The sequence below is a fragment of the Notamacropus eugenii genome, chromosome 3 (genome assembly GCF_028372415.1).
Source record: "Notamacropus eugenii isolate mMacEug1 chromosome 3, mMacEug1.pri_v2, whole genome shotgun sequence".
NCBI lineage: Eukaryota > Metazoa > Chordata > Mammalia > Diprotodontia > Macropodidae > Notamacropus > Notamacropus eugenii.
Window position 1 is genome coordinate 230,232,316 of NC_092874.1, and position 72,089 is coordinate 230,304,404.

The window sequence follows — 72,089 nt, forward strand, 5'->3', positions numbered from 1 at the left end:
TTTGAATCTTAAAATCTTGTGGAAATGAATCTCGAAAACTAAAAATAAATAAATAAATTGGAAAAAATTTACTCCAAACAAAATCTAAGGTGACAGAACTCACAAAATGACAGTGAAACAAATCCCCTGCCAAAGACAACCTGGAAAGTCAACAGGAACAGTCAATCACACCAGGTAGGGAGCAGAGAGCAGTGTAGTGTGGGCTGCACCATCACAGACAGCTGGAACAGTCCTCAGGGGAATGAATGGTTGGTAACTGTAGCAGTTTCCAGCCTTCTCAACCCACAAATTCCAGAAAGGTCAGTGGGAAAGCTCTGTGGGACCTGTGTGAAATAGAAACACTTCATCCGGCCCGGCCTGGCCCCAGCCCCAGGGTGGTGATGAGGCAGCAGCAACAGCAGTATCAAAGACTGCTTTCATAACTCTGGGACCACAGACAGTGGGGGATTGAGTGGCTGATACAAAATCTCTGAAGCCTGGGACAATACATCCCTCCCACCTCCAGCCCCACTGGAAGTAGAGTCCTATCTTGAAGCAAGACATAAAAAGTCAAGTGTATGACTGGGAAGATGAGTAAACATAGTAAAAGACCTCAGACTGCAGAATGTTACTTTGGTAACAAAGACCAAAACATACAGCCAGAAGAAGACAAAGTCAAAGCTCCTAGATTGAAAGCCTCCAAGAAAAATATGAATTGGTCACAGACCATAGAAGAGCTCAAAAATGATTTTGAAAATCAAATAATAAAAGTAGAGGAACAATTGGGAAAAGAAATAAGAATGATATAAGAAAATAATGAAAAGCAAGTCAACTGCTTGCTAAAGGAGACCCTAAAAATACTGAAGAAAACAACATCTTAAAAATAGACTAACCCAATGGTAAAACAACTCCAAAAAATCAATGAAGAAAGGAATGCCTTAAAAACAGAATTGGCCAAATGGAAAAGGGGATGCAAAAGCTCACTGAAGAAAATAATTCTTTCAAAAGTAGAGTGTGGCAAATGGAAGCTGAAAACTTTAGAAGAAATTAGGTAATTGTAAAATAGTACCAAAAGAATGAAAAAAATAGAAGACAATGTGAAATATGGGAAAAACCACTGACCTGGAAAATAGATACAGGAGATGCAATTCAAAAAATATTGCACTAACTGAAAACCATGATTAAAAAACGTATTTAGACATCATTTTTCAAAAAATTATCAAGGAAATTTGCCCTGATATTCTAGAACCAGCGGGTATAATGGAAATAGGAAGAATCCAACAATCACTTCTGGAAAGAGAGTCTTGTTTTCTTTTTCTTTTTCTTTTTCTTTTTTAACACAGTTCATATCACACAAAACAATTCCAACTTCTGGTCAGGTGATACTTCTTTTAAAGCATTTACAATATAGACCACAAACGAATTTTTTTTAACATTAACCAACTGAGACACACATAATAAATATGTATGCTTCACAAGCCCTTGACCTAATTGTCTCCACACTATTACTTAGAATTAAAGGACCCTAAATTATTGTTTTTGGTCTAAAGTCCTAAGCCTAATAGCTTAATTTTAGTCTTAACTTCGGATGTTCCCCTACCACCAATCTATAATTCAATACATCTGGTATTAAGCTTACAAACCTTATGACTATAGGAAATTGCCACTAAGAGTAGGGACATTGCAGGGAAACAATATCACCCCAACTACATGTCAGTTCCAGGAAGGAGTAGATTGTCAACTTGCATTCAGTCAGGCTTTAAGTCTGCCAGGTGTCAGTGGGGAAATTGAGTCAGGAGAAAGTAACATTTTGAAGAACTCAGAGTGGGCATAGTAGAGTCATAATTTCATTTATAATATTTTCTGCATTTTTGTGTATGGAAATGTTCATGTTTGATCGTACTTTGGTATTGAATAACACAAATTAAATTTTAAAAATACATTAAAAAGTCATTAGTAATCTTGGATTTGACATTTCCATTGAGTACTAAACTCTAAAACAAGATTATATGAATGGAAGGAGAGGAAATGAATACCAATGACTATACATGGTTTTCTATAGACCCAGTATGAAAGGCTGTGAAAGGAAGGAAAGGCACAAATAATTTTAAGGCATCAGGGAAGTAGATAGTGGATAGAAAGAGATTTAAAATTACATACAAAGTCATAGGGTTCAGGGAGGAACAGTTGTTGAAAAGGTTAGCTCCCAAAAGAAATAGAAAAAATAGGACCAAAGAAAAAGTTCAGGGTTTGACCTTGGCAAGGTGAGAGATCCTCTAATTGTCAGAGAATAGAGCTAGTGATGGGTGGTAGAGTGAAAGGAAAGAAGGAAGGAACAAAGTATGTATGTATGTATGTATGTATGTATGTATGTATGTATGTATGTATGTATGTATAGAAGGAAGAATGGATAGACTGATAAGGGAACAAGAGTAGAGAACAATATTTAGTTGAACTAATTAAGCACAGGTCAAGATTATGAAGTAAAAAAGATAGGCCAGAGTATAAGTGAGATATATTGAGGAGAAAAAGGAGAGGTATGTTAAGAAGGAAGAGAAAAGAAAGAAAAGAACACTTATTAAATGATTATTATGTGCCCAGAACTGTAGTAAATCTAGAGAATAAAATGCTAAAAATGAGGCAGTCTCTGCCCTTTACACTATAAGGGGAAAGGAGTACAACATGTGGGGACAGCTAGATAGTACAGTGGATAGTTTGCTGTGTGTAGTCAGGAAGATTTGAGTTCAAATCTGATCTCAGATACCTACTAGTTGTGTAACCCTGAGCAAGTCTTTTAACCCTTATTTATTTCAGTTCCTCATCTGCAAAACTACGTATGTACTGGAGAAGAAAATGTCAGACTATTCCAATATCTTTGCCAAAACAGAAAAAGACAAAGTCCATGGGGTCACAAAGAGACTAACACAACTGAACCACAACCAACACCTATTTAGGAGAGTGTTGTCAAAGGAGGGGTGTTCAGTATGAAAATGGTATCATGTCATGTGTTTTTGAAGTTTAAAATAGGGGAGAAAAGAGTGCTACAAAGGGTATTCTTTCTTTTTTTAGATACAGTAAAAAGTTGCTTTGCTGAGAATGAGGAGTGAGAGTGGAGTAAGCAGGCTGAAGAGAGTAGAAAAGAAATATCCTTCTTTAGATAAGGTAACATAAATTGGTAGTGACCTCCAATGGCATACTTGTGTAACTTGAAATAGCATGAAGCACCATTTGAGCAAGTACAGAAAAAGAAGATTGTAGAAATAGACCAGGCAGGATTTTCACAGGGAATGAGTGGAGGTAGGATATTGAAGCAAGAGTAGAGAAGCACCTTTAGCTGAACTAATTAAAGGGTGAAAATTGTGAAGGGGGGAAAAAAGGTCACAGTACAAATGCGAGATGTAGGGACAGTGAAAGTCTAAAAGGAAAGGAGCCATCTTTACACTCCCCTCCAGCCATCCTTTCCCCAATGCAAAATTGATTCATCCAAGACCAGAAGGGTGGGGAGATTGGCATCAGATGCAGAGTGCTCTTCTCTACTCAGAGAAAATATGAGAGACTGAATTATTTCTACTAAGTCCCCTAAAATCAGTAGTTTAAAGAAGCAGTCTATGTCCAAGGTTGGAATCCCTTCCCATCAAGTACCAGATCTACAATAAATATAGATAGAACACATAGCAAATAAACCTTTTACCCAAGCTAACTGAAAATAGAAATGAGAAGGTAAATAGATGAGAGTAATTTTACTATTTAATAAAATAAATAATTTTAAATTAATGACAGGCTTTTAGTCTTGAAGATTTGTTTTATTTTGAGGCTTTGGCTTTTACCTTGCAAGAATTCAAGTTAAAAGGCCCTTCATCTCTTTACACAGGGCTAATTTTAGAGTTCAGGCAGGAGATCTCAGAATTTGGGCTTCGGGGTTTTATAACATGAATAGACAAGACAGGCAAGATTGATTTCTCACTTGACTGCGCTACTTGGAGTATTCTACTAGTGCCATCTCTACCCTGCTCCAGGAGGCTTATTATTGGGAAGACTTCATCATCTTGAAGGATCTCACAAGCCTTTGTAGTCTACCTCACCCCTGTTCTCTGCCTCTGACTGATTGGATGGTGGAGCCATGAACCCCAAACCTCCAGTTAAGGACAGAGCTGAGTTCAAACATTCCCTCATTTTTCATCTGACTGTACTACTTTGGTAATTCCCTGATTGACTTCTCCACCATTCCTTCATGCAGGCTACCTTTCCTCTCCCTCCTAATTTTCAGCTTTCTTTTGCATGTGCTGTTTTTGTAATTAGATTTTAACTTCCAATTGGGCAGATATCATCTTCTTCATATCTTTCTCTTATTGCTTAGCACAGGGCCTGCTATGTAACGAACACTTAACAAATTTATCTTGACTATTAAGAAAGGGGCTGGAAAATTCTTTGATGATAAGTGTCTCATAAATAGTTGGTTCTAAAACAAAATCTTCCATGGATTTGATAGTAATGAAATGGTGAGTCATTTGTTGGAAAGGAAGTGAAAAACTTTGAAAGACCCATGGAGTAGGGAAGAGAAAGCCTCAATCAGTGAAGATTTCTGGATAAGAGAGAAAAGGAATTGTAAACTTTGGGTCTTTGGGTAAAGTGGTTTTAGTAAGAGAATAAAATTATGTCATAGGACCCTGAACAAAGTATTCAAAACTATTCAGGTTTCATTTGACTAATTTCACTTGAATATCTATTGCCTCTCATAACTTCGAAATAAATACAATCCTTTTGAATGTGTCTTTAAAAGCTTGTGTCACTTGTTTATTCCTCAGAGTATAAATAAAGGGGTTCATTACTGGCACCACTGAGGTTGCCAGCACTAACACCACCTTATTCAAAGCCTCCCCTTCTTTTGCAGAAGGTTTGATATAGATGAAGATGCAGGGGCCATAAGTCATGGAGACAACAATCATGTGGGAGGAACAAGTGGAAAAGGCTTTTTTCCTTTGTTCAGCTGAGGGGAATCTCAGAATAGTCCTGATAATATGGGCATAAGATAGAACCACTAACACTAAAGTGATGATGAGTGTCAACACAGCACATACTAAAATTATTCTTTCTTGTACCTGTATATCAGAACATGTGATCTCCAGCAATGGTGATATATCACAGACAAAATGGTCAATAATATTGGAATCACAGAATTCTAGCTTAAGACCTCCAACAAGTATTGGAATGATGATCATCAACACAGACAACCAACAACCAAGAAGAAGCTGGTTACAGACTCGGTTGTTTATGATGGCTGCATAGTGCAGGGGTTTGCAGATGGCTACATAGCGATCATAAGACATGGCAGCTAAGAGAAAAAATTCTGACGCCCCAAAGAAGATAGCAAAAAATAATTGAGTGAAACATGCATTATAGGTCACAGTATTGTCCCCAGTTGACATGTGGTACAGGAATCTGGGAATACAGACAGTTGTGAATGACAATTCTAAGAAGGAAGAGTTCCTAAGGAAAAAGTACATGGCAGTTTTAAGGTGGGGATCCAACAAAGTGAGGATGATGATAGTCAGGTTCGCAGTTACACTCAGCAAGTAGGTCAGAAACAGAAAGATAAAAAGCAGAACTTGCAGCTGTGGGTCATCTGTCAATCCCCCAAAAATGAAAAATGTTATCCCTGTGTGGTTTCCCATTTCTGACCTCTGTCTTTTGATGTATCTGTATGTAAAACATGGGGAGAGAGAGACAGAGAGAGAAAGAGAGAGAGAGAAATTGCAGCTGAGAAGAGCCATAATTAGATAAGTCTGCAATGCAATTTGGACATAAATTCTCAGAACTCACTCTTGGACCATTTTTTCAATCACTGGTTAAAAAATGATCATACCCTCATGATTCTATTATGTGCAATGACTTTGACGTGTGTATCTGATACTGAGCATGGCCCTTTTGTAAAAACTTTTGTCCCCTGCCTCTCTTTTCCCCCCATCCCAGTTCCTTTCCTCCACCCCAAATGTTCCTCATTAACTTTACTCTGTATTATCTAAAAGGTTGTGTTGATTTTTTTTTGTTTTCCTACAGTACTTTTTTCAAGATATACCTTCTTCACTGAATCCCTTTGTGACGTAGAAAAAAAAGTTTAGCAAGACCATTGCAGTGACCATCTACGACAGTGTATGCCAAATACACATCTCTACACATCTCTTCACAGTGTTTTCAACCATGCCCTACCTATAAGACATTCACTTCGTATTCACTTTGTTGCTACCAGAGAAAATATATATATGGTGACTCTATCTTTTTCCTCCTTTGGATATATGTGCACAGTGGTGAGATCACTAGTTCATAGACTATGAATATTTTCTTCACTTTGTCAGAAAATTTCAAATTATTTTATGGATCCTTTTGACCAATCATTATTTTTAGCAATCAAACATTAGTATGCTTATTTTTCCAGATCCCTTCTAAATTAGGTAGTTTCACTTTTTTTACCTTTGCCATTAAATGTGCTGTGAGATCAAATCTCAGTCTTAATAAGTTTTTATCAATCTGAATATCTTTTATTTAATTTTTTAGCATTTAAATAGTTTTGCTAATTTTCAGTTCTTATGTTGTGAAATACTACTTAAACAGGAAAATGGTTCTTGGTGTTTTATATATTTCCTCAGTGTGGTCACTTTGAATTAAACCAACTTATTCCATGAGTAATTCTGTGCATACATTCACCTCCTCTGAAAGAACAATTTCTTCTTCTTAACTTCCCAACACATCTGGACTCTTTTCCCTGTCATAAAACCTGGCTGCTATACAAACAGACCACACATCTTCTAAGTCCTTGTGCCTTCTCCTTGAGGAAGCTCTATCTCCTCTTAAGGTCACATAGCTCAGAAAAGCACATCACAGATGTGTTATCTGTCCAGGGTTTTATCTATCAGAACCCAGACAATTCTGAGAATGTTGGGGCTGGGGTGGGGTGAGGTGGTGATGCAGGGGGAAATCAGGACTGGGATTTAGACCAAAAATAAGTGTGCAGGTTGAAGTTTTAGTGGAAGGCATCAGTGCCCACCAGCCCCAGAAACCATTTTCTCCACATCCCAATATCCTTTAGGCACATGCAATTAAAGTGACAGAGGTGAATTATGAATAGCTACCGTAAGCCACCTGCATCTGGCTGAGTTTACCATACACTATCCTGCATCCATGCTTATTACTGCCTGGTCTTACACCTAGAAGACCCCATCTCCTAGTACCATTTTAATCTTTCTGAACACGTTTTCTCAAAAAATTCTTCACGAAGGCATGACCTACAGTCCCAGATTAGCAAGCACCATCAGAGGAATTCTATTCTATGGGTCCATAATGGGAAAGAGAACCATTATGATATTTGTTGAAAATTTGTCATTGGAAAGAGTGATGGTGGAGCAGATGTCTTTCTTACCACAGCTGCTGATGTGGATGGAGGGGAAAGTCTTCCTAGGGAAGGTTCAATCATCAGCTGCTTTGGGAATTAGGTCAAGGAAGTGTGGGAGAGGAAAGAACACTTAGGAAAGGGGGAAAATGTTAATAGGACCCAGGAAGTAGGGGGACAATTGTTCAACTTGTTCTTGAAGGAGCACAAAGTGATGGGGGCAGTAATTTTGCCAGAAGGAAGTACAATTTCCTAGAAGGGAGGCAACCACTTTCAAGAAGGGAGCACCCCTGTTCCCACCACACCTATCCCAGATGAGCACATTTAAGGATTCAGGCCCATTTGCTTTGAGTCCATTCATTCTAAATCAGCCTATAAGAGAAGGCCTATCTCCATTCCCAGTTAGATTCACAAGGCATCCATAACTACTCTGCTGGTTCGCTCATCACCTTTGATGTGATCTGTGTTGGAGGTGAAGAAAATTGCTCTCCCCTTGACAAGTGCAGGGCCACAGCTGCAAGCCCTCAGCCCTAACATAATTCTTCTTTATTTTTTGCCGTATTTCTTATTGCCATATTATTTTGATTGTGAACCAACTTTTTTGCATGCTTCTTTCTTACCATAGAGGCAGTTGGTGGCTCAGTGGACAAAGGGCTGGGCCTGGAGTCAGAAAGAACTGAGTTCAAATCCATCCTCTGACTCTTCCTAGCTTTGCGATCCTGGACAAGTCACTTAACCTCTGTTTGCTTGACAAAAGCATCCACGGGAGAAGGAAATGGAAAATCATTTCAGATCTTTTTGTAAGAAAACACATCTACGAATATGTTCCATTGGGTTCTGAAGAGTTATACCTGACTAACTAGCATCTCTATTACCTTAGCTCATCATCTGCCCTCTTCTATACTTCCTGGATGTCTTCCGAACTTTTTGTCTGTGAGTCCTTTCACAAATCTAAAGGGAAGATTTTTCTTAAGAAAAATTTCAATTGCCAAAGGATCCCATTATAGTTTTAAGTTCTCTCCACTCTCCACAATGCTTTCTCCAGTCTTGTGATGTTTTTATCCCCTTTCCCCCTACCTAGCACCTCCACTACATCCTGGTACTGCCCTCTCTATTTTATTACTTCTTTCTGCAGTGAAGTAACAGAAGAACTAATAAAGTGAGTAATAAATAGCTTGATGGCTACTTCCAAAGAATATCTTAACTTTTATAAGTTGATATACTATTTTTAATTGGTAGAGACATTAGGGATTTTGGAAGTGTAGGTAATGCATAGGTAATTCCACCATGAAAACTATCTACTTCGCTTTTGCAGAAGCTTGAACTCAGTGGAGAATATTGGCCAACTGATACTTCTCCACAATTAGCCCTTTTCCTATAGTTTAAAGTAACCATATGTTAACCAATTTCTATGTACAATGATGAGACAGGTTGCCCTAGAGGGAATATAATCTAGAGGGAAATTGAGGTGAGCTTATTTCTGCAAAGACTGTGGATATTGGAGAGTGAATCCTAGCACTCTCTTTTCCTACTTAGAGGTGGCATCTTGTGTGTTGTGACAAAGTTCTTAATAGGGTTCTTCTTGTATTTCAGGATCCTTCTTGTGATCATTGTATATTTTAGCTTCATTTCAGACAGGAACATGTTATTTACTCCATTACAGTAGAGCATTGCAATGAGAAGTACCTGTAGTCCAGCATCACCTTTTGCCAGTGATAGTTTGCATCTTTATAGATGCCATCTCTGCCTGCTCACTCTGTCCCTGTGATTCCAGGGTTGAAGACCCACAATCTAATTTGCTTCAAGCAGGATTTGATCACAATTTTTTTTTCACTAATCACAAATTAATTTTGTTACGTAGCTATACAAATGTTTCCCAACTTCATTCAATTTTCCTCCATTCTCCCCTGAATTAGGCTTCCTTAGGAGAAGACAGTTAGTAGTAGCGATGGATTTCCTTGGTTGCTGTAAAACGTTCGCTACAAAGAACCCTAAATGGAATTTCTTCTAGGTCTTGATAAATGAGACTTCTGTATCCCAGAATGACCAGCTCACATAGTACTGAATTCAGTTTTGCAGACACCAACAAAACCTAGCACAATAATCTGGGATTCTTGAATGCATGACTATTGGAGAGGCAATTTCTCTTTTGCTTGGACTTTGTAGGAAAGATTCCACACAGAGTGACTTCTGGAGACAAAACTGTGACCCAGCAGAAATTTGGACAAGTCATTTAACCTCTGTTTGCTTGACAAAAGCAAACAGAATCTCTGAGTCTCTCAAATTCAATCCTTTGACCCTAGGGTCCACTGTGTCCCTTAAACAATTCTTTCTTCTCTGGCAAGCATTGCCCTTCCTTCTTCCTCCAACAGTATGCCCTTCTGCTCAGTAAAAGAAAATTCAAAACTTGCCCCTTTGTGTATAATGTCTTTTAGGGATGCTTTCTTTTTCAGTAAGGAAACTTTCATTCAAAGGAAATAACAACTGTAGGCGAATCTCAAAGAATGTGCAGCTCATGGTAAGAGAAATCTCCCTGTAAAACTGACATCATACAAGTAACTCACCTGTATATGAAGCTCTAAGCCTGACCCAGCTTCCATCAAAGGGCAGAAGTTATGTCTGCGTAATTACAAAGAATATCTCAAATCCAGATTCTGGATTTTATTCTGGAAAATCCATAATACTTGCTGGATTTTTAAAATATTATTTTTGTCTGTCCTAAGCATGGAGTTCCTTTCTTTCCTACATGAATCTATGGAATATCTTATGTATGTTATAATAAAGGGAATTCTGGGAGCTTGTACTGATTCTTGTGCTTTGGGTCACTCTATCTGATAAGTTTATGATATACCCCGTTCTCAGGCAGAACATGGGCTCATCTGTTCCATTACTGTTGGCATTGCAATTGGCCACAGAGAAAGTTAGGCAACATTTTTCACTGATGATTTAGTCTTTTTCTTAATGTTTCCTCTGTTCAGTCTATCTGTACATGAATTCTAAGTACACGGGACAGAGCATTTCCCTCCATTTGATATAGGACCTGATCACAATTGCTTTTCTTTTCTTTTCTTTTCTTTTCTTTTCTTCTCTTTTTCTTTTTTTTTTTTAAAGGCAGTCAAGGTAAAGTGACTCACCCCAGGACATACAGTTAATATGTGTCTGAGGCTGGATTTCAACTCAGGTCCTTTGGACCCCAGGGCCGGTGCTCCAGAGTGCACCACAATTGTTTTTCAATAATCACTAATTAGTGACATTCAGTAGCTAAACAAATGTTTCCCATCTGTACTCCAGTTAATTTTTTCCCATTCTGCATTGCATTAGGCTTCCTCAGGAGATCTCAATTAGTTGTAGGGAAAGGTTTTCCATGACTGTTGTAATATATTATCCACCAAGAACCCTGAGGGGTTTTTCCCCTGAACTTGGTGAAATGGAGCTTTACTCAGGCAGCTAACATGTTGCAATCTGCTCCAGCTAAGTACACATCTCACATAAGGCAGGATCCACCTGGCAAGCAAGATGCTCTGACCTATGTTGGCTAAAGCCATGATGAGATGAAAGATGAAATATCCCCCCAATAGTACTCTTTCAAATGAAGATCACAGAGATCACCTGTATAAAACTATATCCTTCAAGAGGCTTGTCTCTGGACCTGCCTACCCCTTCCTTCTGTAAGCTCCATCTCCTGGAGCCTAGTGACCTCACTCTGCCCACTGTGGACCCTAACGCATTTCCCCCACTTTCAAAGTTATCTTCCCTTCTTCCCTCCCTTCCTTCTTTCTATATGAGCTTTGTTTCTAACTAGATAATGGCTAAAAAGTATCTTTTAGCTAGTTCATTCTTTTGTGCAATTAACAAGCTACTTTATATTTTAATCCTCTTAGGGATGCTTACTTCTTCAGTGAAGATGCTTGTTTATTCAAGGAAATATTAACAATTGTGAAATTTTAGGAAGTGTGCAGCATAAGAGTAGGGAGATAACTTTTTGTGGGAGTCTTTCATAAACTCCTCAAATTGTTAAAATCAGTGTGTAATGCATCTAGAAATGAAGCTGATCCTATGAAAGTACTCTCAACACACAGTACAGGTCAAAGTTCACATCATACACAATAAAAGTAGTATCTCAGAAATGAGTATTCATTTTCTGTCTGAAACATATATTTGATAGGTTTTTTTATTGCTTCTTCTTCCTTTCTTCCTCCCACCCTTTCTTCCTTCCTTCTTTCCTTCCTTGCTTCCTTCCTTCCTTTCATTCTTCCTTTCTTTTGACAGGTTTCATTTCTGTGTTCCTATATAGGGAAACTGTCACATCTGTTCTATTTACACAACTTCAAAAATGGAGAAGTAGTGATATTACCATTCACTATTTTACTTACTTTCTTGTCCATACTTCAGGCTTCAGTGAGCAGTTGCTGTCCAATAGTCCCTGGAATGCCTCAAAGCTGAGCAGCCACAGATTGATGGAAAAACATATATCTACTTCTGGCCACTTATCTCACAAACCCACGACATCACAATAACTGGCCCAATGGAGTTCTTCCTATGTCCTCATCTTCTGAAATATACCAATCCTCTCTCTCATTACCATCTCTAAAATGAGACTGCATCTGTTATCCTGTCCTGCATTAAATGCATGAAGTATTTTGATGAGCTGTATGTTGCTTAAAGAAAACTGAAACTTTTGAAAGAGAATGGCCTTTCAGGTCCTGAATTTATTTGGATCTCCTGATCTGACCTGTCTGGACAGAGATACACCTTTCCCCCAAACGGTACACTAAAAGAAAAGGATATTTCTTTCATCTGTCCAGTGTGCTGCAGGTACATGGGGATCAACTGAGTTCACAAATGAAATGACCCTTGGGGAATCTAAGTTCAAAAGTCACTAATGAATCTTTATTGTAATCAACTTTGGCAAAAGACATAAAGTACATTGCTATAGGGCCAGTACCACAAGGAACAGAAGTCCAGGAATAGCATCAGACAGTAGCTTGGTACACGGCAGTGAGTCAGTTGATGGAGGAAGAGTGGCACATCATTGCTCCTCCCTACATTGTCTAAGATAGTGTCCTCCAAAATTATTTGATCCTCCACCTTCGTCAGTTAAAAAATGAGTTTGCACTCCACAAACACACACACACATACACTCATTTATATATTATATATTACATAATATGTTATTTTATTAATGTATTTTAAAGTTAATCAGGCAGTATTTATTAAATGTTTAGTATATGTCAGTTAGTATTTTTAGGGCTGGGTTACAAAGGAGGACAAAAGCATTGTCTTTACCCTAAAAGACATTGTAATGGAAGAGACAACATGTAAATAACTGAACACATAAGATCAATGTAGAGTAGATGGAAGGTAATCTCAGAGGGAAGGTTCTTGAGTAGGAAGTTGAGATAGGAGCAGAAAAGGCTTCTTATGGAAGGTGGGATTTGAGCAGCAAACAGGGAAGGTAAGAGATGGAAGTTGGGAGGACTAGTGTTCCAGTCTTGGGAGCATCCCAGTTCAAAGTCACAGAGTTCAGCGATAGGTTATTCTGGGTAAAAATAGCACAAACTTTGCCTTACGAAGAAATACAACTTTCTGATGTGTGAATAAGAACCACACCTACCCTTTGACCTGTGTTTTAATGTCTTTGAGGATGAAATGGTTGTAGATACCTAGAACCAGTACATGTCTTGTCTTAGAATAAAGCTGAAAGATGCTGACTCTCCTGCTCCAACTTTAGGGTAGGGAAGCACTTAAAGGTACAAAAGACATTGTCATCCATGATTTCACTGGGAAGATCTTCACATCTTGCAATGAAGTACTTTTTATGTAGCTAAAGTGTGCCAGGCTATTACACTAAGCCCTGGGGTTGTAAGTGTGAGCAAACTTAAAAAAAAGTCATCCTCAAGGAACAGTCTGATATGGAAACAACTATATATAATCAAGACATACCAGATAAAGGAGATAATTTCAGAGGGACGATACTTAATATTAAGAAGAGAGGGAAAGCTGCCTTTTATAAGGCTGGGGGTTTTTTGAGACTCGAAGAAATGGAGGTGAAGAGGGAGAAAATTCTAGGTATGGTACATAGCCAGTGAAAGTGCACAGACTTGGATTATAAAGTATCCTTTGTGTGGGACATAATATAGCCCCTGTTACTAAATCATAGAGTATACATCTACAAATTTGTATTTCTATCTGCTTTTGTATCTCTCTCTGTCTATCTCACTCTCTCTATCTCTCTGTTAGATTATCTATATGTCTATCTGTCTAAATATAGATACATCTGTTCACAGACAATGAATGTGTTTTAAAAGGACAGAGGATTTTATATTCGATCCTGGAGATAAAAAAGAATCATTAGAAGTAACTCCTTCAATAAGAAGATGGAGTTTTGCTGGGAAATCTTGGTGCCCATGCTACATACAAATAAACATATAATTGTAGAAAGACTGAGCATTTTAATTATTCTTAAAACCAGGTGCAGCAATAACCCCAGAATCTGTCAGGTTCCTTGTGAAGACAATTCACTTCTACTTACATCCAACAGAGTTGAATTAATTAGATTCCTTTATGAACAGATAATGACCGATAGTGTCTACTTCAGTGGCCTCTAAAGAAGAGAGGCTACCCCTGGCCAGTTGTACAAAGGTGTTAACAACTTATGTCTTAAAAATAGACATTTCAAGTGAAGGTGAAGATGAAGTAAAGTACTAAAATGAACAACAATTCAAACATAGGGAGAGAATTAAAGCTGAAAGCAACATCTCTTCCTAGAACTTCAGCTATAGAGATTCCTAGTGTACAGATACATTGTACAGATTATATGAAAGCTACTATCTAGACTGAGTATACTACAATGTCATGTTTAGGGAAATAATACTATAATTCTGATAAAGACTCTGACTACCCATATCATCAACTACTTCAAGTGCAACAGATTGGTCGATACAACTCAGAGAGTTATGATTATATGACTGATGTCCAGACTAAGTTAAAATGTTACAGGGGAATCTGTAGTTAGATAATAGTACTAATATTTCTCATATAATGCATTCCTTGCATGTAATACCACAGGATCATTGAAGTATATGTTAATTATTGTGTCTTTGAGTATGCTGAAAAATTATTTTATTGTTCATATTTATTTGCTTCTGTTCAATTGTTTGTAGCTGTGAATAACCTTGATACTTGTCATTTCAGAGGAGTTGTTTCATTTTTTTGTATTTATAACCTCTATATCTAGCACACTGCCTTGCATAGACTAGGAGCCTAGTAAGTACTTGTTCACTGTTTTGCATATATGCTGCTATTTCTGCATATTATCTAGGACTACTAAAGTTATTATTGCTTTGCTTTTGCTTTTTTTTTTTCTCTGCTAGGATCAATTTTGGCCAGTTCAGCAATTCAGACCTGGAGCTCAAATGCACTGAGTGATAAAATATGGTAAATATAACCTTACTTAGGATAAGATTAAAAAGGATACAATTCTTAATTTAATTAAAATAGAACATTACTCCACTTTCTGTCTGTATTCATCACTGAAATGGCTAACACTCAGAAATATGTCACCAAAGTAAATTTATTTGCTTCCCTTCTGATTTTTACTCTTTGGATTTATTTGTGAAAAGCATTCAAATTTTACATAAGATTTTTGTTCATTTTGTCTTGTATGATCCCCTGTATCACTTACTTAATCACAAACTCTTCCTTTAGCCATAGATCTGAAAGTAATTCTTTTCTTCTCTAGTTTATTTATGATGTAACTTTTCATATCTAACTCATGTATCCGTTTGGAACTTACCTTGATGTATGGTATAAGGTGCTCGTTGAAATCTTCAGATTGTTTTCCCAACAGTTTTGTCAATTACTGAATACATCAGTCAGTAATTGGGGTCTTTGGGTTTATTGAATATCAAGCTACTGTGTTTGCTTGCTTCTGGAGGTTGCATATACAATCTCTTCCACCGACTGATCTCTTTTTAAAAAGTACAAAATAATTCATCTTCAAAGGGACCTCAAATTATTCTACGTATAAAATAAAGCTCAGAGTTCATGAATATGGACTTCTTTTGATTGATGCGGATTAATTATCCAATGTTCTGTACCTATATGAAGGAAGGAGTTGGTGAGAGCTTGGGAGAAGAGAATTCTTCCTCTTCTGGCTTGAAAAAAAAAAAAGAAGTTTCCATATTCACTTCAAATTACTAATGAGAAAGCAGTACTTTAGGAATAAGGCAACATGTATCTCCAGTTTACCTCTCCAGAGAATTTTTTAGAATTTCTTTTTGGATGAGTTTTGGAAGTCTTTTGATTGAATTGAGATATCTTTCTCCATGAGACAGTTAATTCACTCTGTATTTTCTGGTTTATTCTCATCTATATCTTCACTGATTTCTATTTGTCATTAGCTTGGATAAATAGTTTATTTGCTATTTGTTACATGCATGCTTATTGTAGATCTGGCATTTGATGGGAAAGAATTCCAGCTTTGGAGTTAGAGCACCTATCCATTAAGGAGTAGCAGCCAGAAGCCCGTTTTGAACCTAGTCCCCTAAACTCATGATTTTTAGGGGACTAGATCTATATAATTCGGGCTTGTCATCTTTTTTTTTTCTGAGTAGAGCAGAGCACTATGCATCTGTGCTTGTTTTGTTTTTTTTTTTTTTTTTTAATTCTTGGAGGGGGGAGTCAAGACAATCAGGATTAAGTGACTTGCCCAAAGTAACACAGCTAGTAAGCACCAAATCTCTGAGGCTGAATTTGAACTCAGGTCCTCCTGACTTTGGGTCTGGGGGTCTATTCACTCTACCATCAAGATGTCCTATTTTCATGTTTAAAAATGCTTAAGAGATTGCCTATTTTCTTTTCCTTTTCATCCTCTGGTGTCTTTCTCTTTGTGTTCCTCCCTTCTTCCTCTTTTCCACCCTCTGTTTCTCTCATCAATTCAAATATCATCCCCCAAACTCTGGGATGAATAATATCTTCCTATTTGAGAAGTGACACTCACAAATCAAGCAAAATATATTCATACCTTGGATATCCGAAAAATGAATATTCTGTTCTGTACCCAGTCTCCATCAGCTCTCTGAGAGGTGGGTAAGCATACTTCAGGAGTAGATTTCTGGAGACAGAGATTCTTTGTTCAATTGCATTGATCAGAGTTCTGAAGTCTTTCAAAGTTGTTTTTTCTTTATAATAAATCAGACATTGTAAAATTGTTCTTCTGAATCAGCTGGTTTCATTTTGCATTATTTTATATGACTTTTCTCATTAATTGATCTGTTTCTTTTGTGACTTCTTGCAGTACTATAATATTCCATTACTTTTGCCCAGGATAATTTTTTCAACCCTTACCATCGAATGAACATTCCTTTATTATTTTGCTGCGATATAAAGATGCTGCTAAAATTAGAGGTATTTGGGGGTTAAAGTTCAGGGAGATTTTGATTACACTTCCAAATTTCTTTTAGAGTGAGAACAAGAATTCATATTGGCACAGAAAAATGGTCTATTCTTTCAACAATTCTTACAGTCCTCCCAATAATTGTCTTTTTCTTCTTTTAGTTATGTTTTACAATTTAATAGGTAAAGACAAAAAACCTCAGAACTGTTTTTATTTACTTCTTCTCTTGTTCTTAGTAATTTGAAGCATTTTGACATGGGTATTGATGACTTGGATTTATTCACTTGAGAATTATCATTTTCTATTATTTTACTATTTTTTCTTTGGGGGTAGTGGTTCTTGTTTTTCTGTATTTGGTCTCATTTATTGTCTATCTTAGATATCAGGCATTTATCACACAAACTACTGCAAAGATTTTTTGGATTGTTGATTGTTTGTTGATTGTTTCCCTTTAATTTTAACTGCATGAAACAGAAATCTTTCAATTTTAAGAAATCAAATTAGGCCATTTTATCTTTCTCAATCCTCTATAACTCTTGTTTAGTTATGAACTCCTTCCCTATCAACAGTTTCTTTGATTTGTCTATAATGTGATTAAAAAATATTTAAACTTCCTTTGAATTTGGAGGTTATTTTAATATATGGAGTGAGATCTTAGTCTAAACCTAATTTCTTATTTATTTTTTCAATCTTCTATACTTTATTTTTCCCACTTAATTGTATTTTATCTTATCCTAAATGGAATTTCTGTCAGGCTACTTTCTGTTTTATGGACTCCACCCCCAATGGTTTTTGTGGGAAAATGTACTTATCAAAGACCAAGCTATTGTGCTGATTTCCTGTGTTGTATAGTAACTGATCTCTTCAAGGGATCAGTTTTTCTACATTTTAGTCAGTACCAAGTGGTTTTGTTGCTTATTTTCTTGAAATATAATTTGAGATCTGGCACTGCTATGCCTCTTTCCCATTTTTTGAATCATTATTTGCCTCAGGGTTTTGACTTTTTGTTTATCCAAATCAATTTTGCTGTTATTATTGTTTTAGTTTTTAAAGTAACTATTGTTTACTATGATTGCTATGCAGTTGAAGAAATAAATTAATTTTGGAAATGTAATCATTTTGATTATATTCACATGACCCAAGACTCAGCAATTAATATTTCTCCAATTATTTAGATGTGTTTATTTCTGTAAAGAGTATTTTGTAGGTGTATTCACCTACTTCTTTGATCTCAAAGGAAGTAGACTCTGAAGTATGTTATACATTCTGCAATTGTTTGAATAGAATTTCTCTTTATATCTCTTCCTTCAGTATTTTGTTGCCAATTTATGGAAAAATTGATGAGTCCTGTCAGTTTGTTTATATCCTCCTACTTTATTAAGATTGTTGTTTTAATGACTTTTTAGTTGAATCTCAAGCAGTCCTGAAGTAGATCATCATTTTTACAAAATATGTCAAGTTCACTATCTCTTTGTACATGATTATTTCCTTTTTGCAATATAATGTTGTTACAAATATACACCATTATGTATTATATTGCTGCAGATAGGATTTCAGAAAGTAAATCTTATAATAGTGATAATGGACAGCCTTAGTTTACCTCTCATGTTATCAGAAAGCCTTTTCACTTTTCTCCATTACATCTAATATTACCTCTTGGTTTTGTCATATTAATAAATGTTTCACTTGTTTCCATGTTTTTTTTAAATATATAAATAGATTCTATATTTTGACAAATAATTTTTCTGCATCTGTTGAAGGATTTTTTGATTTTTATTGTTTTTGTTAATGTGGTATATTATGTTTAGAATTTTCTCATATTGAACCAACTCTTCATTCACTTTCTAAATAAAGCTTGATCATGATGTGCAGTCTTTTAAAATATTTTTCATGATATGATCAAGTTCTATTTGGCCTTGATCTTATTTTTCTCTATTCTTGCTATTGATTTCTACTTCCTTCCAACTGCCTGCTTACAAATAACCATCAGGCTTCAATATCTCATTTAGTGCTCTGCAATTTGCTATTCTCGATTCAGAGCACTCCTTAGTCTTCTGTCAGCATGGAAGATTCCTAAATAAAGACATTTTAGGGACTTTATTCTGAGTACTGGGCAGCTAGGTTGGAGAGTGGATAGAGTACCTAAGCTAGGAGGATAGAAGACCTGAGTTTTGAACTCTGCCTCAGACATGTACTAGCTGTGTGACCTTGTGCCAATCACTTAAACTTGTTTACCTCAGGCTATTCATCATGAAAATGAGCTGGAGAATAAAAGGGCAAACCATCCCTGTATGTTTGCCAAGAAAATCCCCAAAGGTGTCTTGAAGAGTCAGACACGACTGAAAAATTACTCAACAAATTTCTAAAGATTCCTGGATAAGGAGTGGTTTCTAGTTTCCCTGAATTTTCTTTGATCAGGGTGCTACATAATCTTCATCCTGTCCAAGGTTGCCTTCATGATGGGTAAAATTCTTCTCATAACTAATATTTCCCTAGATATGCTGCATTTTCTGTATCCTTTGAGGTTTCTCTAGTCATTGAACTAGGAGCCATGATTCAACTCTTTCAATATCAGGATACTGTCTGTTCATTCATTCCCTTCTGAGACTTACCACTTAAGGTACTTTAAAGCACTCCTTTGGTTTCCACTATTAGAGCACTGGGTGGTTTCTCTACACTTTTGGGATTCCCATGTGATGTTGCCTCATGTTTCCAGGTTAGTTTCTTGCACTTCTGATGCTTTCTTCATAGTACTTTGCTTCCATTGTCTATAGCTTCTTCTTTGGATTTTTTTTCTTTTTTTTCAGTCCTGGATGAGATGAATAACCTTACTGAGGTGTTTCTATTTCTAAATCATCATTCAATCTGGTGCTCTTTCTTTGTTACTACTGGAGAAAAAGTGGGAAAGCTAGACTCCTATGTCATCTACCAGGTGGCTATCTAAATGGAAACTTTCTCAAGGATCTTTTCGATGTTAAAACTATTGATCTTATCAAGTCTTCTTAGTATCACTTCATTTGATATTTGATATCGTTGACCATCTCCTCCTAGAAATACTCATTGCCGTGCGGCTTTCCCTTTCCTCATCATCTGTTAAATTATATGAAGAGTATTTTTTTTAATCTCCATGTAATTCTCTACCATTAGGTTTTTCATAAGGGTTTGTCCTATGTCTTCTTAAATCCTCTCTAAACTGCCCCTCTTGGTCTCATCAGGTCCCATGAGTTCAGTTACATCTATCATAAAATTACTTCCCAGTCTATACATAGACTTCCAGTTCCACAGTTCCATCTATCTGTTTGACAACCACAAATTTCTTATCTTATAGGAATATGAAAATAAAAATGACCAAAATGGAATTAATTCTTTTCTCCCTTAAATCTGTCTCTTCTTCAGATGTTTACATTTCTTTTCATGGCATTTCTCTTTTTATAGTCACCACTTTCGTGATTTTGGAGTCACCTTTATTAAGTCTTCTCTGTCCTTTATCCACCTGTATTCATCAGTTTACACATTTTCTTGATTCTCTTTAGAATTCCTATTGCATCCATCATTTTGTCTTTCCTTTTCTCATGTAAAAATATTCTTCTGTGCATACTGGCCTAGGGTGACATGGAGAATTTTTCAGTTGGGTTCTGTATCAAGTTCCCTGATAATTTCCTGAGGCATGAAGTTCCCTAACTAGCAACATAGAAACAGCAACAAAATTCATGAAATGCAGTTGCATAGTAGTTATCAGGAAAACTATTTTTTCTCTTAAACATTGTTGTCAAAATATATCACTGAACAGGGCCAGCGAAGTGGCTCAGTGGATAGAATACTCTTTCTTTGGTCAGAACAACCTGACCTCAATCTACCCTCAGACACTAGCCACACACCAGCTATTTGACCCTGGACAATTATATATTTGTGTGTGTGTGCACTTGCATGCATGCGTGCATATGTATATATACATATATACATATACATATATATATATACACATATATATATGTATGTGTAAACCCACACATATATCTGCATCTATCTGTCTATCACTGGGCAAAAGGAGCTTATAATCATTTTTTAAACTTTTTATAATGTAATTTTAACCAAAAGCAGAGAAATAATCCCCCCAAATTTATGACCAAACAAGAGATAGAGAACACAATGAAATGCAAAATGGGTAATATTTGTTATATTAAGCTGAAAAGTTTTTGCACAAACAAAGCCAGTGCAACCAAGATTAGAAGGGAAGCAAAAACTGGGAAAGAATTTTTACAGCTAGCGTCAGTGATAAAGGCCTCACTTGTAAAATATGAAGAGAAATGAGTCAAATGTACAAGAATACAAGTCATGCTCCAATTGATAAATGGTCAGGCAATTTTCAGGGGAAGAAATTAAAGCTATCTACAGTCATATGAAAAAATTCTCTAAATAATTAATTAGAGAGATGCAAATCAAAACAACTCTGAGGTACCACATCATACCTATCAGATTGATAACATGACAAAACAGGAAGATTTTAAATGTTGGAGAAGATGTGGGAGATTTGGAACACTAATTCATTGCTGGTGAAGCTGGGAGTTGATTCCACTATTCTGGAGAGTAATTTGGAACTATGGCTATAAATAACTATGGCTACAAATAATGGCTATAAATATGTGCATTCCCTTTGACCTAGCAATACCATATCTAGGGCTATATCCAAGAGATTATAAAAGTGGGATAAGAACTCACATGTACAAGAATATTTATATCAGCACTTTTTGTGGTGGCCCAAGAACTGGAAATTGAGGGAATGCCCATAAATTAGTGAATGGCTGAGCAAGGCGTGGTATATGAATGTAATGGAATACTATTGTGCTATAAGAAATTATGTAAAGGCAGATTTCAGAAATACCTGGAAAAACTTATATGAACTGATGCTGAGTGAAGTGAGCAGAATCAGGAAAACATTATACACAGTGACAACCACAGCATGTGAAGACTCTTTTTGAGAGACTTAGTACTCCATAGCAAGACAGGGACTTGAAACATTTCCAAAGCACTCATGATGCAAAATCCTAACCTCATCCAGAGAAAGAACTGTGTAATTGTAACACAGAATGAAGTAGACTATTTTCTCATTTGTTATGTTCAGTTTTGTTTAGTTTTCTCATGCTTTCTCCCATTCATTTTAATTTTTCTATGCAACATGACTAATGTGAAATTGTGTTTAATAAGAATGTATGTGTAGAGCCCATTTAAAATAAGCATACCATTTTGGGGAAGGAAGGGAAAAGGAGAGAGAAAATTTATAACTTATGGAAGTGATTGTTGAAAATTGGAAACAAATAAATAAATGAATCTGAAAGAAAGAAAAAGGAATAAAAAATAACCCAAGTGAGGGAGAGTAAGATGGCAGTGTAAAGGTGAGGACTAGCCTGACATCTCTCCAAAATCTTTCAAAATGCCTTTAACTAACTAATTGTTATTTATTTTATTTCAATATTTTCATAATTATATATTTTTATATTGCTTTATTTAATGATTAAATTAAAATACTGAATATTAATATTATAATCAGCTTTGGAAAAAGACATAAAATATGCTAGATGAGTGACTTTTTAATACATTAATAAAGTAGTACATTGTGTAAAATATGATATATAAATGAGTGTGTGTGTGTGTGTGTGTGTGTGTGTGGAGAACATGCTCATTCTTTTTAACTGAGGGAGGTGGAAGATCAAAGAATTTTGGAGGCCACTATCTTAGACTATGTGGGAAGGAGCAAAGAGATGTCCCTCTTCCTTCATCACCTGCCTCATTGCTATGTACCAAGTCATTTTCTGATACTATTCCTACTTTTCCATTCCTTTTGTTACTTGTCCTACATTTGCCTATTTTGTATATACACATGGGGAATCTAGTTAATGTAATGAATAAAGTACTGGTCCTGAGTTAAGAGCACCTGAGTTAATAATGTAACCTCAGACACCTGACTCTTACTAGCTGTGTGACCTTGGGCAAGTCATTTAACTCTGATTGCCTTATATCCCAGCTCCAAAAAAAGTCATGGAGAGAAGGTTCATTAAGACACACAAGTAAACATGACAACTATGAAACTAAAAATTAAAAAAAATCAAATTGGGCACAAAAGAGTCATAATTTGATGTATATTTTTTCTCCATTTTTGTGTACAGAAAGGTTCGTGTTTGATGATACTTTAGTAGAGACTAACAAAAATTAAATTTAAAAAATACGTTGAAAGTTCATTAATATCCCTAGAAAGGCAACTAATTTTAGTTGAGTAGTTAAGTCTAAAGCAACATTGAAAGGGGCTCAAAGATGAATGGAAGAAGAGGAAGTGTATATAGACCCAGTGTGAAAGACTGTGAAAGGGAGGAAAGGCAAAAATAATTTTAAGGCGTCAGGGAAGTAGATAGTGGATAGAGAGAGATGCAAAGTTACATAGAAAGTCCTAAGGTTGGGGGAGAGACAGTTGTTAAAAGGTTAGTTCTCAAAAGACATAAATAAAGATAATATAAAATAAAAAGTTCAGGGTTTGACCTTGGTAAGGTGAGGGATCCTCTAATCTTCAGGGACAAGAGCTAGTGATAGGCAATAGAGTGAAAGGAAAGAAGGAAGGGAAGAATGAAGCAACAAAGGCTGAGTGTATGTATGTATGTAGAAAAGGAAGGATGGATGGATGGATAAGGGAGCAAGAGTAGAGAATCTTTAGTTGAACTAATTAAGCACATGTCAAGACTGTGAAGTATAAAAGAGGCCAGAGTATAAGTGAGAGATATTGAGGGGAAAAAGGAGAGGTATGTAAAGAAGGAAGAGAAAACAAAGAAAAGAACATTTATTTGTGTATTTATTTTTTATTTTTCTTATTTTTAACACAGTTTATAACAGATAAAGCAATTCAGACTTTTAGTCAGGTGATACATCTTTTTAAAGCATTTACAATATAGGCCACAAAAGAATTTTTTTTTAAACATAAGCCAACTGAGACACAGATAATATTTATGCTGCTAACTTCACAAGCTCTTGTTCTAATTGTCTCCACAGTATTACTAAGAATAAAAGGACCCTAACTTAATGCTGTTGATCTAAAGTCCTATGCCCAATAGCTTAATTTTAGACAGCCTCAGATGGTCCTTTACCCATAATCCATAATTGGATAGATCTGGTATTAAGCTTACAAACCTTTTGACTGTAGGAAATTGCCACCAAGAGTAGGGACATTGCAGGGAAACAATATCTTCCCAACTTCATGTCAATTCCAGGCAGGATTAGATTATACACTTGCATTAAGTCAGGCTTAAAGTCTGCCAGGTGTCAGTGGGGAAATTGAGTCCGGAGAATCCCACCTCAGCCCATGATGAACAGCCGCTCTCCCACCCTTTCCTTGAGATCACCTATGCAGTTCATACCAGCATCTCATGAGCTTACTGGCATCATGTAATGGAGGCTCAGATCGCCTTTCTTGCTTCCCATACCTGGAGTTAGACTCAGAAGAACAGTCACTTAATAGTCCCATAGCATCTAAAAATGACAAGTTCCTATAACCAGGTTTCAAATATAAATATAGTTTCACTCTGGCTAAGGAACATCTTTTGAGGCAAGTCTTAAGTGGCTTACATGTCTTTCTATACATGTTCTAGTGCCTGATTAAATGGCAATCATAATATCTAATTTACCATTAAAACCTTGACTTTTCCATCAATGTCAAATTTTATCTGAGGTTACCTTCCTCTTGGAAATTCTTTTCTCCAAACTAAAGAAGTCATTGATTTATTCTCATTAATTAATTCAGTCTACTGTTTTAATACTAATTGCTTTTACCTCACTTTGTAACATAACCAATTTTTCTCCCCATCACTCCCCTCCCCCTGCTTCCTAATACCTTGCATTCTGATTACTCCTTCCCTCAATGTACCCTCCCCTCCATCACACCCCACCCCTGTCCTATCCCCATCTTCTCTCTTTTCTTGCAGGGCAAGATGAATTTCCATACCCCTATCCCTGTAATTCTTATTTCCTGATTATATGCAATAAAAATTCTCAACATTCGTTTCTACTACTTTGAATTCCAACTTCTCTCCCTCCCCCCCTTCCTCCCCAGCCCCACTAAGAAGGGAAGCAATTCAATACAGACTAAATATGTGTTGTTTTGCAAAAGACTTCAATAGTAATCATATTGTGTAATGCTAATTATATTACCCTCTGACCTACCCTATCCCCCCTTATTTTCCCCCCTACAATGGACCTTGTCCCTTGTCAAAAGTGTTTATTTCTAGTGACCCCCTTCTCCCATTTGCCCTCCCTTCTAACATTCCCTTTGCTCCACTTGTTGCCTCCTCTCCTACTTTCCTGTGGTGTGATGTAAATTTTCATATCAAATTTATTGAGCATGTTATTCCTTCCTTCAGCCACATGTGGGGAGAGTAGCTTTATTTTCCCCCTCCTCCCCTTCTCCCTTATCTCCTCCATTGAATAAGATTTTTCTTATCTCTTTTATAAGTTATAGGCTGCCCCATTTCATTACTCCCTTTCTCTTCCTGGAATTTTCCTCCTTCACCCCTTAATTTTTATTTTATTTTATTTTATTTTTGTGCGTGTGTATGTGGATATCAACTCTTCTGATATAACACACCCTGTACTCTCTATCTATCTATGTGTATGTGTGTGAGTGTGTGTGTACAATCTCTCCAACTACCCAAATACTGAGAAAAGATTCAAGAGCTAAAAATATTTTCTTTCCATGTAGTAATGTAAACAGTTCAGCTTTAGAGAGTATTTTACAATTTTTCTTTTTTTCCCTGTTTACCTTTTCATGCTTCTCTTGATTCTTGTCTTGGGAAGTCAAAATTCTAAATACAGATCTGGTCTTTTCCTCATCATGAATTCTTCAAATTTGTCGCTATCACTGAATGTCCATTTTTTCCCTTGAAGTATTATACTCAGATTTTGTGCGTAGGTGATTCTTGGCTTCAATCCCAGTTCCTTTGACTTCTGAAATATCCTACTCCAAGCCCTTTGATCATTTAATATTGAAGCTGCCAGATCCTGTGTTATCCTGATTGTATTTCCACAGTACTCAAACTGTTTCTTTCTAGCTGCTTGCAGTATTTTCTCCTTGATCTGGGAACTCTGAAGTTTGGGCACAATATTCCTAGGAGTTTCTCTGTTAGGGTTTCTTTCATGGGTAAGCAATGAATTTTTTCATATCCATTTTGCCCTCTGATTCTAGAACATCAAGGCAGTTTTCTTTGATAATTTCATGGAAGATAATGTCTAGGCCCTGTTTTGATCATAGCTTTCAGGCAGTCCAATAATTTTTAAATTATTTTTCCTGGATCTATTTTCCAGGTCAGTTGTTTTTCCAGTGAGTTCTTTCACTTCATCTTCTATTTTTTTTAAAATTTTTGGTTTTGTTTACTAATTTCTTGGTTTAACTCATAGTCATTCTTTTCCCTGGTCTCAATTCTCTTTTTCAACAAATTATTTTGTTCAGTAAGCTTTAGAACCTTCTTCTCCATTTGGCTAATTCCTATTTTTTAAAATCTCCTTCTCCTCATTGGCTTTTTGGATCTCTTTTTCAAATTGGGTTAGCCTCTTTTTAAAGCTGCTATTTTCCTCAGCGTTTTTTTGTTCTCCTTTAGTAAGCTGCTAACTTGTTTTTTCGATTGCCTGAGCCAAGTTTAAGTCCCCTTTGGAGGGAGGGCCCTTGACTTCCTCTGACAGTATGCCTTGTTCTTCCTCATCCAAAGGGATGGGGGAAGACACTTGTTCCCCAAGAAAGTAACCTTCTTTCGTCTTATTTTTTTTTTCCCTTTTCTGGACATTTTCCCAGCCAGTTACTTGACTTCTGAGTTTCCTTTCCACACCCACCTCTCTTCCAGTTCCCAGTGCTTGGGGGCTGAGATTCAAATGCTGCTTCCCAGCCTCAGGGCTTTCGGCTAGGGCAGGGCTGCTATTCAGAGTGAGATTATGTTCAGGTGCTCAGGTCGGGGCAGGGCCGCCACATGGGGCTCAGTTCCCTCAGGGGGGTTATGTGGAGACCTTCAACAATGGATCCGAGCTCCTGCCTGCTTTGGGAGCCCCTGTCTGCTGCTGCCTCCGCTGCTGCCTCCCAAGGGGGCCTGAATTATGGAGACACCTGGCTTCCCTTTTGGCAAGCTGAAAAGACCCTCTCACTGACCTTTGGCACCTGTGGGTGGAGGGACCTGCGCTGCTGCTGGAGATTCCATCCCTGAAGCCTGCTTGGATCTGCTCCCCTTGGTGCCATGTGGCCAAGGCAGGGCTGTGCTCTGCTCCAGGTCGGTGCGAGATGGACGTTTTGCGTTGGTTTTTCAGGTCTCTCTAGAACAGAAATCTCCTCCACTCTGTTGTTCTGTGGCTTCTGCTGCTCCAGAATTTCTTGGGAGTTCTTCTTTACAGGTATTTTATGGGCTGTGGATTAGGAACTAGCATATGTGTATCTTTCTACTCCACTATCTTGGCTCCTCCCCCGGAAAAGAACATTTATTAAATGATTACTATGTGCTCAGAACTATGGTAAATCTATGGAATAAAATGCTAAAAATGAGGCAGTCATTGCCCTCAAAGACTTTATAAGGGGAAAGGCATTATAAGGAGAAAGGAGTACAATTTGTGGGGACAGCTAGATGGCAGAGAGAATAGCTGACTGGGTGTAGTCAGGAAGATCTGAGTTCAAATGTGATCTCAAATACCTACCAGCTGCGTGACCCTGGATGTCTTTTAACTCTTATTTGTTTCAGTTCCTCATTCTCAATATTAGGGACATAGTGGAAAAGCAAATGTCAGATCATTCCAGTATCTTTACCAAAAAAAGACAAAAGACAAAATTCATGTGGTCACAAAGAATCTGACAACTTAGAAACTAAAGATCAATAAGCACATATTTAGAAGAGAGTTTTTGATGAAGGGGTGTTCAGTTTGAAAATGACATCATGACACATGTTTTTATAGTTTAAAATAGAGGAGAAAAGAAAGCTCCAAAAGTCCTTTCTTTTTCTGATAAAGTGAAAAGTTGCTTTGCTGAGAATGAGGGGTGAGAATGGAGTAAGCAGGCTGAAGAGAGTAGAAAAGGAAAATCCTTCTTTTGATAAGATAACCTAAATTGGTAGTGACCTTCATTGGCACAGTTGTGTAACTTGAAATAACATGATGCACCACATGAGCATGAATAGAAAAAGAAGATTGTAGAGATAGACGAGGCAGGATTTTCACAGGGAAAGATCAGGGGTAGGATAATAAGGCAAGAGTACAAAAGGACCTTTAGTTGACCTAATTAATTAAAGGGTTAAGACTGTGAAGAAGGAAAGAATGGTCACAGGACAAGTGCAAGATGTAGGGAAAGGGAAGGTGTAAAAGAAAAGGGACCAAGGCCAGGGAGTTGTCTGTTGCCTATGTAGGTTAAACGTTCACATAGAGCTGTCTGGATATGGTTCAGAGGGAGGCATAAATAGACAGTTTTAGAGTCTTCTACAGTCATCCCTTCCCCAATGCAAATTTGATTCCTTCCCAGAAGGGAGCAGGGCAATTGGCAACAGATGCTGAGTACTCTGCTCTACTTAGAAAAATTATGACATGCCCTGAATTATATCTACTCAGTCTGCTAAAATCATTAGTTTAGGGGACTAGGTTCAAGCTAAGTTCCTGGTTGTCATCCTTTAATACAGAATTAGTCCACGTTCAAAGTTACAATTCCTTCCCATCAAATGCCAGATCTACAATAATCATAGATATGACAAATATCACATAAACATTTTATACAAGCTAATTTCAAATAGAAATAAGAGAAGGTAAACAGATGAGAAAAATTTTAATATTTAATAAAATAAACAATTTAAAATTGATGACAAGCTTTAGACCTCGAAGATTTGTTTCATTTTGGAACTCTGGTTTTTACTTTGCAAGAATTCAAGGTAAAAGCCCCTTATGACAATTTACACAGGGCCAATCTCAGTGTTCAGGCAGGAGATCTCAGTATTTGGGCTTTCAGGTTTTATAAAATGAATGGACAGGAAAAATTGATTTCTCACTTGACTGAACTAATTTGAGTATTCTCTGAGTAACATCTCTACCCTGCTCTAGGAAGCTCATTATTGGGAAGACTTCATCATCTTCAAGTTTCTCATCAACCATTTTAGTCCACCTCATCCGTATACTCTGACTCTGATTGACTGGATGGTAGGGCCATGAATCACAACCCTCCAGTTAAGGAGAGAGCTGAGTTCAAACGTTGTCTCATTTCTCATCTGACTGCAGTATTTTGGGACTTGTCTGATTGGCTTCTCCACTATTCCCTCATTCAAGATTCCTTTCCTCTCCCTCCTAATTTACAGCTTTCTTTTGTGTGTGTTGTCTTTCTAATCAGATTTAAACTTCAAAGGGGCTAGAGATTGTCTTTCTATTTTCATATCTATATCTTATGTTACAGATTTTTAATGATGCCTGTATTATTAAATAGGTGCTGCAAAATTCTTTGATAATAAGTGTCTCATACACAGTTGGTTCTAAATCCAAATCTTCCTTGGTGGTAAGTGAGGTAGCTGAAAGAAAGTGAAAACCTTTGAAAGATCCATGGAGTGTGGAGGAGAAAGCCTCAATTAGTGAGGATTTCTGAATAAGAGAGAAAAGGAATTAGAAAATTTGGGTCTGTGGTTAAGGTGACCTTAGTAAGAGAATAAAATTGGATTACGGGACCCAGAACAAAGAATTCAAAACAACTCAGGTTTTCTTTTACTAATTTCACTTGAATGTCTGTTGCCTCTTATAATTTTGAAACCAATACAATCCTTTTGAATGTGTCTCTAAAAGCCTGTATCACTTGTTTGTTCCTCAGGGTGTAAATAAAGGGGTTCATTACTGGTGCCACTGAAGTTGTCAGCAACAACACTACCTTATTCAAAGTCCCCACTTCTTTTGCAGAAAGCTTAATGTAAATGAAGATGCAGGTGCCATAAGTCATGAAGACGACAATCATGTGGGAGGAACAAGTGGAAAAGGCTTTTTGCCTTTGTTCAGCTGAGGGGAATCTCAGACTAGTCCTGACAATATAGGCATAAGATAGAACCACTAGCATTAAGGTGATGATGAGTGCTAACATAGCACATACTAAAACTATTCTTTCTTGTACCTGTATGTCAGAGCACGTGATCTCCAGCAATGGTGTTATGTCACAGACAAAATGGTCAATAATTTTGGAGTCACAGAATTCTAACTTAAGACCTCCACCAAGTATTGGAAGGACGATTATCAAGCCAGATAACCAACAGCCAAGGAGAAGCTGATTACAGACTCTGTTGTTTATGATGGCTGCATAGTACAGGGGTTTGCAGATGGCTACATAGCGGTCATAAGACATGGCAGCTAAGAGAAAAAATTCTGAGGCCGCAAAGAGGATACCAAAAAATAATTGAGTGAAACAGGCATTATAGGTCACAGTATAGTTCCCAGTTGACATGTGGTATAGGAATCTGGGAATACAGGCAGTTGTGAATGACACTTCTAAGAAGGAATAGTTTCTAAGGAAAATATACATGGGTGTTTTAAGGTGGGGATCCACCCAGGTGAGGGTGATGATAGTCAGGTTTGCAGTTACACTCAGCATGTAGGTCAGAAACAGAAAGATAAAAAGCAGAACTTGCAGCTGTGGGTCATCTGTCAATCCTCCAAAAATGAAAAATGTTATCCCTGTATGGTTTCTCATTTCTGACCTCTGTCTTTTGATGGATCTGTATGTAAAACGGAAGAACATAGAGAAAGTCAGAGAGTGAGACAGAAAGACAGAGAGACAGAGAAGGGTAGATACAGAGAAATAGAGACAGAGAGCCAGAAAGAAAGTGAGAGACACAGAGAGAGTGAGAGATAGACAGAGTGAGAGATAGAGAGAGAGATTGCAACTGAGAAGAGCCATAATTCATAATTTAATAACTTGGCTATTCAATTTGGATATAAATGCTCAGAACTCACTCACTCTTGGTCCATTTTTTCATTCACTGGTTAAAAAAAATCATCATACCCACACGATTCTGTTATTTGGCATGGTTTTGACTTGTGTAACAGCTACTGTGTATATCATTTTTGTAAAAACTTTTTTCCCTTGTCTATCTTCCCCGCCCCCGCCATGCCAGTTCCTTTCTTCCACCCCAAATCTTCCTCAACTTTACTTTGCATTACCTAAAAGGTTTTGTTGATTCCTTTTTTTCCCACAGTACATATTTCCAGATATACCTCCTGCACTGAATCCCTTTGTGAACTAGAAAAATAGTTTAGCAACACTGATGCAGTGACCATCTATGACAGTGTATGCCAAATATGCTTCTGTTCACATGCCACAGTGTTTTCAGCCATTCAATCAGACACTCACTGCGTATCCGCTTTGTTGGTACCACAGAAATTACCATTATATCTTCAAATCTATATGGTGACTCTTTCTGTTTTTGACCTCCTTTGGATATATGTACAATGGTGAGGTCACTGCTTCACAGACTATGAATATTTTCTTCACTTTTGGCAGAAAATTTCAAGTTGTTTTATGGATTTTTTTCAACCAACCTTTACTTGGAGCAATCAAATCTTAGTGTAATTATTTTTCCAGATTCCTTATAAATTAGGTAGTTTAATATTTTTTACCTTTGGCACTAAATGTACTCTGTGAGATCAAATCTCAGTCTTAATGAGTTCTATTAATTTGAAAATCTTTTATTTAATTTTTTTAGCATTTTAATTGTTATTGTTAATATTCAATTCTTAGCATGTGAACTATTACTGAAACAGGAAAATGCTTTTTGGTGTTTTATATATTTCCTCACTTTGAACTTGGCTAACTTGTTCCACGAGTAATTCTGTGCCTCCATTCATCTCCTCTAAATGCCCAATTTTTTCTCCTTAACTTCCCACCACCTCTGGGCTCTTTTCTCTGTCATGAAATCAGGCTGCTATTCAATCAGACACATCCTCTAAGTTGTTGTGCCTTCTCCTTGAAGAGACTATATCTCTTCATAAGGTGACATAGCTCAGAAAAGCGCATCACAGACATATCATCTGTTCAGGGTTAGCTCAGAAAAGCGCATCACAGACATATCATCTGTTCAGGGTTTATCTATTATAACCCAGGCAATGCTGAGATTGTTGGGGTGGGGTGGTGATGCAACAGGAAATCAGGGCTAGGACTTAAAGCAACAGTAAATATTGAGGTTTAAATCTTAGTTGAAAGCATCAGTTCCTGCCAGCCCCAGCAACTATTCTCTCCACAGTCCAATATCCTTTAGGTACATGTAACTAAAGTAACAGAAGTCCACTATAAATAGTTACCTTATGCCACCTGCACATGACTGAGTCTACCATGTACAGTCTTTCATCCACTCCCATTGCTGTCTTGTCTAATCCCTAGGAGACCTGTTCTCCTTGTATCTTTCTACTCTATCTGAACACATATTTTCTCAAAAAATATTTCACCAAGACATGACCTTACAGTCCCAGACTAGCAAGCATAGTCACAGCAAATCTATTATCTAGTTCTATAATGGGAAGCAGAACCATTATAGTATCTGATGCAAATTTGTCTTTGGAAGGAGTGATGGTGGAGCAGAGGTCTGTCTTACAAATGCTGCTGGTGTGAATGGAGGGGAAAGGCTTCCTATGGATGGTTAAATCATCAAATGTTTTGGGAATTAGATCAATGAAGTATGAGGGAGGAAAGAACACTTGGTCACAGACATAGGCATCACCTTTCAGCGATGATTTTGTCTTTTTTCATGATGTTGCTTATGTTCAGTCTGTATGGATATGGATTCTAAGGACAGAGGACACAACTTGTCACCCCATTTGGTATACAACCTGGTCACAATTGTTTTCTTTTCTTTATTTCTTTTTCATATGTGAGAAAAACAGGGTAAAGTGACTTGCCCAAGGTCATATAGTGAGTATGTGTCTGAGGCTGGACTTCAACTCAGGTGCTTTTGACTCCTGGGCCAGTGCTCTAGAGTACCCCACAATTGTTTTTCAATAATCACTAATTTATGACATTCAGTAGCTAAACAAAGACTTTCCAGCTACTGCTCGGGTAATTTTCTTCCATTCTGCATTGGAATAGGTTTCCTCATGAGATCTCAATTAGTTATAGGGATAGGTTTTCCATGACTATGGTAATATATTACCCCCCCAAGAACCATGAGAGATATTTCCCCTGAACTTGGTGAAATGGACCTTGACTCTTGAAGCTAAGATATTGGGATCACCTGAGGGTAAGTGTTCATGTCACATACAGGATCCAAAGTTCAAGGCACCCTCACAAGCAAGGTGATCTGACTTTGGTAGACTAGAGCCATGATGAGATCAAAGATGAATTATTCCCCCAACAGTACTGCTTCAAAGGAAGATTACATAGAGGCCACCTTTGCAAAACTCTAGCCTCCAAGAGGTTTATCTCTGGTCCTGCCTATCCCTTTCTTCTGCAAACCCTATTTCCTGGAGCCTAGTGACCTCAGCCTGCCCACTCTGGACCCTACCCAATTTCCTCCACTTTCAAAGTTACTTTCCCTTCCTCCCTCCCTTCTTTTTGAGCCTTGTTTCTAACTAGATACTGGCTAAAATGTATCTTTTAGCTAGTTCATTCTTTTGTGCAATTAACAAACTACTTTATATTTTAATCCTCTTAGGGATGCTTATTTTTTCAGTGAAGATGCTTGCTCATTCAAAGGGAATAATAACAATGTGAAATTTTAGAATGTGTGCAGCATGAGAGTGGGGAAATAGCTTTTGGTGGGAAGCTCTCATACACCCCTCAAATTGTAAAGACATGCAGTAATGAAGCTGGTCCTATGAAAGTACTCTCCACACAGTGTACAGGTCAAAGTTCACATCATATACAATAAAATTACCATCTCAGAAATGACTATTCATTTTCTATCTGAAACATATATTATATATGATAGGTTTCTTTTATTGTTTCTTCTTCCTTTCTTCCCCCTCCCTCCGTTACTTCTTTCACTCCATTGTTCTTTGTGTCCTTCCTTCTTTCTTTCCTTCCTTCCTACCTTCCTTTATTCGTTCCTTTCTTACTTTCATTCTTTTTTCGTATTGACATCTCATTTCTGTGTTCCTCTATAGGGAACCTGTCACATCTATTCTAACAACTTTAAAAAAGGGATGGGAAGAAGTGATATTACCATCCACTATTTTACTTACATTCTTGTCCATACTTCAGGTCTCAGTGAGCACTTTTCATCCAATTTTGTCCCTGGAATTCCTCAAAGCTGATCAGCTACAAATTGATGAAACAAGACATATCTACTTCTGGCCACTTTATCTCACAAACCCATAAAATCACGATAACAGGCGCAATGGAGTTCTTCCTAGGTTCTCATCTTCTGAAATATACCAATCCTTTCTCTCATTACCAACTTTAAAATGAGGCAGCATCAGATAATTCAGGAAATATTTTGATAAGCTGTATATTGCTTAAAGAATGACTGAAACTTTAGAAAGAAAATGGCCTCTCACATCTTGAATTTTTATGGATCTCATGATCTGACCTGTCTGGGCAGAGATACAGCTTTCCCTCCAAACTGTGCACTAACAGCTGAGGATATTTCTTTCATCTGCCCAGTGCGATATAGGTGCATAGGGACCAACTGAGTTTGTAATGAAAGGACCCTTGGGGAACCTAATTTCAAAAGTTACTAATGAATCTCTATTGTAATCTCTTTTGGCAAAAGACATAATGTAGGCAGCTGTAGGGCCAGTACCACAAGGAATGGAAAAGTAGGAATAGCACCAGAGAGGGGCTTGGTACATGGCAATGAGTCAGGTGATGGAGGAAGAGGGACATCTCATTGCTCCTCCTCACATTGGTTAAGATGCTGGCCTCCAAAATTTTTTAATCCTCCACCTCCATCAGTTAAAAAAAAATGAGTATGTGCAGAAAACAGGGAGTAGGTTTTATTTCCACACTTCCCATTGATAAAAGGTGTGTGTGTGTGTGTGTGTGTGTGTGTGTGTGTGTGTGTGTGTGTGTGTGTGTGTGACCTAGTACAGTGAGGTGAAGGTGAGAAAACTACCGTGCATGCTCAATAAGTTGTTTGAAGGATATTCTATCATAGGAGAACATGCAGTCGCATGTCCAGGGGACAGTATCAAGGGAGGTTAAAAGTTTGGAATTATATAAAGTTCCTCATAGTGACCTGGTCATAATCCTTCTGGTGGCCATGCTGGAAGCTACTCATTCCTTCAGGGGGAGAACTTTAAAAAGCCTTCCCTCCTGTGAACTCCATTTTTGATAAATTTTTCTTGATACCGCTTTTGACACATAGTCAAGTTCGTCTCTAACAGTATGCACTCCACAAGCACACACACATATACTCATTTATATATTATATGTTACACAATGTGCTGCTTTACTAATGTCTTAGAAAGTTAGTCACCTAGCGTTTATTAACTGCTTAGCATATCTATATAACTTGTCTGAACTCTAGGAATTACTCAATATTCTGTGCCTCATGAAGGAACAAGTTGGTGAGAGCTTGGGAGAAGAGAACTATTCTTCTTCTGGCTTGAAAAACAAGACATATTTGCAGATTCTTTTCAAGTTAATAAAGGGCAAGAAATACTTTAGGAAGAAGTCAACATGTAGAGGAGGTAGAATATTAGTCATGTCCTCATTCCCAGGTTATCTCAACAGAGACATTTTTAGAATTTCCCTTTGAGTAAGATTTGGAAGTCTCTTGGTTGAACTGAGATATCTCTCTCCATCACAGAGTTCATTCACTCTGTATTTTCTGGTTTATTTTCATCGATCCACTTTCACTGTTTCTATTTGCCATTAGCTTTGATAAATGATTTGTTATTTTGTACATGTATGTTTATTTTAAGTCTGTTATTTGATAGGAAGAAATTCCAACTTTGGTTTAGAGTACTTCTCTATTAAGGCATAACAACCAGGAGCACATCTTGAACCTAATCTCCTAAACTATTGATATTTATGGGACTAAATCAATATAATTCAGGCCTGTCATCTTTTTTTCTGAGTAGAACAGAACACTCTGCATCTGTGCAAGTTTTTTTTTCATTTTTATTTTCAGCTTTTGTGGGGAGTGGCAAGGCAATCAGGGTTCAGTGACTTTCCCAAGGTCACCCAGCTAGTAGCTGTCAAGTCTCTGAGGTTGCATTTGAATCTTCTAACTCCAGTGTTGGGACTCTATTCACTGCACCACCAAGCTACCCATTTGCATGTTTAAAAAAGCTTTAGTGATTTTCTATTCTTTTTTTCTTATTTTTCACGCTTTTCTCTGGTGTCTTCCTCTTTGTGCCCCTCCCTTCTTCCTCCTTCCCTCCACCCTCTCTTTCACCTCCTTCAAACCTCACCCTCAAAATTCTTGGAAGAATAATATCCTCCCATTTGACAAGTGAGACTAATCCAGCAAAATATATTCACACATTGCATATCTCGGAAAAATGAATGTTCTCTTCCGCACATAATCTCTGTCAACTCTCTGAGACGTGTGGGAAGCATGCTTCAAAAGTGGATTTCTGGGAACAGAACTTCGTTGAAGTCTTTCAAAATTGCTTCCTTTGCAATAAGTCAGTAGTAAAACTTTTCTTCTGAATCAGTTCATTTCACTTTGCATTGTTCTATACTTCTCATTTTTATTAATCTGTTTTTTCTGACTTCTTAGAGTATTATAATATTCCACTACTTTTAGATACCATAACTGTTCAGCCCTTACCAATTAATGAACATTCTTTTAATTTTTTTTTTGTTCCAACATAAAGATACTGCTATAATTTGAGCTGTTGTTGGGTTTAAGTTCAGTGATATTTTGGTTATACTTCCAAATTTCTTTTAGAATCACTGCAAAAATTCATAGCACCATAAAAAATAGTCTATTCCTCCAACAATTCTTACAGTCTCCCCAATAATTGCCTTTTTTCTTCTTTTAGTTATATTTTACAGTTTAATAGGTATAAGAAGAAAAAACCTCAAAGATGTTTTTATTTTCATCTTCTCTTTTTCTCAATGATTTGGAGCATTTTGACATGGCTATTGATGACTTGGATTTATTCCCTTGAGAATTACCATTTTCTATTCTTTTACTATTTTTTCTTTGGTGGTGGTGGTTCTTGTTTTGCTGTATTTTGCCTCATTCCTTGTCTGTTTTAGCTATCAAGCATTAATCAGAAAAACTACTACAAAGATTTTTTTTTCCTCTTTCAATTTTAAGTAATCAAATTGGACCATTTTAGCTTTTGCAATCCTCTCTCCCTCTTCTTCTTTTTTTATGAACTCTTCCCCTATCCAGAATTTCTTTGATTTACCTATAATGTGATTAAAAATATCAAATTTTTTGAATTTGGAGTTTATTGTTAATACATGGAGTGAGATCTTAGTGTAAGCCTAATTTCCTATCTATTTTTTTGGTCTTCTATATTTTATTTTTCCCCATTTAATAGTATTTTATCTTATCCTAAATCTAATTTCTGTCAGACTGTTTTCTGTTCTATGGTCTCCACCACTAATAGTTTCTGTGGTAAAATGTACAAATCAAAGACGAAGTTATTAATCTGACTTGCATTTCTATGTTGTATTGTAACTAATCTCCTCAAGGGATAAGTTTTCTCTACATTTTAGTCAGCACCAAGTGGTTTTGATGCTTATTTCCTTGAATTATAATTTGAGATTTGTCTCTACTTTGTCCCTTTCACATTTTTTCAAAATCATTATTTCCCTTGAGATTTTGACTTTTTGTTTATCCAGATTCATTTTGTTATTATTATTGTCTTAGTTTCCAAAATAATTCTCATTTACCTTGATTGCTATGCAACTGAGTAAATAAATTAATTTAGGAAGTTTTGTCATTTTAATTATATTCACATGACCCAAGGCTCAGTAATTAAAATTTCACTAATTATTTAGATCTGTTTATATCTGTGAAGAGTATTTTGTAATTGTATTCACTTAGTTCCTTTGTCTCAAGGTAGGTGGACTCTCAAATATGTTATACATTTTGCAGTTGTTTGAATAGAATTTCTCTTTCTAGCTCTTTTTTTCAGCATTTTGTTGTTAATGTATGAAAAAAACGATGAAGTGTGTGTGTTTATTTATATCCTCCTACTTTGTTAAAGTTGTTTTAATGAATTTTTAGTTGAATTTCTAGCATTTCTGAAGTAGGCCATCATTTTTATAAAATATGTCAATTTCATTATCTCTTTGTAAATGATTTTTCCCTCTTTGGCAATATAATGTCATTACAAACGTATATTCTTGATCATTACATTGCTGCAGATAGGATTTCTTAAAATATGTCATATAATAGTGACAATGGACATCCTTGCTTTATCTCTGATGTTATGCGAAGGCCTTCTAACTTTTCTCCATTAAATCTAATGTTACCCCTTGGTTTTGCCATATTAATAAATGTTTCACTTGTTCCCATGTTTTTTAAATGTATAAATAAGTTCCATATTTTGACAAAAACTTTTTCTGCATCTGTTAACAGAATTTTTTGATTTTTGTTGTTTTTTGTTACTAATATTGTATATTATGTTTAGAATTTTCTCATATTGAACCAACTCTTCATTCCCTTTCTAAATAAAACCTGGTCATGTTGTGCAGTCTTTTAAAATATTTTTCATGATATGGTCAAGTTCTATTTGGCCCTGATATTGTTTTTCTCTCTTCTTGCTATTGGTTTCTCCTTCCTTCCAATTGTCTGCTTACAAAGAAATGTCAGGAATCAATATTTCATTTAGTGCTGTGCAATTTGCTATTCTTGATTCAGGGCACTACTTTGTCTTCTGTCTGCATGGAACGTTCCTAAACAAGGACGTTTTAGGGACTTTATTCTGAGAAGCAGAAAAGTAGATTGGAGTGAATAGACTACTTAGCTAGGAGTCAGGTATACCTGAGTTTTAAATTCTACCTCAGACATTTATTAGCTGTGTGACCTTGGAGAAATCACTTAACCTTTTTTACCTCAGGTTATTCACCTTTAAAATGAGCTGGATAATAAAAGGGCATACCATTCTTGCATCTTTGCCAAGAATATCCCCAAAGGGATCTTTAAGAGTGAGACATGTATGAAAAATTACTGAACAAAATTCTGAAGATTCCTTTGTCCAGAGTGGTTTCTGGTTCCAATGAGTCTTCTTTGATCAGGGTGCTACATAGTCTTCATTCTTTTCAAGGTTGCCTTCATTATGGTCCTGGGTTGCTGGGGATGGAAGCTCAATTCCATGTGGACAGTCTCGGGCGGGTAAAGGTGGGAACTTCTAAATCTTAGAGTTCTCATGAGGCCCCCCATAAAACACCAGGGAATCGAGGAGTGAGACCGAGCAATCTCGTGTATTTCCTCCTCTTCCAGTGAGAAACGTGATGGGAGGAGCATCCCCCTCGAGACTGTCCCGGATCTGGGCACACCTATTGTTATCTAACAGGCACGGTATTCAGGTGCAAACTATGTGGCCGGAGAGCTTAATTAGGGTCAGGAAAGCCTGAAGGCTCTCTTAGCTCGGGAGGGGCCCTTACAGGACAGAAGGCTCCATTTTCCCTCTCTTCGCTCTCCCCTTCCCCTCTCTCCCCACTTACACTTCTGCTTTCAATCTCTTATTATAAGATCTTTGCCTCCTTGGGAGATTTTCTCTCTCCCTCCTAAGGAAGAGCTTCCCCTGCACATGTAACCGAGACCCTGAATAAAGCCTAACCCTTGTTCGACTCCGGAAAGTCTCTTCTCTCATACGTTTATCCGGTTTGGCCAGCCGAAGACCTGCGATAGAGGTAAGGTAAGACTCAGGTAGCCCTCAGGCCTCTAGGCCTGGCACTGGGTAGATTGCTTCTCATAACTAATGTTTCCCTAGATTTGTTGCATCTTCTGTCTCCTTTGAAGTTTCACTAGTAATTGTACTAAGAGTCAAGTCTTTCAAGATCAGGGTGATGTTTGGTCATTCATTCCCTTCTGTGACTCATCTATTTAAGTAGGTTGTTTCTTTTATCACTCTAGTGCTGTGGTTTCCACTATTAGGATAATGGGTGGTTTCTCTACTTTCCAGGGCTTCAAGTTTCCAGCTTGGTTACTTGTACGTCTGATGCATCTCTGATAGTACTCTGCTTCCATTTTGTCTATAGTTTTTGTCTGGCATTTTTTATTTTTTCAGTCTTGGATGGGATGAATAACCTTACTGAGGTTTTTCTTTGGATTTCTTAATCATTATTTAATCTGGTGCTCCTTCTTTGTGACTAATGGAGGAAAAAGTGAGAAAGGTGAATTGCTACATCATGTACCAAGTGGTCATCTAAATGGAAGCTCTCTCAATGATCTTTTCAATGCTAAAACTGTTGATCTTATTGAGCCTTCTTAATATCACTTTACTATTTGACATTGTTGACCATATGTCCCCAGAAATACCCATTGCCCTGAGGCTTTCTCTTTCCTTATCACCTCTTAAAATATGTGAAGAGTGTTTTTTAATTGCTTTGTTATTCTCTACCTTTAGGTTTTTCATAAGAATCTGTCCTATGTCTTCATCAACTCTCTCTTAACAGCCTCTCTATCTCATCAGGTTCCATGAGTTCAGTTACATCTATTGTCAGATTACTTTCCAGTATAGACTTCCATTTGCAATTTTCTGTTTGACACCTCAAATTACTTATCCTATGTAAATGTCAAACTAAAAATGTCCTAAATGGAAGATTGTGGAGTAGAAAGACACACATACTCTAGCTCTTCCCCCATAGCCCATAAAATACCTGTAAAAAATGACTCTCAAGAAATTCTAGAGCAGCAGAAGCCACAGGATGACAGAGTGAAAGAGATTTCCAGCCCTAGGTAACCTAGAAAAACGACAGGAAAGATCTATTGCACTGGACACAGAGAGGAGCACAGCCCAGACTTGGTCCCACGGCATCAGGAGGAACACAAGAGGAACAGGCCTTGAGAATGGAATCCCCAGCAGCAGTGGAGGTTCTCAGATCCCTCAACCCACAAACGCCAAAGGCAGCTTCAAAGGTCAATGAAAGGGCTTTTTCGACTGGGTGAGAAAGGAACGAGGCCCTCTCCTAGCCCCAGCCCCTGGTGGTGGCAGAGGAGGAGGAAGCAGCAGTGTCAATTTGTGCAGCATTCAGCCTAATGCCCCTGGGGGAATTGAGCAGCTGATCCATACCTCAGCCCTGAGTGGCAGGCCATGCCCTCCACCTAAAGCACTTGGGGAAATTGAGCAGCTGATCTGAATCTCATCCCTGAGCATGGTCCTGGGAGCACTTCTACAGAAGAAGGGCTAGTCTGGTGGAGCTGGAGGTGGTCATGGAGAGGGAATTTTTCTGCTCCCAGATTCTGGGCAGAAAAGTTGTTGGTTGCTCCAAGATCAGTGTGCAGGCCAGGAGAGGAGTAAACTCCTCACCCCTGATTGTGCCACTTTGGAGGAACAGAGAACTTACATGTCCCCAGAGTGTACCCTCATCCTGACAAAGGATTCAAAAGTCAAGTAACTGGCTAGGAAAATGCCCAAAACAGGGGAAAAAATAAGACTATAGAAGGTTTCTTTCTTGGTGAACAGGTATTTTCTTCCATTCTTTTGGATGAGGAAGAAGAATGTATACTTTCAGAGGAAGTCAAGCTTTCGAAAACCTCTAAAGTAAATATGCAATGGTGTCAGGCCATAGAAGAGGTCAAAGAGGATTTTGAAAATCAAGTAAGAGAGGTGGAGGAAAAATTGGGAAGAGAAATGAGAGTGATGCAAGAAAATAATTAAAAGGGAGTCAACAGCTTGCTAAAGGAGACCCAAAAAATACTGAAGAAAATAACACCTTTAAAAATAGGCTAACTCAATAGGCAAAAGAAGTCCAAAATGTCAATGAGGAGAAGAATGCTTTGAAAAACATAACTAACCAAATGGAAAAGGAGGTTCAAAAGCTCACTGAGGAAAATAGTTCTTTAAAAATTAGAATGCAGCAGATGGAAGCTAATGACTTTATGAGAAAACAAGAAGCTAAAAAACTAAAAGAATGTAAAAATAGAATATATTGTGAAATAGCTCATTAGAAAAACAACTGACCTGAAAAATAGATCCACCGGAGACAATTTAAAAATTATGGGACTACCTGAAATCCACGATCAAAAAAAAAAACCCTAGATATCATCTTTCATGAAATTGTCAAGGAAAACTGCCCTGATATTCTAGAACCAGAGGGCAAAATAAATATTGAAAGAATCCACCAGTCACCTCCTGAAAAAGATCCAAAAGGGAACCTCCTAGGAATATCGTAGCCAAATTCCAGAGTTCCCAGGTCAAGAAGAAAATATTGCAATCAGATAGAAAGAAACAATTCTAGTATTGTGGAAATACAATCAGGATAACACAAGATCTAGCATCTTCTACATTAAGGGATCAAAGGGAGTAGAATATGATATTCAAGAAGTGAAAAGAACTAGGATTAAAACCAAGAATCACCTTCCCAGCAAAACTGAGTGTACTACTTTAGGAGAAAAAGAGTCATTCAATGAAACAGAGGACTTTCAAGTATTCTTGCTGAAAAGACCAGAGCTGAAAAGAAAATCTGACTTTCAAACACAAGAATCAAGAGAAGCATGAAAAGATGAACATGAAAGAGAAATAATAAGGGACTTACTGAAGTTGAACATAACATTGCTACATGGAAAGATAATATGTAACTCTTGAAACTTTTCTCAGTATTCGGGTAGTTGGAGTGATTACACACACACACACACACACACACACACACACACACATATAGACAGAGAGCACCATGTGAGTTGAATAGGAAGGGATCATATTTAAAAAATAAAATTAAGGGGTGATAGTGGAATATATTGGGAGGAGACAAGGAGAAATGGAATGAGGCAAATTATCTGTCATAAAAGAGTCAAGAAAAAGATTTTTCAATGGAGGGCAAAAGGGGGGAAGTGAGAGGGAAAAAGTGAAGTTTACTCTCATCATATTTCGCTCAAGGAAAGAATCACATGCACATTCAATTTGGAATGAAAACCTACCTTACACTACAAGAAAGTAGGGCAGAAGGAGATAAGCAGGGTGGGGGGGATGATGGAAAGGAGGGCATATTGGAGGAGGGAGCAATTAGAAGTAACCACTCTTACAGAGGGACAAGCTCAAAAGAAAGAATAGAAGAAATGAGGGGCAGGATAGGATGGAGGGAAATATAGTTAGTCTTATACAACATGACTATTATGGAAGTCATTTGTCAAACTACACATATATAGCCTATATTGAATTGCTTGCCTTCTCAGTGGGGCTGCGTGGGGAGGGAGGAAGAAAGAGATGCTGGAACCCTAAGTTTTAAGAACAAATGTTGAGAATAACTTTCAAATTATCTCTCCTGGATCTATTTTCCAGGTCACTTGTTTTTCCAATGAGATATTTCACATTGTCTTCAATATTTTTTTTTATAATTTCTTGGTTTCACATAAAGTCATTAGCTTCCACCTGCTACATTCTAAATTTTGAAGAATTGTTTTGTTCACTGACCATTAGAACCTCCTTTTCCATCTGGATAATTCTGCTTTTTAAAGCATTCTTCACCTCATTGACTTTTTTGAACCTCTTTTACCATTTGGGTTAGCCTATTTTTGAAGGTGTTATTTTCTTCAGCATTTCTTTGGGTCTCCTTTTCCAAGCCATTCACGCACTTTTTTTATTTTTATTTTTTGCATCATTCTCATTTCTTTTCTCAGTTTTTCCTCCAGCTCTCTTACTTTATTTTCAAAATCCTTTTGAGCACTTTCATGTCCTAAGACCATTGCATCTTTTTTTGGAGGCTTTGGATATAGAAGTTGGTGTTGTAGAATTTGTTTAGAGTCATTTTTACAGGTATTTTAAGGGTTATGGGGAGCAAAGCTAGAGCAGGTCCCTCCTTCTACTCCACCATCTTGGCTCCATCCCATTACTTTTTTTCTTAAAGATTGCTAGCAATATATATTTTACTGAACTGCAGCAGCTAGGTGGCACTGTGAATAGAACATCCTCCCTGGAGTCAGCACAACCTGAGCTCAATCCATTTTCAGACACTAGCCAGATGCCAGTTGTTTGACCCTGGCCAATAATATAAAATGACTAGGCAGAAGGACCTTATAAGCATTTTGAAACTTTATTAGATGATCTTAACAAAAGCGCAGAGAAATAATTTCTTTAAAAAAATATTCCCAAATTTATGAGTTAACAATGGTCTTTACAACAAGAATATTTTAAAATGCAAAATGGATTATTTTTATTACATTGAATTGTAATTCATTACATTTCTTTATTTTATATTGAAAGTTTTTGCACAAACAAAGGCTATGCAACTAAGATTAGAAGGGAAACCAAAAACTAGGAAAGAATTTTTCTTTAACGCTAGTAATTGTGATAAAAGCCTCATTTCTAAAATATATAAAGAATGGAGTCAAATTTGCAAGTATACAAGTCATTCCCCAAATTGATAAATGCTCACAAGATATAAACAGGCAGTTTTCAGAGGAAGAAATTAATGCTATCTATAGTCATATGGAAAAAATCCTCTGAATCACTATTGAAGAGAGAGATACAAATCAAAACAACACTGAGATACCACATCACACCTATCATATTGGCCAACATGACAAAGACCCAGAAAATGAATAATTGTAGGCAAAACATGGGAGAGTTGGAACACTAACTAGTTGTTGGTGGAGCTGTTTACTGATCCTACCATTATGGAGAGAAATTTGTAACTAAGGCTAAAGGGCTATAACTGTGCATCCCCTTTCACTTAGCAATACCACTTCTAGGGTTGTATCCCAAAGAGATCATAAAAAGGGGAAAAGGACCCATATGTACAAAAATATTTATAGCAGCTCATTTGTTGATGGCCAATAACTGGAAATCAAGGGAACGTTCATCAACTGGGGAAAGGCTCAGCAAGTTGTGGTATATGAATGTAATAGAATACTATTATGCTATAGGAAATGATGAGCAATCAGACTTCAGAAGAAACCTGGATAGAATTATATGAGCTATTGCTGAGTGAAGTGAACAGAACCGGGAAAATGTTACTGTATATCAGTAATGGCCACAGTGTGTTAGGATATACTTAATCCTCCATAACAAGGCAAGGACTTAAAACATTTCCAAAGGTCTCATGATGCAACATGCTATCCACATTCAAAGAAAAAGCTATGAACTAAGTATACAGAATAACTTAGACTATTTTATCTTTTGTTATGTGTGGTTTTGTTTAGTTTTACTCATGCATTCTACCATTCATTTTAATTTTTCTCTGCAATGTGACTAATGTGAAAATGTGATTAATAAGAATGCATATGTAGACGCCATATAAGACTGCATACAGTGTTGGGGAAAGGGGGAAAGAGAGGGAGGAAATTTTTAAAAATTGAAAATAAATAACTGAATAAATTTGAAAAAAAAAAGAAAAATCAATAAAAAGAAATCCCAAGTGAGGCAGAGAAAGATGACATTGTAATGACAGGGACTAGCCTAACATCTCTCCAAAATCTTTCAGTACACCTTTAATTAATTTTTATTTAGTTTATTTTTATATTTTACAATTATCTATTTTCATATTATATTCTATTATTTATTTATATAATAATTCAATTAAAATATTAAAGTATTTACGGTACAATCAACTTTGGCAAAAGACAAAAAATATTCTAGTTGAGTGATTTTAATACAATAATAAATTAGATCATGTAACATATGACATAAATGAGTATACCCATGTGTGCATGTGGAGTGCATACTCATTTTTTTAGCTGAGGGAGGTGGAAGATCAAAGAATTTTGGAGGCCACTATCTTAGACTATGTGGGAAGGAGCAAAGAGATGTCCCTCTTTCTTCATCACCTGGCTCACTGCCATGTACCAAGTCACTTTCTGATGCTATTCCTACTTTTCCATTCCTTGTGTTATTGGCCCTACAGCTGCCTGTTTTATACATGCACATGGTGAAGCTATGTGAATAGAGTACTGGTCCAGGAGTCAAGAGCATCTGAGTTAATAATGCTCAGACACTTGACATTTACTAGATGTATGACCTTAGGTAAGTCATTTAACTCTGATTGCCTTGCCTCCCAACTCCAAAAACAGACACACAGACATGCAGAGGAGTTTCATTAAAAGACACAAGTAAACATGACAACTATTAAACTAACAATTTTGAAAAAACTCAAATTCAGCATGATAGAGGCATAATTTTATGTATAATTGTTTTTGCCTTTTTGTATATGGAAATGTCCATGTTTGATGATACTTTAGTAGAGACTAAGAAAAATTAAATTAAAACAATACGTTGAAAGTTCATCAGCATCCCTAGAAAGGCAACTAATTTCAGTTGAGTAGTGAAGCCTAAAGCAAGATTGTAAGGGACTCAAAAATTAATGGAAGGAGAGGAAGTGTATAACAATGGCTGTACATGGCTTTCTATAGATTCAGTATGAAAAACTGTGAAAGGGAGGAAAGGCACAAATAATTTTAATGCATCAGGGACATAGATTGTCGATAGAGAGAGAATTAAAGTTATACAGAAAGTCATAGAGTTGGGAGTTCAAAAGGTTAGTTCCCAAAAGAAATACATAAAGATAGGGTCAAAGTGAAAGTCAGAACATCAGACCACTGGACCCAGATGACTCAGGAGAAGAAAGTGAGGCTGGTGACCTTGCACAGCCCTCCCTCCCTCAAATCAGTCATTTGCAAGTCATGTCATCATCTTGATGTCATGGTCCTCTTTGAGAATGGACAAACACGGCAACAACAACAACAACAACAACAACAGGTTATATGTTCATAAGGAGCTGTCTGAATGTGGTTCCCAGAGAGGCATAAATAGATAACTTTAGAGTTTCCTCCAGTCACCCTTCTCCAAGACAAAATTTGATTCCACTCAAGAGGGAAGGTGGGAGATGGGCATCAGATGCAGAGTGCTCTACTCAGAGAAAAGATGACAGGTCTGAATTACATTGATTTAGTCCACTAAAAAAGTCAAAATCTCAAGAGAAATAATGAAAAAGTGGGAAACAGGCATAGCATTACCAGATCTCAAACAATAACGTAAGGAAGTAAGTAACAAACCCTCTTGGTACCGGCTGAAAATTTAAAAAACCTGATCAGTAGAAAAGATTAGTTATACAATATAGGAATGCAATTTGTAAAGTATCATAGTTTTGTTTTGTTTTGGTTTGGTTTTTTAAGGACAATTAAGTACAATTACTAGAATGACCCATTCTTCCAAATAAACTACTAGGCTGGGGAGAACACAATGAAAACCAATCTGAAAGAAATTAGGTTTAGACAAAGATCTCACTCTATATATCACAATGAGTTTCAAATTCAAACATGATCTAAATATTTCTCAAATGACATTATAGAAAAATCACAGACATTGTGGGTAGGGAGAGTTCATGACTAAAAAAGGGATAGAAAAGGTTGAAAAAGATAAAATGGTCCAATTTGATTATATAAAAGTGAAAAGTTTCTGCATCATTAAAAGGGAAACATTCAACCAGATGGGAAAAAAAAAGCTTTGTAATAGTGTCTCTGATAAACCTTTGATAGCTAAGATATATTAAAAAACCTTAGGTTAAATACAGTAAAAATAGAACTACCATCACCACAGGAAAAATAGTAATAGAATACAGAATGATCATTATCAAGGGAATAAATCCAAGTCATCAACAGCCATGTCAAAATGCTCCAAATCATTAATAACAAGAAATGAAAGATAATTCTTTTCTCCCAAGCTCTCACTAGACCAGTACCTTTCACTACACACCAAGGTAAGATCAAAATGGATACAGGAGCTAGATAGGAGAAGTCATGTCTTAAATTGGATAGGAAAAGGAGAAATAACCTTTCATATCTATGGCTAAAGGAAAAGTTCATGATTAAGTAAGTCATAGAGAGGATTCCACAAAATAAAATTTTTATATAAAATGTAAAAGTTTTTGCACAAATAAATCCAAAGAAGTAAAAAAAATCAGAAGAGAAGGAAATAAATTGAATTTAGTGACATATTCTTAAGTATTTTCCATTGCAATGAAGAATGCAGACATGAAATGGAGTAATGTTTTATTTGAATTAAATTAAGAATTGTATCCTTTTTAATCTTATCATAAGGTTGTATTTACCATATTCTGTTACCCTATGCACTGTCACTCCAAGTCTGAATTGCTGAACTGGCCAAAATCAATCCTAGCAGAGAAAAAAAGCAAAATCAAAGAAATAATTATCTTAGTAGTCCCAGAAAACTGCAGAAACAACAGTGTTTATGCAAAACAATGAAAAAATATTTACTTGGCTCCTATTCTATGCTAGGCACTGTGCTAAATAGAAAGGTTATAAATACCAAAACTGAAATAGTTGCTCTAAAATAACTATCAGAGCTATACATAACTATAAACAGGTGAACCTACTATGTATTTATAGGACATATATATATATATATATACATATATATATATGTATATATATATATATATACATATATATATATATATACTTACATTATATATATTTAAATATAAGCAAATAGATATGAATATGAACATTAAAATAATTTTTCAGCATACTCAAAAATACAGTAATTAGAACATACTTTAGTTATCATGTGGAATTACATACAAGAGAGCATATTATATGAGTACTATCATCTACATACAGAGTCCCTTGTAACATGATAACTTAGCCTGATTGTCAGTCTAATAATCCTAACTCTCTGAGACCTATTGACTAATTTGCTGCACTTGATGGTATGGGTAGTCAGAACTATCTGAACTATAATCTTGTTTCCCTAAACTTGACCTTGTGGTAGACCCAGGACAGAGAGTAGCTTTCATATGATCTGTTCACTGTGTCTGTACTCTAGTAATCTCTGAAGCCGAAGTTCTAGGAGAAGATGCTGCGTATGGGTTTAATTATCTTTCCATTTTTGAACTGCTGTTTATTTTAGTACTTTACTTCATCTTCATCTTCACTTACAATATCTATTTCTGAGACATAGACTTTCTACAACAACTAGTGGTAGTCTCTCTTCTTTAGAGGCCACTGAAGTAGACACCTATCAGTCATACATGCTCATAAAGAAATCTAATAAACTCAACTACGAAGGTGCAGTGAATTATTTTCACAAGGTACCTGACAGATTCTGAGGTTATTGCTACACCTGAATGTAATACTAGGTGAATTGGTGCTCACTTCAGCAGCACATATACTAAAATAAGAATAATACAGAGAAGGTCAGTATGGCCCCTGTGCAAAGAGTACACTCAAATTTATGAAGCATCCCATATTTTTAATATTTCAGACAAGGAAATTGATATTTAATGAAATAAGGCATTTCCAGACCTTCCTAAGGAAAGACCAGAGGTCAATAAAAAACTTGATCTTCAAAACAAGAATCAAGAGAGGCATAAAAGGTAAACAGGGAAAAGAAACTTATTATTCAATATGGAAAAACAGTTTACATCCCTGTATGGGAGGATGATACTTGCTAACCTTGAGAATTATGTATTTATTATGACATTTAAAAGGGATATACATAGATAGAGGAAATGGGTATAAATTAACTGATGTGATGATAAAAATGTGATTAAAGGGTGAGAAGGGATTGTAATGGGAGAAAAGAAAAGGAAGAAGCAGGAAAAGGTAAATTACATCACAGGAAGAGGCACAAAAACATATTATAGTCAAGGGAAAGATGGAAGGGAGATGAGCACTGTTTGAGACTTACTCTCCAATGATGTGGTTCAAGGAAGGATTGTGTTCATCCTTCATTGCTGAAGAGGCCCATGACATCAGAGAAATGATGACATGACTTGCATTTGACTTTGTTTTGAGTGAAGGAGGGCTGTTCAGGTCACCAGCCTCACTTCTCCTCCAGAACCATCTGAATCCAATGACCTGATATTCCTCAGGATGATTGGAGATGACCGAGGAAGCATTGGGAGACCTTGGGCCCTTTAGGCCAAGGTCTTTGGAGGTATTAACTTAAGATGAGGCAACACCCATTCATTGAATAGGTCTATTTAAGAAGTATCCAAGGCATGGCCCCTTTAATGGGGTCAAGAAAAAGAAAGACATCAGGCTGGGTGGGAAACAGCAACAGTTATTATTGATAGTTACTCTAAAGCTAGGAGGGTCCAGAGGAGCCTTTAGGCAGGGGCCCATTGGAGTCTCCGTTTCAGAGTACAGTAGGTTTAAGGTTTTGGGAGAGGAGAGGAGAGGAAAGGAGAGAAGAGGAACAAGGAGGGAACAACATAGGTATAAAAATCTAACTTGCCCTGTAGGCTGTAAGAGGGAAAGAGGAAAGAAAAGGGGGGGGGAGGGCAATTAAAAGGAATGGAAGATGTAGTAAGGGAAAAGGGGAATAAAAGGGAGGATGTTTATAGAATGGAGGGAGGACTGAGGGAAGCAGTGGTAAAAAAAAATATAACTCTGTCGTGGAGGGGAAGAGAGAAGGGAGAAAAGAAAGTATAAACAGGGGGATATATGATGGAGAAAAAGACACAGATAGTAATCATTACTGTGAATGTGAATGGAATGAACACTCCCATAAAATGAAGGTGGATAGCAGAATGCATTAAAACCCATAATTCTACAATATGTTGTTTACAAGAAACACATTGAAAATGGGGGGATACATACAGGGTGAAGGCAAAAGTTTGGAACAGAATATATTTTGTGTCAGCTGATGTATAAAAAGCAAGGGTAGCGATCCTAATCTCAGACAAAACAAAAGGAGAAATAAAACTAATCAAAAGAGATAAAGAAGGGAATTATATCCTGCTAAAAGGCACCATAGACAATGAAGTAATTTCATTACTAAGTATATATGCACCAAGCATGCAAATTTTTGGAGGAGAAGTTAAGGGAGTTACAGAAAGAAATAGAAAGCAAAACTATACCAGTAGGGGATCTCAATCTCCTCCTCTCTGAACTTGATAAATCTAACCTTAAAATAAACCATAAAGTAGATAAGAAAGTGAATAGAATTCTGGATGAGGCAGATATGATAGTTTGTCTGGAGAAAAATAAATGGGGATAGAAGGGAATATACCTTTTTCTCAGTGGTACATGAGACATACACAAATATTGACCATGTACTAGGGCATAAATACTTCACAGTCCACTGCACAAAGAAAGAGATAGTAAATGCATCCTTTGCAGATCATAATGCAACAAAAATTATATATAATACAGGGCCATGGAAAGGTAGATCAAAAATTAATTAGAAACTAATCAATCTATTACTAAAGAATGAGTGGGTTAAACAACATATCGTAGAAACAATCAACAGTTTCATTCAAGAGAATGACAATGATGAAATAACCTGCCAAACTTATGGGATTCTGTGAAAGCAAGTCTTAGAGGAAATTTTATGTCATTGAGTGCTTACATGAATAAAATAAAGAAAGAGGAGATCAAAGAATTGGGTATACAAGTGAAAAACTTAGAAAAAGAACAAATTGAAAATCCCCAAGTAAATACCAAATTAGAAATACTGAACACCACAGGAGAGATTAATAAAATTGAAATTAAGAAAACTATTGAACTAATAAATTAAACTAAGAATTGGTTTTATGAAAAAAACAATAAAATTGATAACGTCAATTTGATTAAAAAAAGAAAGAAGAAAACCAAATTACCAATATAAAAAATGAGAAGGGTGAAACCATCTCCAATGAGGAGGAAATTAAGACAATAATTATAAATTACTTTGCCCAACTGTATGCCCATAAATTTGACAATGTAAGTGAAATGGACAAATATTTTTTCAAAAGATTTATATTGCTCAGATTAACAGAAGAGAAAGTAAGATACTTAAATAACTTCATCTCAGAAAAGGAATTTCAACAAGCCATCAATGAACTCCCTAGGAAAAAATCTCCAGGGCCAGATGGATTTACAAATGAATTCTGTCAAACATTTAAACAACAGTTAATTCCAGCAGCCTATAGACTATTTGGGAAAATTGGTGGAGTCCTACCAAATTCTTTTTATGATGCAAATATGGTTCTAATTCTTAAACTGGGAAAAGTCAAAACAGAGAAAGAAAATTATAGACCAATTTCCCTAATAAATATAGTTGCAAAAATTTAAATAAGATATTAGCAAAAATATTAAAGCAACTTATCATGAGAATAATACATTATGATCAGGTAGAATTTATACCAGGAATGCAGGGCTGTTTTCACATGAGGAAAACTATCAGCATTATTGATCATTTCAACAACAAAACTAACAGAAATAATATGATTATCTCAATAGATGCATAAAAACTTTTGACAAAATACAACACCCACTCCTACTGCAAACACTGGAGAGCACAGGAAAAAATATAGCCTTCTTTAAAATATGGAGTAGTATGTACATAAAACCATCAGCAAACATTATACGTAATGGGGACAAAATAGATGTATTCCCAATAAGATCAGGGGTGAAGCAAGGATTTCAAATATCACCATTCTTATTCAATATGGTATTAGAAATGTTACCTTTAGTAATAAGAGAAGAAAAAGAAATTGAAGGCATTAGAATAGACAAAGAAGAAACTAAGTTATCACTCTTTTCAGATAATATGATGATATACTTAGAGAATCCCAGAGATTCAAGTAAAAAGTTACTTGAAATAAACAACGTTGGAAAAGTTTCAGGTTACAAAGTAAACCCAAATAAATAACCTGCATTTCTATATGTTACTAGCAAAGCCCAACAGCAAGAGATAAAAAGAGAAATCTCATTTAAAGTTATGGCAGACACTATCAAATATTTGGGAGTCTACCTGCCAAAACAAACCCAGGAACTATATGAACACAATTACAAAACACTTTTCACATAAAAAATTCAGATCCAAGTAATTGGAAAAACATCAGTTGCTAATGGGTAGTCTGAGCTAATTTAATAAAAATGACAATTCTATTTAAATTAATTTACTAATTCAGTGCCATACCCATCAACCTACCAGAAAATTATTTTCTAGAGCTAGAAAAAATAATATCAAAATTCATCTAGAAGAAGAAAAGGTCTAGTATACTAAGGGAATTAATGAAATGAAATGCTAGGGAAGGTGATCTAGCCTTACCAGATTTCAAATTGTATTATTAAAGCAGCAATCATCAAAACAACTTGGTACGGACTAAGAAATATTGGATAGATCAGTGGAATAAGTTACATAATCAAGACACAGTAGTCAAAGAATATAACATTCTATTGTTTGATAAACCCAAAGGTCTCATCTTCTTGGATAAGAACTCACTGACAAAACTCCTGGGAAAGCTGAATAAGAGTGTTGCAGAAACTGGTCATAGACCAATGGTTGACACCATACACAAGAATAAAGTACAAATGGGCACATGATGTAGGTATAAAGGCTGATACCATAAACAAATTAGGGGAACAAGAGATAGTGTATTTGTCAGATTGATGGAGAATGGAGAAATTTATGACCAAATAAGAGATAGAGGGCATTATGAAGTGCAAAATGGATAATTTTAATTACATTAAATGGAAAAGTTTTTGCACAAACAAACACAATGCAGCCAAGATTAGGAGGGAAGCAGAAAACTGGGAAAGAATTTTTACAGCTAGTATTCTGTGGGAAAGGTGTCATTTCTAAAATATATAGAGAACTAAATCAAATTTACAAGAATACAAGTCATTCCCTAATTTATAAATGGTCAAAGGATATGAACAGGCAGTTTTCAAAGGAAGAAATTAATGCTATCTGTAGTCATATGAAAAAATACTATAACTCATTATTGATTAGAGACATGCAAATCAAAACAACTCTGAAGTGCCACACCACACCTATTAGATTGGTTAACATGACAAATCAGGAAGATGATAAATGTTGGAGAAGATGTGGGTGACTTGGAACACTAATTCATTGTTGTTGGAGCTGTGAGTTTATTCAACCATTCTGGAGAGCAATTTGCAAGTATGTCTAAAGGGCTACAAAAATGTGCATACCCTTTTACCCAGCAATACTCCTTTTAAGGCTGCATACCAACGAGATCATATAACTGGAAAAGGTCCCACATGTACAAAAATATTTATAGCAGCTCTTCTTGTGGTGGCCAAGAACTAGAAATTGATGGAAGGCCCATCAATTGGGGAATGGCCTAATAAGTTGTGGTATATGAATGTAATAGAATGCTATTGTGCTTTAAGAAATGGTGAAGAGTCGGACTTCAGAAAAAAAATCTAGAAAGGCTTAAAATAACTGATGCTGAGTGAAATGAGCAGAGCTGGAGAACCTTATACACAGTAACAACCACAGTATGCAAGGACTGTTTCTGATAGACTTAGCCCTTCACAGCAATGCAGGGACCTAAAACATTCCCAAAGGTCTCTTGAGCCAAAATGTCATCCACATCCAGAGAATGAACTATGGAATCGGAAGAAAGAATGAAGCAGACTATTTTCCCTTGTGTTATGTTATGTTTCGTTTTGGTTTTTCTCATGGTTTCTCCCCATTTGTTTTCATTTTTCTGTGCAACATGACTAATGTGAAGATGTGTTTAATGAGAATGCATGAGAAAAATCTATACAAGATTGCATACTGTCTTGGCTAGTGAGGGGAAAGGAAGGGGAAGAATATTTAAAACTTATAGAAGTGATTGTTGAAAATGAAAACAAATAAATTAACTAAATTTAAAAAAACATTAGGTGAATTGCCTTGGCTCTCTACAATTATCTGTTTATTTGAATGTACCATGATCACCAAGATTTCCCAGCAACACTGTCTTCTTGTTGAAGGAGTTATATCTAATGGCTCTTTATGACCTCCAGGATCAAATATAAAATCCTCTACCTTTTTTTAAAAAATTTTAAATGTTTATTTATTTTTAGTTTTCAGCATTCATTTCCACAAAATTTTGAGATCCAAATTTTTTCCCCATATCTCCCCTCCCCCACCCAGTAATACCATGCATTTGAATTACCCCTTCCATTAATACATCATCCCTTCTATCACACCCTTTTCTCCCCTTATCCCCATCTTCTCTCTTTCCTTGTAGGGCAAAAGAGATTTCTATACCCCATTACCTTTACTTCTCATTTCCCAGTTGTATGCAAAACCGTTTCTCAACATTTGTTCCTAATACTTTGAATTCCAACTTCTCTTCCTTCCTCCCTCCCCACCCATCCCCACTGAGAAGGCAAGCAATTCAGTATAGGCCATATATGTGCAGTTTTGCAAATGACGCCCATAATAATCATGTTGTGTAAGACTAACTATTTTTCCCTCCATTCTATCCTGCCCCCCATTTATTCTATTCTCTTTTGACCTTGTCCCTCTGCATAAGAGTTTACTTTCAATTCCTCTTTTCTCTCATTTTCCCTCCCTTCTATCATCCCCTTCACCTTACTTGTCCCCTTCTCTCCTACTTCCTTGTAGTGTAATATAGATTTTCATACCAAATTGAGTTAGTATGTTATTCCCTCCTTAAGCTAAATGTGAAGACAGTAAGCTTCACTTTTTTCCCTCTCACCTCCTCCCTTTTCTCCTCCATTGACTAAGCTTATTCTTGTCTCTTTTATGAGTGATAGTTTGTCCCATTTCATTTCTCCCTTTCTTCTCCCAGTATGTTCCTCTCTCACTGCTTTGAAGCTGTCTGTAGTATTTGTGAGTTGAGGAATCTGGAACCTGCTGCTGCTGGTGGCTCCTTGAAGTCTGTTCAGGTTCCTGTCCCTGCCATGTCAGGCTGCACTCCATGCTTCCTGAGCTGCACTGCATGTGGTCTGCCATCTGACTTTTTTAAAACATAGTCTTTGTCTATGAACAGTTATATCTATATCTGGACATCTATCTATCTATCTATCTATAGATAGATAGATATAGATTTAGATAGATAAATAGATGATAGATAGGAAAACAGATATAAACATTGATTTGTAGATGTATACTCTGACTTAGTGATACTGGCTATATCATGTCTTACACAAGACACATGCTATCTTCCAACTCTGGGCACTTTCGCTGGCTATCTACCATATCTGGAAATTTCTCCCTCCTCATCTCCATTTCTTGGAGTGCCAAGTAAAATCCAACCTTATACAAGAAGATTTCCCTTAAGTATCTTCCCTCTGATATTATCTCCAGTTATTCCTGTGTGTGTGTGTGTGTGTGTGTGTGTGTGTGTGTGTGTAATTTATACTGAACTGTTTGCATCTTAGATTGTTGGTTCCTTGAGGATAGACATTTTTAAGCTTGGTTTTATTTGTATCTCTATTGCATAGTGCAAAGCCTGGCACATTGTAGCTTCTTAATAAATACTTGATTGCTTGACTTGAAGATCTTGCCAATGAACGCATGTTTCATATTGCCATTTGTTCATTTAAGTGCTTCCCTAAGCTAAAGTTGCAACAGAAGAGTCAGCATCGTTCAGCTTTGTTCTCAGACAAGAGATATACCGGTTGTAGGTAACTGTAGCCAATCCATCCTCAGAGATATCAAAGCACAGGTCAAAGAGTAAATGTGGTTCTTACCCAAACATCAGAAGGTTATATTTCTTCTTGAGGGAAAGTCTGTGTGATTCCTTACCCAGGATACCCCATCTCACAACTCTGTGACTCCCCAATACTGGAACATAGTGCTCCCCCCATTTCCAAGCTTTAGCTTTCCTCAATGCTGCTCAAATCCTACCTTCTGTAAGAAATCTTTTCTGGTCCCCTCTCAACTTCCCTACCAAAGTGCCTTCCCTCTGAAATTACCTTCCATCTACTCCCTATATACCTTATATGTACAGTTATTTGCATGTTGTTTCTTCCATTAAAATGTCTTTGGATGGGGGCAGTGTTTTTGTCCTCTATTGTAATCGAGCTCTCAAACTAGTATCTGACATATACTAAGAATTTAATAAATACTAATTGACTGACTTTCTAATATATTAATGAAGTAGCACATTGTGAAATACATAATGCATGAATGAGTATATGTGTGTTTGTGGAGTGCATATTAATTTTTTTTAACTGATGGAGTTGGTGGATCAAACAATTTTGGAGACCACTATCTTAGACAATGTGGGGAGGAGCAATGAGGTGTCACTCTTCCTAGATCACCTGGCTCACTGTCATGTACCAAGTCATTGTGTGATGCTTTTCCTGGTTTGCTATTCCTTATGGTTCTGGTCCTACAGTTGCCTATTTTATGTCTTTTGCCAAAGTTAATTACAATAGAGATTCATTAGTGAGCTTTGGACTTTTGTTCCCCAAGGGTCCTTTCATTTGTGAACCAAGTTGATCCCCATGCATCTGTAGCACATTGGACAGATGTAAGAAATATCCTCTGCTGTTAGCGTGCAATTTGGAGGGAAAGCTGTCTTTCTGGCAAGAATGGTCAGATCATAAGATCCAAATAAAGTCAGGACCTGAGAGATCATTCTCTTCCCAAAGGTTCATTCTTTCTTTTTGCAACATATAGCTCATCACAATACTTCCTGCATTTAATGCAGGGCAGGATCTCTGATGCAGCCTCATTTTAGAGTTGATAATGAGAGAGAGAATTAATATATTGCAGAAAATGGGAACCTAGGAAGAACTCCACTGTCCCTCTTAGGATGATGTCATGGTTTTGTGAGATAATGTAGCCAGAAGTAGATATATATGTTTTTCTCCTAATTTGTTGCTGCTCAACTTTAAGGCATTCCAGGGACTATTGGACAAAAACTGCTCACTAACACCTGAAGTACAGACAGGAAAGTAAGTAAAATAGTGGATGGTAACATCACTACTTCCCCTCTTCACCTCCTTTTTTAGTTTTGGGAATAGAATGGATGGGCAAGTTACTTATACAAGACCACAGAAGTGAGAACTATTGAAAGTAAGAAAAAAAGAATGAAAGGAATGAAGAAAGGAAGAAAGAAGAAAAGAAGAAAGGAAAGGAGAATGGGGGAGATGAAGAAAGGAAGGAAGAAAGAAACCTATCAAATACATTATATGTTTCAGACATAAAATGAATCATAATTTCAGACATGCTACTTTTACTCTGTATCACATGAACTCTGACAAGTACACTTTGGTGAGAGTACTTTCAGAAGGCCAGCTTCATAGTTGCATGAATTATGTAATGGTCCTTGCAATTTGAGGGGGACATGAGAGCCACCCACCAAAAGCTATCTCCCTGCTCTCATGCTGCACACTTCCTAAAATTTCAAAATTGTTTTTCTTTCATTTGAATGAACAAACTTCCTCACCAAATAAATAAACATCACTTAGAGGATTAAAACATAATGTAATTTGTTCATTGCACAAAAGAATGAACTAGCTAAAAGACACTTTTAAGTCAATATGTAGCTTTGAACATATCTCAGAGAGAAAGAGAGAAGGGAGAAAAGGGAGAGTAAGGCAACTATAAAAGTAGGGCATTCAATACCCAGGGAAAAGGGGGAAACAGAGGAGGGTCCACAGTAGCCAGTATAAGGTCACTAGGCTCCTGGAGATGGGGCTTACAGAAAGAGGGGGTAGGCAGGTCCAGAGATAAGCCTCTTGGAGGCTACAGTTTTGCACAGGTAGTCTCTATATGATCTTCCTTTTAAAGAGTACTGATGGGAGGTTATTTCATCTTTTATCTAATCATGGCTCTAGTCGACCTAGATCAGAGCACCTTGCTTGTGAGGGTGCCTTTAACATTGGATCTGGGTTTATGGGATGTGGGCACTTAGCCTGAGGTGATCCCAACATCTTAGCTGTCAGAGAGAAGCTCCATTTCACCAATATCAGGGGAAAAATTTCTCAGGGTTCTTGGGGGATAATATATTACAAGAGTCATGGAAAACTTATCACTAGAACAAATTGAGGTATCCTGAACAAGTCTATTCCAATGCAAAATGCAAAATAATTACCTAAAGTGCAGATGGGAAACATTTGTATAGCTATTGAATACCATTAATTAGTCATTACTGCAAAACAATTGTGGGGTACTGTGTACAGAGGACTGGCCCTGTAGTCAAAAGGACCTGAGATGAAATCCAGCCTCAGGTACATAGTAGCTGTATAATCTTGGGCAAGTCACAACCCTGACTGCCTCCAAAAGAAAAAAAAAAGAAAAATAGAAAGAAAAGGAAAAAAAATTGTGATCAGGTCTTATATCAAATGGAGGACCATTTTCCATCTACTGGTCTTATAATCAATCACCTTTACAGATGAGCTGAACAGATGTAGCATCAAGAAAATTACAAAATTATCAGTGAAAGGTAATGCCAAAGTTTCTCTATGGTCAATTGCAATGCGAACAGTAATAGGACAGATGAGCCCATTCTGCCAGAGAACAAGGTAGACAAAAAACTTATTAGATAGAGTGACCCAAAACACAAGATTGAGGGCACAATTCCAGAATTAAACAAAACATCCCCCAACTCCATGGAGGAAAAAAAGGAATTCCCTGTTTAGGACAAGCAAACATTCTATTTTTTATTTTATTTCTTTATTTTTAAAATTTTTTTTACTGCTTATCAAAATCAAAAATTCTGTTCTTAAAATCCGACAAGCACTGTAAATTTTCCAGAATGTAATCCAGCACCTGTGTCTGAAATATTCTTTGTAATTACATGGACATTAACTTCTGACTTTTGATGGAATCTGGTCAGGCTTAGAGCTACATAGTTAGATGAGTTACTTATGTGATGTCAGTGGTACAGGGAGCTTTCTCTTTTACCATGTGTTGCATATTTCTTGAACTTTCCCCATTATAGTTATTTCCTTTGGGTGAGTTTCCTTACTGAAAAGGAAAGCAATCCTAAGTGACTTGAGACATCAAGGGGCAATTTTTCATTATTATTTTTTTTTTTACTGAGAGGAAGGCCATACTATTGGAGGAATAAGGAAGGATAATGCTTCCCAGGGAAGAAAAAATTATTTAAGGGGCACAGTTGAACCTAGATGTAAGAGTACAGAGTTTGTCAGGAAGATAAACTCAGAGACAAGCTTTTACTGGACCACAATTCTGTCTCTAGAAGTCACTCTGTGTGGAATCTTTCCTACAAAGCCTAAGGAAAAGAGAAATTGACTCTCCAATAATCGTGGATCCAAGAAACCAAGATCATTGCTTTGTTGGTGTCTGCAACTCCAGATTCTGAACTGTTGAATTGGTCACTCAGGGATACAGAATCCTCATTTCTCAAGACCCAGGAGAAATTTCCTTCAGGGGTCATTGTGGGGAATTTTTTAAATTTATTTATTTATTTTTGGTTTTCAACATTTATTTCCACAAGATTTTGAGTTCCAAATTTTCCCCCTGACTCTCACCTCATCCAAGGACATCATGCATTCTGATTACTCTTTCCCCCAATATTCCCTCCCTTTTATCACACCCCTCCCCTCCCTTATCCCCATCTTCTCTCTTTTCTTGTATGGCTAGATAGATTTCTATACCCCATTACCTATATTTCTTATTTTCCAGTTACATGTAAAAACAATTCTCAACATTTGTTCCTAAAACTTCGAGTTCCAACTTCTCTCCCTTCCTCCCTCCCCACCCATTCCCACTGAGAAGGTAAGTAATTCAATATAGGCTATACACGGGGAGTTATGCAAAAGACTTTCATAATGGTCATGTTGTGAAAGACTAATTATATTTCCCTCTGTCTTGCCCTGCTCCCATTTATTCTATTCTCTCTTTTGACCCAAAAGTGTTTACTTCTAATTACTCCCTCCTTCCATTTGTTCTCCCTTCTATCATACCTCACACACCCCACCTATCCCCTTCTCCCCTACTTTCCTATTGTGTAAGATAGATTTTCATACTAAATTGAGTGTGCATGTTATTCCCTCCTTAAGTCAAATGTGATGAGAGTAAGCTTCACTTTTCCCCTTCTCACCTCTCCCCTTTCCCCCTCCATTGAAAAAGCTTTTTCTTATCTCTTTTATGAGATAATTTACCCCATTCCATTTTTCCCTTTTTCCTCACAATATATTCCTCTCTCACCCCTTAATTTTATTTTTTAGATACCTTCCCTTTCTATTCAACTCTCTGTGCCCTCTGTCTATATACTAAGAAAATACTGAGAAAAGTTTCAAGAGTTACAAATGTTTTCTTTCCATGTCAACTTTAGTAAGTCTCTTATGATTTTCTTTCCTGTTTCTCTTTTCATGTTTCTCTTGATTCTTGTGTTTGAAAGTCAAACTTTCTGTACAGCTCTGATCTCTACATCAAGAATGTTTGAAAGTCCTCTAGGACTTTGTGGAGAATATTTTACAGCAACCAAGGAAAAGCCATTCCAACAACTAATAGGCTGTCCTAAGGAAGTGTAATCCAGCGGAGTATGGAGGAACATTGAAGGCAGATGGGAAATATTTTTAGAGCTACTGAACAGATTTAACTTTTGGTTAGTGAGAAACAATTGTGACCAGATCCTGCTCAAAGTAAATTACATTTCCTGTCCTTTAAACCTGGAACCACGGGACAGAGTGATCAGACAGACATGGCATCTACCAAGATGCAAAATATCACTTGCGAAAGGTGATGCTGGACTACGGCTACTCTGCATTGTAATGCTCCACTCTGATGGAGGACATAACGTGTTCCTGCATGAATTGAAGCCAGAACATACAATGATCACAAGAAGGATCTTGAAATACAGGCAGAACCCTATAAGGAACCTTGTCACAACACATAAGCTGCCACCTGCAAGAGGGGAAAGAGAATTCTAGATTTTTCTGTCTAATATCCAGAACATTTGTGGAAATAAATGCACCTCAGCTTCCCTAGCCTTCTGAACTAAACATACAAAGATTTATATTTCTTCTATAGTTATTTATGTCCCTGAGGACAAACTCCATCATTGTACATAGAACTTAGTTAACATACAGTTACTTTAAAAGATAAGATAAAGAGTAACATTGGAAATGTCAATAGCCAATATTCCTCATTAACATCGATCTTCTTTGGAAGCACAATAGATAGCAGTCTTCATGGCGGAGTTATATATGCATTACCTCAACTTCCAAAAGCTCCAATTCCATTTCCAAATATTAATAACAATATAATATCACCTTCTCAAGTTAAACTGTTTTTTTGGAAGTGGCCATTGTCAGTTATTTATTACTTACTGTAGTTCCTTTATTAGGTATTCTGTTACTTGACAGCAAAAAGAAAAAATTAAATAGGAATTCCAGTGCCAGGATGTAGTGGAGGTGCTAGGTAGAGGAAAAATGTTTGAAAAAGCATTAGAAGACTGAGGAAAGCATTTGGAAAGACTGTGGAGAGAAGCCCCCTTAAAACTCTAATGGGAATCTTATGTAACTGGACTTTTTCTTAAGCTAAATCTTCCCTTCACTTCTTTGAAAGGACTCAGATAAAAAGTCCAGAGGACATCCAGGAAGTACAGAACAGTGCAGCTGATAAGCTAAGGTAATAAAGCTGCCGTTGAGTAATGTCCAACTCTTCAGAATCCAATGGACCATAGTGTCACTGGGGCTTTCTCGCAAAAAAAAAAAACTGAAATGATTTGCCATTTTCTTCCCTCGTAGATCATTTTGTCAAACAAACAGAGATTAAGTGACTTGTCCAGAATCACAAACTTAGGAAGAGTCTGAGGATGAATTTGCACTCAGCTTTTTCTGACTCCAGGCCTCGCTCTCTATCCACTGAGCCAACCAACACTTGCCTCTAAGGTAAGAGGGAAGCATGCAGATAAGTTGATTCACAATCAAAATAATATGGCAATAAGAAATGAGGCAAAAAAGAATAAAAATGTTAAGGCTGAGGGTTTGCAGCTGTGGGTGGAGATTGAATGGTCCTTCACTTGTCCAGGACAGAATAATTTTCTTCACTTCCAATAGAAGTCATATTAAAAATGACTAGCAAATCGGCATGGTGGTTCCAGAGGGCCTTGTGAATCTAATTTGAAGTGGAGAAATACCTTCTATTAGAGGCTGACTTAGAATCAATGAGCTCAGAGCAAATGGGCCTGTACCTTGGAATGTCCTAATGTGGAAATGGTGTGGTGGAAACAGATGGGTTCCCTTCTTGGTTATGGGTGCCTTCTCTCTAGGAGATTGGGCTTCTTCCCAGCAAAATGACTGTCCCTCTATCATTTTTTGCTCCTCCAGCAACATGCTGCACAACTGCTTCTTCCTGGGTCCTACTAATATTTTTCTTTTCCTAAGTGTTCTTTCCTCCCCCGCAGTTCATTGACCTAATTGCCAAAGCAGTTTATGATTTAGCCTTACATAGGAAAACTTTTCCCCTCCCTTCATACCAGCAGCTCTGATAGGACAGACCTGTGCTTCACCATCAGTCTTTCCAATGACAAATTTAAACCAGACACAATAATGGTTCTTCTTCCCATATAGATGTAGAGAATAAATTTCCTCTGATTGTGCTTCCTAGTCTGGGACTTTAAGGTCATGTCTTGGTGAGGTAATTTTTTGAGAAAACGTGATCAGAAACAGTGCAATGAACCAGGAGATCAGGTCTTCTAGGTATTAGACAAGACATAAATGAGCATGGATGTAGAATAGTTTATGGTAGACTCCATCAGGTGTAGGTGGCTTAAGGCAGCTATTCATAATTCACTTCTTTTACTTTAGTTACATGTGCCTAAAGGATATTGGGATGTTCAGAGAATGGTCGTTGAGGCTGGTGGGCACTGATACTTTCCACTAAGACTTCAAACTCAACACTTATTATTGCTGAAAGTCCTAGCCCTGATTTCTCCTTATGTCACCACCCCACCACACCCCTCCCCACAATCTCAGCATTGTCTGTGTTATAATAGATAAACCATGGATAGATAACATGTTGGAGATGCTCCTTTCTGAGCTCTGTCATTTTAAGAGAAGATAGAGCCTCCTCAAGGAGAAGCTACAAATATTTAGTATATGTGTGATCTAGTTGTATAGCAGCCTGGTTTTATGACAGAAACAAGAGCCCAGAGGTGTTGGGAAGTTAAGGAGAAGAATTTGGGCTTTTAGAGGAGATGAATGTATGCACAAAATTACTCACGGAACAAGTAGGTTAAGTTCAAAATGTTTACACTGTGGAAATATGTAATACCAAGAACCATTAATAATAACCATTAAAATGCTAAAAAAAATTAAATAAAATGAATTCAAAGTAAAAGAACCCATTAAGACACTGAGGTTTGATCTCACACAGCACATTTAATGACAAATGTTAAAAAAAAATGAAACTGTAATTTGGAAGGGATCTGAAAAAATAAGCATACTAATGTTTGATTGCTGGAAGTAAAGATTGGTTGAAAAGATCCATAAAACAATTTGAAATTTTCTGACAAAAGTGAAGAAAATATTCGTGGTCTATGAGTCAGTGATCTCAACACTGTGCATATATGCAAAAGAAGTGGAAGAAAGAAAGTCACCACATAAATTCCAAGATATCATGGTAGTTTCTGTGGTAGTACCAAAGTGGATATGAAGTGAGTGTCAGACAGTTAGGGAATAGCTGAAAACATTGTGGGGTGTTAACAGAAGTGTACTTGGCGTACACTACTATAAATTGTCATTGCATTGGTCTTGCTTAACTTTTTTTTTTTCTAGGTCACAAAGGGGTTTAGTAAAGGAGGTATATCTGGAAATAAGTATGGTAGGAAAGCAGAAGGAATCAAATTTTAGATAATGCATAGTAAATTGATTAGAAAGGATTGGGGTGGAGGAAAGGAACTGAGGTGGGGAGAATAAAGATAACTAGGGCACAAATATCTATAGAAATGCTATGCTTAGTAGCTGATAAACAGCTCAAAGTCATTGAGGATAAAATAACGATGGATATGGTTGTTTATTTAGTCAGTGACTGAAAGAGTGGACCATGAGTGGGTTTTGAGCATTTATAGTCAAATTCCATTGCTGATTTAATGATGGCTCTTCTCAGCTTCAGTCTCTCTCTCTCCCTCTCTCTTTCTCCCTCCCTCCCTCCCTCCCTCTCTCTCCCTCCCTCCCTCTCCCTCCCTCCCTCCCTCTCTCTCTCTCTCTCTCCCTCCCTCTCTCTCCCTCCCTCCCTCTCCCTCCCTCCCTCCCTCTCCGTCCCTCTCCCTCCCTCCCTCCCTCTCCCTCCCTCCCTCTCCCTCCCTCCCTCCCTCTCCCCCTCCCTCCCTCTCTCTCTCTCTCTCTCTCTCTCTCTCTCTCTCTCTCTCTCTCTCTCTCTCTCTCTCTCTCTCTCTCTCTCTCTCTCTCTCTCTCTCTCTCATATACAGACCCATCAGAAGACAGAGGTCAGAAATGAGAAACCATACAGGGATAACATTTTTCATTTTTCGAGGATTGACAGATGACCCACAACTGAAGGTTCTACTCTTTATCTTTTTGTTTCTGACCTATATGCTGAGTGTAACTGCGAACCTCACCATCATCACTCTCACTTTGGTGAATCCCCACCTTAAAACTCCCATGTATTTTTTCCTTAGGAACTATTCCTTCTTGGAATTGTCATTCACAACTGTCTGTATTCCCAGATTCCTGTACCACATGTCAACTGGGGACTATACTGTGACCTATAATGCCTGTTTCACTCAATTATTTTTTGGTATCTTCTTTGGGGCCTCAGAATTTTTTCTCTTAGCTGCCATGTCTTATGATCGCTATGTAGCTATCTGCAAACCTCTACACTATGCAGTCATCATAAACAATAGAGTCTGTAACCAGCTTCTCCTGAGTTGTTGGTTGTCTGGGTTGATGATCATCATTCCAGTACTTAGTGGGGGTCTTGAGCTAGAATTCTGTGACTCCAATATTATTGATCATTTTGTCTGTGACATATCACCGTTGCTGGAGATCACATGCTCTGATACACAGGTACTAGAAAGAATAATTTTAGCATGTGCTATATTGACACTCATCATCACCTTAGTGTTAGTGGTTTTATCTTATGCCTATATTGTCAGGACTATTCTCAGATTCCCCTCAGCTGAACAAAGGAAAAAAGCCTTTTCCACTTGTTCCTCCCACATGATTGTGGTCTCCATGACTTATGGCACCTGTATCTTCATCTATATCAAACCTTCTGCAAAAGAAGGTGGGACTTTGAATAAGATGGTGTTAGTGCTGGCAACCTCAGCGGCACCAGTAATGAACCCCTTCATTTATGTATTGAGGAATAAACAAGTAATACAGGTTTTAAGAGACACATTCAAAAGGATTGTATTGATTTCGAAGTTATGAGAGGCAATAGACATTTAAGCGGAATCAGGAAAAAAAGAATAACCTGAATAGTTTTGAACTCTTTGTTACCTATGTCCCAATTATATTCTCTTCTTCATGCCGCCTTACCCACAGACCCAAATTCCGCAGCTCCTTTTCTCTCTTATCCAGAAATCCTCACTGATAGAGACTTTCCCCTCCCCACTCCATGGGTCTTTCAAAGGTTTTGACTTCCTTTCAACTTCCTTTCTACAGCCTCACTCACCACTTCATTTCTATAAAATTCATGTAAGATTATTTATAGAATCTACTACGTATGAGACTGTTATTATCAAAAAATTTTCTATTTTGTAATAACGCAAAAACTTCTTATAAAAAAAAATCCCAAAGGTGGTTCTCAAGGCAAAATGCCTTCCACACTCAGAGAAAGAAATATGGAAGTCATTCACAAAATGTAGCAGATCATGTTTGTGTATGTGTATGTGTTTGTGTATCATGTTTTGATTTGTTATATGATTTCTTTCATTTATTTTAGTCCGACTACATAGCATGACTATAGTGAAAATATACTCAATAGGAAAGTATATATAGAACCTATACAGAATTGTATGCAGTCGTGGGGAGGGAGGGGGGTAGTGGGGGGTAGGTGTGGGGGGGATAAAATCTCAATTGTATGGCAGTGAATGTTAAACATTAAAAAATAATAAAAAAAAAAGAAAAAAAAAGAAAAATTTTCTAGACCCTTACTTACTAGTCAAGATAAATTTATTAAATGTCTGTTACATACCAGGCACTGTGCTTAGCAGTAAGACACAGATATGAAAAAAGAAAGACAATCTCTGCCCCACAGGAAGTTAAAATGTAATTAGAAAGACAACACACACAAAACAAAGCTGAAAATCAGGAGGGACAGGAAAGGTAGCCTGCATGAGGGAATGATGGAGAAGTCAGTCAGAAAATTCCCAAAGTAGTGCAGTTAGATGAGAAATTAGGGAATGTTTGAGCTCAAGTCTTCTCTTTACTGGAGGTTTGAAATTCATGCTTCCACCACTCAATCAATCAGAGGCAGAGAATAGGGATGATGTTGATTACAAAGGCTGATGAGATCCTTCAGGATGATGAAGTCTTCCCAATAATTAGGTTCCTGGGGCATGGTGACGCTGTCAGTCAGAGAATACTCAAAGCAGTACAGCTGTAGCACTCATGGGATACCCACAGCAGCTGCTATGGATAGACGTGTTATTTCCAGGATAAATTTGCAAAATATAAACTCTCTTCCTCAAAGACAGAATCAAGATATTTATTCAGATACCAGAAAACCAATTCTGTCATGGTAATAAAGATGTTTGTACACATTATCAACAAAGGGAGCATGGCCATCCCCAAGTCTTTCCTCCATTTGGCTTCTCCCCAAACAAGCTCCCTTAGACAAAATTACTCCCCTTCTCATTCATGCTAGCTGCTCTGCTCTGCATCCTCTCTCTCTCAGCTCCATCTCATTCTCTCTTCCTGCTGCAGACTTCCTATTCCACCTGTTCACTAAGCTCCTCCCACCATGGGCTTCATGTGACTCAGTCTATGAGCTTGGCCAAAATTCAAAGCATGGGGCTATCAAGGGGCAGGGAAGATGTTCAAATTCACTTACGATTACAGCAGCCAAGTGAGAAATCGGTTTTGCCTGGTGATTCATTTTATTAAACGCAAAAGCCCAAATACTGAGATCTCCTGCCTGAACACTGAAATTAGCCCTATATATATAGTCAAATGGGGCTTTTGGCTTAAAACCTTGGAAAGTCAAAGCCTCAAAATGAAACTAGTCTTGTAGGCTGAAAGTCTGTAATTAATTTAAAATTATTTTATTAAATATTAAAACTATTGTCATCTATCCTCCTCTTATTTCTATTTGCCTTTTGATTGGATAAATGGTTTATTTGCTATTTGATTGTGTATGTCTATTGCAGATCTGATATTTGATGGGAAGGGATTACAACTTCAGACTTAGACTACTTCTTTAATAATGGATAGCAACCAGGAGCTCAGTTTGAACCTAGTTCCCTAAACTAATAATTTTTATGGGACTGACTAAATACAATTCAGGACCTTTCCTCTTTTCTTCTGAGTAGAACAGAGCACTCAGCATCTGATACCAATCTCCCACATTCCCTCTTGAAAGGAATTAATTTTTTCCTTGGAGAAGGTTGGCTGGAGGAGACTCTAAAGCCATCTTTGTGTGCCTCCCTGTGAACCATATCCAGACAGCTCCATGGGAATCCATAACCTATATGGGCAACACACAACTCCCTGTCCCTGACCCCTTTTCTTTTAGACCTTCCGTTTCCCTAAATCTTGCACTTGTACTAAGGTCATTCCTTCTTTCTTCACAATCTTGACTGTAAAGGTTCTTCTCTACACTTGCCTCATTACCTATCCCTACTCATTCCCTGTGAAAATCCTGCCTAGTCCAGCCATACAATCTTCTTTTTCTATTCTTCCTCATTGTGGTGCTGCATGGTATTTGGAGTTAGACAACTGTGTCAGTGGAGGTCACTACAAATTTATGTTGTCTTATCAGAAGAAGGATTTTCCTTTTCTACATTTCAGCCTGCTTATTCCACTCTCACCCCTCATTTTCAGCAAAGGTAACTTTACCAGCACTTTCTCTTTCAAAAGGACATTCTTTTGAACTCTCTTTTCTTCCATATTTTAAACTTCAAAGACACACAACATAATGTCATTTTCAAACTGAATACCGCTCCTTTTCCAACACTTTCCTAAATGTGTCCTTGTTGTTGTTGTTTAGTTGCTGAGTTATGTCTGACTCTTTATGACCCCATGGACACTGTCTTTGTATTATTTGGTAAAGGTACTGGATTGGTTTAACATTTGCTTTTCCAATATGTCCCTGTTTTTATAAATGAGGAACTGAGACAATTAAGGGTTAAGACATTTGCCCAGAGTCACAGAATTAGTAGGTATCTGAGGGCATCTTTGAACTCAGATCTTCCTGACTCTACATCCAATAAGCTATCCACTGTACCATCTAACTGTCCCCACATATTGTACTCCCTTCCCTTTATAATATCAAATTCTTAAGGGCAAAGACTGTCTCATTTTAGCCTTTTATTCCCTAGGTTACCCCAGTTCTGGGCACATAGTTATCATTTAATATTTTTTTTTCTTTTCTCTTCCTTCTTTACACTTGTCTTAGCCTCTTACTTGTATGCTGGCAATTCTTTTTTACTTCATAATATTTTTTTAGACTGTATGCAAAATTTTATTTCATTCTGCACATATAATTTATCACCTCTCAGGAACTGTATAACATTCTTTTTTTCTTTTCTGTTTTATTTTGCTTTTTTGCTTTTTTTACATAATTTATTTTCAGTTTACAGCATTCACTTCCACAAGATTTTGAATTCCAAATTTTCTCCCCAACCCCACCCCAGAACAGCGTGCACCCCATCCACTCCTTCCCCCAATCTGTCCTCCTTTCTATCACCTCCCCTCTCCCATCTTCTTCCCCTCTATTTTCCTGTAAGACAAGATAAATTTTTATACCCCATTACCTGTACATCTTATTTCTCATTTGCATGCAAAAACAGTTTTTAACATTCATTTTTAAAGCTTTTATTTTCACATTCTCTCCCTTCTGCCCCACCCACCCTAATTGAGACAACAAGCAATTTAATATAGGTCATACATGTGTAGCCATGCAAAACACTTTCATAACAGTCATGTTGCAAGAGACTAACCACATTTCCCTCTATCCTGTCCTGCCCTCCATTTAATCCATTCTCTCCCTTGACCTGTCCCCCCCACAACAGTGTTTACTTCTGATTACCTCTTCCTTCAATTTGCTGTCTCTTCTATTATCCTCCCTCTCCTCTTCCCTTTCCTCCACTTTCCTGCAGGGTAAGATAGATTTCCCATACCCTATTGAGTGTTATTCTGTTCTTAAGCTTAAGCAGAATCTGATGATAATAAGGCTCACTTATTCCCATTCACCTCCCTCTTTTCCCTTCCATTGTAAAAGTTCTTTCTTGAGGACTGGTGGGCTGTTGGATGTGGGTACAGGGGAGCAGCCTCAGTAGAGTCAGCTGGTGGAACAAGGCCAATCAGAGGTAGTGGCAGTGGCAGACCTGGTCCCTGGAGCAGGAATTGGGTCCCCTTTATAACAGCAGGACACAAGCCATATGCAAGTTGCTACCTTGCTTCACTTAGCTCCCTCCATCCACTGAGAAGCAGCAGCTTCTCATCTTTGGAATATCTTTGGAAACCTGCTGAGAAGCCTGATTGGGAAGAAAGAGATGCTCATCTTGACTGTAAATTTAGATGCTGCTAGGAAGACTACCATCCTGTACAAGCTGAAGTTGGGAGAGATCGTCACCACCATTTCTATCATAGACTTCAATGTGGAAACTGATGAATACAAGAATATCAGCTTCACAGTCTGGGACGTGGGTGGCCAGGACAAGATGCAATCCCTCTGGAGAAACTACTTCCAAAATAGTTGTGGTTTGATAGTTGTGGTTGACAATGGTGACCAGGAAAGAGTAAATGAGGCACGGGAGGAATTGATAAGGATGCTAGCTGAAGATGAGCTCCAGGATGTTGTGCTACTTGTCTTTGTAAACAAACAGGATCTGCCTAATGTCATGAATGCAGCTGAGATAATGGACAAACTGGACCTGCACTCTCTGTGTCACCATAATTCATACATCCAGGCCACCTGTGCCACGAGTGGTGATGGGCTATATGAAGGCCTGGACTGGTTGGCCAACCAGCTCAAGAACAAGAAGTGAGCCCCAGCCAATGCTCATCCTCCACCTCCCTCCCAAAATGTACCCACTCTCTACCCCTTTGTAAGTGTGGTGAGGACCCCAAGTATCATGTCCACATGTCTAGCAAGAGCCTTGCCCACTCCCCCTGACAGCTGGCATGATCAGTCTTGTTTCTCAATTGCTGTCCAGATGATGATTTGCTCCAATTTATTGGGTCTAAAACAAAACAAAAATAGAGTGCTATGGTTTCATGGAGTGCCACCCATATTTTCACCACTCCCTCAGAGTATTTATGGGGAGAGGCTTCTCTGCCTTTGCTTGATTTGGCTCTGTTTGTTGTGCTCTGGGCAATCAAATCCCCTCCCTGCCTCCACAAGCCACTCCCTTACTCCTTTGTCCTTCCCCTTCTGATTCCACATGGAAATTTCATAGGCCTCTGTCTGTCTGTCTGTCTGTGTGTGTGTGTGTGTGTGTGTGTGTGAGTGTATATACAGGTATAGAAAAATATATGAGGGGGCTAGGGAGATGGACAGAGTTGGGGCAGGCATAGTTCAGGGCATAATACTTCCCCTCATCTGTCCCTCTCACCTTGCCAAGGAGGATGAAGGGGGGAAAGTTTCATCTGAGTTGGTTTAGGTTACCCTGGAAGTCTCTGTTGTCAGTCAGTTCTGGACCTTTTTCTTCTGGTTGGTGAGTCTCTCATTGGTTTCCCTGAATGTGTAACTTTCTTCTTCTCCTGTTAACCTTGGAGAGGATGTCTCACCCTTCAATTCTAGACTCTCCTGCTAAGAACAGTGGTGGCTAGGGATAAGGACTGAGTTGGGGAATGAGGGACATAGAGAAAGCCTTCCTTTTCATTTTCATCTTCTTTGTTGGCAGCTGAAGATGCATGGTGGATAAGTGACTTCTAAGACATCATTCTCCTGACTCTACCCCCTACTTCCATATTCCTATTGGGAGAACTGCTCACTGACCCCCAATCACATACTCATCTGCATGGAAGAGAAGTGTTCTTGGAACTGAGGAACTGCGGAACCCTGAGCCTTTGGTCTACTCATTAGAGACACAGTGATATAAGGATGCCCACTTTGAAGAAGAGAGATCTCTGAAGTACAGATCCAATCTCCAGTAAATTAAAGTTTTAAAAAAAGATTGTTAGAGTATTGTCCATTTAACTAAAAGTGACCCTGCTCTGTGTTCTTTTTTAAAAACTGAAATTAAAAGTTGACTTTTTAAAATTTGAATTTATTTTTTCCAATTTGTAACTATTTTCTTTCCTTCACCATTGAACAATAAAAAAAAAAATCAAAGAAACTATCACAAAAAATATATGTACTAAAGTAAAGCAATTTCCTGCATTAACCATATTCAAAAACAAATGTTCTTATGTTCTCTCTGGTAGGAAGTAAATAGTTCACTTCATATTAAGTCCTCTGGAACTGTGGTTTGTCATTGCA

At 37.2% G+C, this 72,089-nt stretch overlaps 3 protein-coding genes, 1 non-coding gene and 1 pseudogene across 4 annotated transcripts; 3 read left to right on the forward strand and 2 right to left on the reverse strand.

Annotated features, from left to right (window-relative positions):
• Positions 1-4,712: 4,712 nt before the first annotated feature.
• Positions 4,713-5,670, reverse strand: LOC140531453 (olfactory receptor 6C2-like). The gene has a single exon (XM_072650394.1). It carries the CDS (start codon positions 5,649-5,651, stop codon positions 4,713-4,715), a length of 939 nt encoding a protein of 312 aa, XP_072506495.1. The 5' UTR covers positions 5,652-5,670.
• A 23,859-nt stretch (positions 5,671-29,529) lies between these two features.
• LOC140531454 (olfactory receptor 6C2-like) lies at positions 29,530-30,468 on the reverse strand. Its single transcript, XM_072650395.1, has one exon. It carries the CDS (start codon positions 30,466-30,468, stop codon positions 29,530-29,532), a length of 939 nt encoding a protein of 312 aa, XP_072506496.1.
• An 18,476-nt stretch (positions 30,469-48,944) lies between these two features.
• LOC140497869 (U6 spliceosomal RNA) lies at positions 48,945-49,051 on the forward strand. Its single transcript, XR_011964880.1, has one exon. It is a non-coding gene; the product is annotated as a U6 spliceosomal RNA (small nuclear RNA).
• A 15,882-nt stretch (positions 49,052-64,933) lies between these two features.
• LOC140531455 (olfactory receptor 6C2-like) lies at positions 64,934-65,872 on the forward strand. The gene has a single exon (XM_072650396.1). It carries the CDS (start codon positions 64,934-64,936, stop codon positions 65,870-65,872), a length of 939 nt encoding a protein of 312 aa, XP_072506497.1.
• A 2,811-nt stretch (positions 65,873-68,683) lies between these two features.
• On the forward strand, positions 68,684-70,683 carry LOC140531993 (ADP-ribosylation factor 3 pseudogene; annotated as a pseudogene).
• The last annotated feature ends 1,406 nt before the right edge of the window (positions 70,684-72,089 follow it).

What these genes read in the sequence shown, in the direction of transcription:
- LOC140531453 (XM_072650394.1), bottom strand. Translation starts at nt 5,651, where the DNA reads ATGGGAAACCACACAGGGATAACATTTTTCATTTTTGGGGGATTGACA.
- LOC140531454 (XM_072650395.1), bottom strand. Translation starts at nt 30,468, where the DNA reads ATGAGAAACCATACAGGGATAACATTTTTCATTTTTGGAGGATTGACA.
- LOC140531455 (XM_072650396.1), top strand. Translation starts at nt 64,934, where the DNA reads ATGAGAAACCATACAGGGATAACATTTTTCATTTTTCGAGGATTGACA.